This window comes from Macaca nemestrina, chromosome 7, assembly GCF_043159975.1.
Source record: "Macaca nemestrina isolate mMacNem1 chromosome 7, mMacNem.hap1, whole genome shotgun sequence".
Lineage (NCBI taxonomy): Eukaryota > Metazoa > Chordata > Mammalia > Primates > Cercopithecidae > Macaca > Macaca nemestrina.
In genome coordinates, this window is record NC_092131.1 from 106,418,359 (window position 1) to 106,488,359 (window position 70,001).

General features: G+C 43.1%; 2 long non-coding RNA genes across 2 annotated transcripts; one reads left to right on the forward strand and one right to left on the reverse strand.

The window, feature by feature from the left end:
* Nucleotides 1-8,789: 8,789 nt before the first annotated feature.
* On the reverse strand, nt 8,790-20,233 carry LOC139364386 (uncharacterized). The gene is made up of 3 exons (XR_011626187.1): nt 19,963-20,233; nt 13,270-13,376; nt 8,790-10,588 (listed from the first exon to the last, which is right to left on the reverse strand). It is a non-coding gene; the product is annotated as an uncharacterized lncRNA (long non-coding RNA).
* Nucleotides 20,234-21,404: 1,171 nt separating this feature from the next.
* Nucleotides 21,405-37,467, forward strand: LOC105488367 (uncharacterized). Its single transcript, XR_011626188.1, has 4 exons — nt 21,405-21,628; nt 25,345-25,434; nt 28,771-28,859; nt 37,159-37,467. It is a non-coding gene; the product is annotated as an uncharacterized lncRNA (long non-coding RNA).
* The last annotated feature ends 32,534 nt before the right edge of the window (nt 37,468-70,001 follow it).

The window sequence follows — 70,001 nt, forward strand, 5'->3', positions numbered from 1 at the left end:
TCTCTGAGCCCCACTTGCTGATCCATGCCGTGAGAGTGAGTTGCAATGGTGATCAGAGATAAGGTTCATGGGTACTCAGCACAGTACCTAAAGGGCTCTGTAGTGAGAATTTGAAAAAAATCAGAACCACTCTCATAGGACAAAGATATTGAGTCTACATTTTAAAAGTTGCCACAGTTTGGCTGGGCACAGTGGCTCACGCCTGTAATCCCAGCACTTTGGGAGGCTGAGGTGGATGAATCATGAGGTTAGGAGTTCGAGACCTTCCTGGCCAACATAGTGAAACACTGTCTCTACTAAAAATACAAAAAAAAAAAAAAAAAAAAAAATTAGCCAGGCGTAGTGGCATGCGCCTGTAATCCCATCTACTCAGGAGGCTGAGGCAGAAGAATTGCTTGAATTCTTCTGCCCAGGAGGCGGAGGTTGCAGTGAGCAGAGATCATGCCACTGCACTCCAACCCAGGTGACAGTACAAGACTCCACCTCAAAAAAAAAAAAAAGTTGCCACAGTTGAAAGGAAAACCAGGGACATTTCATTAAGCATGATGAGCATAAGGTGGCAGCTGGATGGCTCAAGGTATTCCTTTGAATGTATTCACTTGGGCCTGTTTGTTAAGGGACCAATCACAGAATGAAGGAGTCAGGTAATTACACCAATATGATGCTAAATAACTGGTGCTACCCTTGAACCCTAAGAGTTTGTCAACTTCTAGACAGTAAGCCATGAGATTCTGTCCCTTATTGACCTTTATAATCTCTCTCTGTCTTTTCCTTGGTCAACTTAAAGCTTATAACTAAATTCACAGCTCACTTCTAGAAATCTGTATCATCTTATCAACCACTTGCTCTTCCCCTTCGCCTATACTCCTATGCTAAAAAGCACTTTCCTTGGACCTGGTATTTTTTATCCTCACTTTGCCATTGTGTTATACAGATTCCCATTAAAAACAATTTTTTTTTTTTTAATACAGAGACCTGTCTCACTATGTTGCCTAGGCTGGTCCTGAACTCATGGACTCAAGCAATCCTCTCCCCTTGGCCTCCCGAAGTGCTGGGATTATAGGCATGAGCCACCGTGCCTGGCCCAGACTCCCATTTTGTATATGTCTAATGCAAAAGGGAGAGTACCTAAATGTCTTAGTCAGCTGAGGCTGACATAACCAAACTGCTTAACAGTGCAAATTAATTTTCTCACAGTTTTGGAGACTGGAAGCCCAAGATCAGTGTGTCGATGTGGTCAGATTCTGGTGAGGGCTCTTTTCTCAGCTTGCAGATGGCTGCTTTCTTGCTTTGTCCTCACATGACTTAGGGGTTGGAGGAGCGAGCATGTCAAGTGCAAGCCCTCTAGTGTCTCTTATAAAGGCACTAATCCCAACATGATCACCCCACTGTCATGACCTCATCTCACCCTAATCACCTCCTAAAGGCCCCATCTCCAAATACCATCACACTGGGGGTTGGAGGTTCAACATATGAATTTTGGAGGGCTACAACATTCAGGCCACGACACTAAGTAAATAATCAGATAATAAGAGTCATGTCATCTTTTGCCAAGAGCCAGCAATTTATCATGTGTGTCCCACCAGAATTTCCAGACCATCCAAAGAAATGTCTTCTTTCTTTGATCAGTCATTGTAAAAATAGGCAAGTGTGCTAACAACAGGCCACAAATATTGGTTCTCATATGGAGCCAAGTTTATATCCTTTATATCCCTAGTTGTTCATCAGCCATCACTGATTCACAAAAGATAAGCAAGATCTCCTGACATATCAATGTAGTGGGTTCTCTTCCTCACTCTAGTTGGTCACCCCAAGTGTATAAAATGAGAGCCTACAACATGGCAGGCAAGTGTAGGATGTTATGACCTCATCTAATCTCACAATCCTGACAGTAGAAATTATTACACTGTGTTTTGGGGTGAGAAATTGAGTCTCAACAAGATTAAGTAATGTGCCAAGCATTAAGCAACCTATAATTGAGGAGCTCATATCTGAACCCGAGTCAGTCTGAATATAAGGGCTCCGAGAGAACTTAGATGTATTACTTGCCAAATGTTCATTCACTCATTGAACTTCCTGACATGTGCCAGGCTCTATGTAGCAATAGCAATGAACAAAATAGAACAACAACAACAACAACAACAAAATTCCAGGCTGGGCACAGTGGCTCACGCCTGAAATCCCAGCTCTTTGGGAGGCTGAGGCAGGTGGATCACCTGAGGTCAGGAGTTCGAGACCATCCTGGCCAATATGGTGAAAGCCCGTCTCTACCAAAAATACAAAAATTAGCCAGGTGTGGCAGCAGGAGCCTGTAATCCCAGCTACTCAGGAGGCTGAGGCATGAGAATTGCTTGAACCTGGGAGGTAGAGGTTGCAGTGAGCCAAGATCATGCCACTGCATTCCAGCCTGGGTGACACAATGAGTCTCTGTCTTAAAAAAAAAAAAAAAAAAAAAAAAAAATCCTGCCCTTATGACTTACTATAGGAGACAGATAATAAACAAAACAAGTAAGTAAAATAAGTAGCGTATCATACAGTGGTAAGTAAAAGAAAAAGCAGGGCAGCGGAGTGGGGTACAATAGTTTGTGCCTATAATCCCAGCAATTTGGGAGGCTGAGGCAGGAGAATTGTTTGAACCCAGGAGTTTGAGACAAGCCAGGGCAACATAGTGAGACCCCATCTCTACAAAAACATTTAAAAATTACCTGTGTATGGTGGTGTATGCCTGTAGTCTCAGCTACTCAGAAAGTTGAAGCCCAGAAGTTCAAGGTTACAGTGAGCTATGATTGCACCACTGCATGCCAGGTGGGTAACAGAGTGAGACCCAGGCTCAACACCACACAAACACATACACACATCCAAGAACAACAACAACAACAAAAAAAACAAAAAACAAAACAAACAAACAAAAAAAAAAACAGGGGAGAGGAACTAGGCTGACCGGGCTGGAAGGAATCACAATTTAAAATATAGTTGTTAGGAAAGACCTTACTGAGAAAGAGACAGTTAAGCAAAGACATGGAAACAGTAAGTTGTATCAGAATGTCATTAACCCTGAGGCTCCAAAGGTTCATGGGAGAGTGACAATGTTTGAAAAGCCATTGTGTCAGGACTCTTTTTGTTGTAAATGATAGGAGAATAGTCTCACCATGACTTCAGCAAGAAGGGGGAATGTATTAGCTCAACGAATTGAAAAGTCCAGGTCAGCCTGGATTCAGGGGTCAAACAACGTCATTGGGACACAACCTAGTTCATTTTGTATTTCTGCTTTTTCTGTGGTGGTTTATTTTCTAGTTCCATATGGAGGTAGAATGGGATCAGCAACCCCAGGCCAACATCCTGCAGAGTTTAAACCCAGAATGGAAGAGAGAGTGCCTCTTTACCAGCAGGCCAAGCAAAAGTCTCAGTGCATCTTATTGGGTCACAGGCTCATCTGGGCTCATCTGAACACTTGACTATGATAAGGAACATATGGTTCTGATCGGCTGGGCCCAGTCACCTGCCTAACCCTGGAGTCATAGGGAGAGTCAACATACTGACAGTAATGGAAGGTGGGGCCCTGAGGAAATAAGGGGTGTTGACTGCAGAGTGGAGAAAGCAGCAAGTATTCATGATATTACTGATCTAATAACTTCTTTTGCGATATTGTGTAAATTGTTGATGCAGTTTGCTCTATGCCCAAAGGGTGGTTAATAACAGATTACAGATTTCTCCCTAAGAGACGATCTACAGACAGCATAAGCTCCTTCAGTGGGGCTCCTGGGTTTCTGGGGTCTCCTGTCACTACATAGGACATGTGAGCAGCACATTCACAAGCTCTCAGACCTTCAAGGGTGGCTGGATGTGTGGTTTTAGACTGTGACCTCTTGTGCTTCTTCCGTGGGCTTTAGTGAGCCACATCAGAAGTGCCTGACATCCCCAGTGTCAGAAGCTCAAGGCTTTTAGAGTCTAGTTCCACTCAGACTGACCTGTTACCTATGGGGCCTGACAACATTCTAGAGACATAGTCCTAAATTCTGAAAACCTAGTCCACTGCTTGAGTAGAATCTTGGTGTTTTTCTAGGAAACTCCATTTTTATGCTTTGATGTTAGACAACCCTGGGGCTAGATTTTGACTCTATCACTTACCTGCTGCAGGACCCTGAGCAAGTCATTTGACTGACTTCCTGAGCCTCAGGTTTCATATTTGCATAATTAGGTCATTAAAATCAGTAAATAAATGACCATGTATAAAGAATCTAGTAACAGCCTGGAGTACAGCGGGAGCTCAGAACATTTCTTTCATTTTTTTCCACTTCCCTGCTCCCTTTTTCCATGAGGCCATTACCAGGCTTCCCTGGAGTCCATGTTATGAAACTTGCAGATAAACCTGTCAAATAAAAAGGAAAGGAATGAAAGGGATGGGTAAATGAAACCTGAGGCAGAGCTGGGGGATGTGTAGTTCAGTGGAAAAATCATAGGCTTCGGAATAAAACAATTTTAAATACAGGCCCCATCCCTTGTTAGATAGAAGGCCTTGGGAAAATTACTTAATATTCCCAAGTCTCAATACCCACAATGAGAAAAACAATTACTGTTGTTTACAGTGGTTGTGAAGGTTAGTTGAAATAATGTAACCTGGCACACAGTAGGCCTTCGATGAGTCTTAGTTCTCTTTTTTTGCAAAAGTAATTTAATACCTGGGTGAAAGTGATTGATAATCAAGACACTTACACACAAAAATGCCCAGAGAAAATTATTTTCCTGAAGGCTCAAACATCCAGACTTTTGCTTGTTCTCCTCCATTTTTGCTTGAGCAATTTTTTCCCCTTATGTTGGAGGCTGGGAAATAAAAGTCAGTCAACAAAACCATACTGACAACCTGCCATGCCCGAAGAGAAAACTATGTGTTATCAGTGGGAAACCAAATCAGACATAACTCTTGTCTTTGAGAAGGTTTGACTTAATTAGGGGAAATATAACATGCAAAAGAGGTTATTTAAACTGGTTATGAATAGCCTGCTGACCAAATGCCAAAGTAGACCTTGAAGGAGTGACCAAGGTTGAGTGTGAAAAGTCAGGAGGGTTTCTAAGGACAGAGATTAGCAGGGAGAAGAACCCCCAGCAGAAGCCTAGAGGTGGAATGAAAAACCTCCTGCATGTGGGATAGTGACCTCACTGACTTATCTGCACACCAGGAAGGCATTGTGTAGAGGTCATGAGATAACAAGTCAAGAGGCTCTTGAGCAATTGAATGAGGTCAATCACAAGTCTATGTTATTACCTGTTACTAGTGCTGGTAACACAAACAAATCCAGTCTCCCAAACTGACTGGTTGGAAAAAGAGCTGAAACTTTCATCCACCATAACGTGGGGACCATTCCTCTTATGACTTTTTAATCTAAATCTGAACTTTTTGGCAATTCTTACATAGGGGCAAAACTACACGTCTCTGTGTGGGGTTGCCTTGAACAAGACCTGGAACTCCATCAGGTGCCGCGTGTCAGCATAGTAATGGTGCCACTTCTTGCTGGAGCTTAAATCACTGGATCTTCCCACCTCCACAATTAAGGACAGAGGATGCTGAAGGTGGCTCTCCTGCCTCTGGATGCTGCTCTATGTTCCCAAGCCCACCTTAGTGTCTGAATAAAATCCTCCTCTGTGCTCCTCTCTACAGCTGGGTGTCATCGCAGCATGATGGCTATGAGCTGGCTCTGTTTCTCACTGGCTGTGTGAAACTTAGCCAGCTAAATAGGAGGATGATACTACTAATGGTAATTCTTTCCTGTAATTGTAATTAATTGGGAGGTAATTAATTTAAAAGGCTTAGCATAGTGTCTGGCACACAGTAATCACTTACTAAATAGTACTTATTATTATCTTAAACTAGCTTGAAGTTAGGACACTGTTTTTCTCTAGAGCAGAAAGGGCAGATTTATGTGACCCAGAATGGAGGGGAGCTCCATTCATTAGGAATGGATTTAAACCCAGAGGTGATTCTAGCATGGTAGAGTGGAGAATCTTCCACCTTCACTCTTCCAGCGTATTTGAATGTTTGAAGCACTCTTTGGTGGGAAGGGTAATGGAAAGACTCAGTGGAGTGTGTGTATGCTTTTTTTTTTTTTTTTTTTTTGAGTGTTCAAAGTACAGTAACTTTTTCAGGGCATTGCTTAGAGATGGATGTGTGTGTGTCTATGTTATGCATAAATGAAAAAATAAATAAACACATATATAGTTTTACACATATAAGTAAGTTTATTAATTTTCAATATGATGGATCTGATGCCACTGAAGACAGAAAGACTCAGCATGGCTTTACCACAGACTTAAATGTGTGATCTGGAGAAAGTTATTTAACCCCCAGCTCAGTTTCCTCAATTATAAATTGTTATTATTATCAAACTCAGGGGCTTATCCTGAGGATTAAACGTGATACCAAATGGAGTGTGCCTGGCCCACAGATGTTAAATGAGAGTTTGATGGAGACGTGGAGCATTGTCATCAAAGTCTTTGTTTCTTACCCAGCTTATTTACTCTCTGGGATAGTTTGGAAGAAATTACACATAAGAGACAGCCTGCTTTGGGAAGACTTGAAGAGGAGAACTGGCTGGGTGGACGTATTTGATCCTTGATGCAACTCCAATATGTGTAATGGCAACTTAAACCTCCTTTAGACAGATGATGGTAGTCATGCAGCTTGTCATGGTAGAAGGTTTCAAAATAAATTTCCTCTGCAGCAGTGCTAGGTTGTTTGCTTAGAAGATTGTACTTCTGACCTAGATCCACCCTCTCTCTCTGGACCACAGTTGATAAAGGGAAACATCTGGATACTCCAGGTTCACTGGTCTGGGAGGAGGAGAGGGTGGAGATCTGGGCTGAGAGTGAAGACACCTGGATTCTGGCCCCACTCACTGCTTGCCCATGGGCACATCACTTCATCTCTGAGTCTCAGCTTCTGTGGGTTCAAACTGATGTTCTCTAAACTCTTTCCAAGTTCTAGTATCTCATAATTCTATCAATGTGTAACTTACTTTCTAGCTGAAGAACATGATCATACTAGACGAAGGCAATGCCAAAATGAAATCGCCTCATTCCGTTATGCAATTTCTTTGGCTTTCTAAAAGGAGTAGGGCGGGATTCAGCCAGATGAATAATGATGAGCAAACATGTCTCTAAATCCAGGATGCAGAGTCTGGTCTTTAATAACTTGGAGGCAATGCCCTCTGCTCTCTCTAACGGCCCCACTCCAGTGGTCCGACACAGGGCTCCTGGCTGGGAGGAATTGCTCTTACTCTTTGGCAAGGTTATTCTATTGGATTTCAGAGCTGGTTTTCAAGTCTCTGTCATTCCGGAGAGACTCCCCTTGGTTCTCAGTCACCCAGCAGAGGCAGCTCACACCCTCTCTCCACATGTTACTGTGGATGCATGTGTCAGAGCAAGTTGAGTCATGGGAAAGGCATGAGCTCTCCTACCTGCTCCCCAGGCGGGTCCCTCCAGGGCTATTTTCTCTGGAACCAAGCTTAGTCACTTGCCAAGCTTTCAAAACAGAGATGTCTCTAAAATTCCAGGAGGACTGTTTGTTCCCAGACAAAGTACCTTATTTGGTGGTAAACATAATGGATAGAAGGTCTCTTCTGAGAAAAACCACCCATTGAGTGATGAGAACTGGCTACCCAGAATATAACTGGGCACTTACTAGCACAAGCAAGCATAATCACCATTGCTACAATTTTAAAGCCCTTGCCCATTGATGAAGCCCTTTTGCATGCTTTGCATCAACTTGCTGGCCTCACCACAACTCTATCTAATAGATGGTATTATTTTAAAATTAATTAATTAATTATTGTTATTTTTGAGATGGAGTCTTGCTCTGTTGCCCAGGCTGGAGGGTAGTGGTATGATCTCAGCTCACTGCAACCTCCGCCTCCTGGGTTCAAGCTATTCTCCTGCCTCAGCCTCCCGAGTAGCTGGGATTACAGGCTCCAGCCACCACGCCCAGCTTATTTTTGTAATTTTTAGTAGAAACGGGGTTTCACCATGTTGCTCAGGCTGGTCTTGAACTCCTAGCCTCAGGTGATCCGCCTGCCTTGGCCTCCCAAAGTGCTGGGATTACAGGCGTGAGCTATCGCACCCAGCCTTTTTTTTTTTTTTTTGAGACACAGGGTCTTACTCTGTGACCCAGGCTGGAGTGCAGCAGTGCAATCATGGCTCATTGTAATGACAGGTATTAAACCTATTTTACCCATGAGGAAAGTGAAGTTTAGTAAGACTAATTTTTGCCCCAAGTCACATAACAGATAAAGAGTGAGTCTGGGACCTTAACTCAAGTCTTCTGACCCTGAGTTCAGTGTTTTTACCATCAATACAACAGAACCAGGAAGTCAATTCAAACCTACATCCCCATATAAGCAGGAAGAACTCCGTGAATACTTCTTGGTCAATGATCTTGTGATTCATCAGCCCAATTTTCTTGACAATATCATTTTTATAGCCGTTTAGTCATTTTCCTGACACAGTATGGCTCATGCACAACAAAATTAATCAGATAAGATATTGGAGCTGCTCTTGAGAAGTTTACATTCCAGAGAAACATTCTTTCTCATTCCAGAAAAAATGAGAGAACAATGTTTTATGATTTTGGTTTAAAGTCAGTGCAGAATTTTTAAGAGACTAAAAAAAAACTTCTTATGGAAAAATTATTTCACTAAGGCAAGTTAGAATCATCAATACTTTTTTTTTTTTTTTTTTTTTGAGATAGAGTCATACTGTCACCCAGGCTGGAATGCAGTGGTGCAATCTTGGCTCACTGCAAGCTCCGCCTCCTGGGTTCATACCATTCTCCTGCCTCAGCCTCCCAAGCAGCTGGGACTACAGGTGCCCGCCACCACGCCTGGCTAATGTTTTGTATTTTTAGTAGAGACGGGGTTTCACCGTGTTAGCCACGATGGTCTCAATCTCTTGACCTCGCGATCCGCCCACCTCAGCCTCCCAAAGTGTTGGAATTACAGGTGTGAGCCACCATGCCTGGCCAATACATTCTTTAATTCACCAAGTATTTGCTAAGCATCTGTTATGTGTCAAGTTCTGTACTAGCAACTAAGGACCAATGACAAATAAGACTTAGTCCCCACTAGGTAACTTAACAGTTCTCAGGGGTAGGTAGAGATGTCAATAAGTCATTGCAATAGAGTGTGATAAGGGCCCCAGGAGAGACACAAAGTTTTGTGGCACATAGAAGCAGAGAAGGTTTAACAGAAGAGGTGATTTTTTTTTTTTGAGACAGGATCTCACTGTGTTGCCCAGGCTGGAGTGCAGTGGTGCAATTATAGCTCACTGCAACTTCCACCTCACGGGTTCAAGTGATTCTCCCACCTCAACCTCCTGAGTAGCTGGGACTACAGGTACATGCCACCATCTAACTAATTTCTGTACTTTTAGTAAAGATGGGTTTTCACCCTGTTGGCCAGGCTGGTCTCCAACTGCTGACCTCAAGTTATCCTCCCACCTGAGCCTCCCAAAGTGCTGGGATTACAAGCGTGAGCCACCACACCCAGCCTGAAGCAGTCATATTTTACCTGAGTTGTAAACAATTAATAAAAATTGCCAAATAAATAAGGGGTACATGATCATTTGAGAAAATCATCATCATCAGCACCATCATCAGTACCACCACCATCACTCTGTAATTACCTCCGATGTGCCAGACATTCTACTAAGCCTTCTGTATATATTAACTCATTTGATCCTCTCAGCAAACCACAAGGAGGTATTGTAATCCCCACTCTGGAGTCCTGTTTTCCAAAGGGAGGAGGAACTTCCCTTCTGGTGTCTAGGATAAGAGAGGAGGCCTGTCTGAGTAAATAAATAATTTGGAGTTGCAGTATGTCCCCAATTTTTCAGATGAGGAAAATGACGAGAGAGATTAAGTGGCTTACTCAAAGTCACCCAGAGTCAGGATATGAACCTGTGCCATCTGACTCCAGAGACCATATGGTTGATAATGGAAGGAACAACTGGTACAAAGATGAGAAGTTATGCATGGGTGTTTATGTGAAGGATTGAGAGCATTTCAGTGCAGCTGGAACATGGTATACAAATTGTGTCTACCTCAGTGGCTCTCCCAACCTCTGTGCCTCTTCTGTTTTCTCATCATTCTCTCTACGCAGTACTATTTTAAATACCTAGCTTGAGCTTTGGAACCACACTACAGATGCAGACTTGGGCTCCAAATCTGAAAAAAAATGCTAACCCATGGTTATAACCCCTTAGAGATCAGTGTTTTTTCTTTTCTTTCTCTCTGACTCTGACTGGTGCCAAGACCTCACTTTCCATCATCCCATGGGGTATTGTGGGAGGGGCCAGTTTACTTCTGGTTCACACGGACTTGAGGAGGTGACTGTGGAATCCCTGGTAATTCCTAGCCTTGACTTCTGTGTTCTTGCTTCCAGAATCCATCAAAACCACAGCTCAGTTTTGCAGCTTGGAGAATTCAGATGGATAAATGCCTTCACAGGAAAGATGGCTTTGATGTTCCACTTACTTCTCTGTGTTCTTCCTTTCTCTTAGACTTGAGGCTGGAATTTCTTACCATCCTGTCAGCAATTTAATGCTTTTATGAATATGAAAAGAGAATTATCCAACATGCTTAGTTATTTCCAGCAGGAGAGTTGGTCTAAATTACTACAGGAAACTCAACTACAGGAAATCAAAGTACCAAGACTCATCCAATTTTCACAACAACACTATGATGTAGATGCAATTAACTTGATTTTTCCAATGAGGCAAATGTGATTCAGGGAGTTTAAATAACTTGCAAAAGGTCACACAGTTAATAGATAATAGGGCCAAGGTTCCAACCCAAATTTCTCTGACTTTAATTTCCACATCTCCCCCATCATATACCCAGGTTCACCACTCACTAGCTGTGTGGCCTTGGGGAAGTCACTTAACCTCTCTGTGTTTAAATTTTCTCATTTACAAAATGAAGGTAATAAAAGAATCAACATCAAAAAATTGTGCCAATGAAATGAATTAGTACATGTAAAGCATTTATAACTATGCCTTGCACATAAAAAGAACAAATGTTTGCAGTTTCTAACATTATTATTATAGTTCTCTAGGGAAATCAAACTTGTATAGAAGCTGGAAGTTTATGACCTATGACCTATTTAGAGAATACTTGCCAATCTCAATCGCTATCTCTCTGCCACACGCGTGCGCACACACACACACACACACTCCCTCTCTCATTCATTCTTTCATTCACCCTTTATAGGCAACCTTCAGTGTGTAAGGCCTTCTACACAGAGTACATTTATGTCTTGCAGAGCTTTGTGCCAAGGCCATGGGTTTCTCCCCACTCTGGAGTCCTGTTTTCCAAAGGGAGGAGGAACTTCCCTTCTGGTCTCTAGGATAAGAGGGGAGGCCTGTCTGAGTAAATAAATATTTTGGAGTTACAGTATGTAACGATGCCCTTTCCTGTTTTCTTCTCCTGTTTCTGTAGCCTTGCTTCTTTCAGCCTCCTGGTACACAGTGGATAAACAGGGAGTTACTCCTGTGGAGGCTCTGCCATCAGGCCCTCACCTCCCCCAGATGACAGGAGTCCTAAAGCATTAGTTAGTTGCATCTTTTTTTCCCCAAGTGTCAGTTACCTCTTTAGAGACTGCCAGACCCTCTCTGAAGAGAGGCCAGACCCAGTGCAGCCAGAGAGTCATTCATCAGATGAATAGGTGACTAGCCACAAATATCCATCAATTACTTGCCATTTGCAAGGAATGCTGTGTTGAGGTTGTGGAGGACGGGAAGGTTATCATGACACAGCCTCGTGATGAGGTAAAGAGCACAACAGCTCATAAATAAGTTTCATTTAACAATGGAAGATTGTCATAAGGCAGCATTTGGGTACAAAGTGAATGAAATAGCTGTCGATGCTGGTACAAGGGATTCAGAGGGGAAGGAGGGAAGAGTGTGTGTGTGTGTGTGTGTGTGTGTGTGTGTGTGTGTGGTGGACTGTGAGTGTATGTGTTTTGTGATTGGTGTCAGGGTCCCACTTGGGAGGCAAGTTGAGTGAGAACACTGTCCATGGGATAGGGTGTGGGAAAATGGTGGGGTTCAGGGTCCAGGAAATACGGGGAAGGACTAGAGGCAATATAACTAGTTAGAGTACAAAGATTCTAGGTGTGAGCCAAGGTCACAGTAGGTATTTAATCTGAAGGGTGGTTCAAGGCAACCCATATGAAATCAAGCAGTGTCCACCTTGACCTTGTTCCTTTAAACCAGCTGATCTATCCATGCACCACACATTTATTGGTAAGGCTAGTCCTGGATGCATCAATACCTTTTGTTTTTGAGACAGGATCTCACTTTGTAGCACAGGCTGCCGTGCAGTTGCACAAACGTGGCTCTTTGCAGCCTTGACCTCCTGGGGTCAGGTGATCCTCCTGTAACTGGGACTATGGGCACGCGCCACCACGCCCATCTAGTTTTATATTTTTAGTAGAGACGAGGTTTCGTCATGTTGCCCAGGTCGGTCTTGAATTCCTGGGCTCAAGTGATTGGCCCACCTCGGCCTCCCAAAGTGCTGGGATTACAGGCGTGAGCCACCGTGCCCAGTCCATCAACACCTTTTCTAATAATAATCTAGAATCCTTCACTGTTGCCCTTGAGAATAGGAAAGTGAAAGGCTTCCTAACTCAGAGACTTATTAGACAGTGAAAGTGAAACAGTCAGCTTCTGGTCATTCAAAATAAACTGAACCTAACCTCTCTTGTTCCAGCCTCTAAATCCCAAGTTTCATAAAGTTTGTTTCTGTTCTCTTACTACTTCCTGTGGATCCTTATTCCCATAGATGTAATCTTGGGCCTGGATGAAATGAAGCATAAAGATGGAGTCAAATACAGCGATTAAGAACTAAGACCAAGAAAAAGGCTCATCCGATAAGATTCCTGCTAAGCACTGCAGAGGTGGGCATGGCATTTCTTTTTCTTTTTTTGAGACGGAGTTTTCCCTCTTGTTGCCCAGGCTGGAGTGCAATGGCACGATCTCGGCTCACTGCAACCTGGCATTTTTAAAGTGTTGATCAGGGTGGACCATTTTTGAGTGTCAATGGCTTGACACTCATGTTGGCCAGGCTGGTCTCTAACTCCTGACTTCAAGTGACTTCAAGTGACTTCAAGTGACTTGCCATCCTTGGCCTCCCCAAAGTGCTAGGGATTACAGGTGTGAGCCACCGTGCCCAGCTTGAAATCTTTAATACTAATAATTCCATTATTCTGTTTGATGTTTGCATACCAGTTGGTGTAAAACACAAAGGTGGCTGCAGATCCAGTTGCTCAGTAGTTCCTAACCTTCAGCTGAGTGGTTGCGAGGTGTTTTCAAGGTACTTCTTTCTCGTATTGCTTTGAGAGAAAGGATAAGGGAACAAAAATAGCAGAATGAGCAATGGAAAAAGGAGGGAGTGGGGTTTTAATCTTGGCCCCCAAGAGGCAGCAAAGGAAAAACAACACAAAGAGAATGAGAAATCCAGACAGTCATTGAAAGGAGAGGGAAACGCCTCAGGAAATGCAAGAGAAAGCAAAGGGTGAGGGGTAGGAAATAGAGACTGAGAGTCCCAAGCATGGGCACTAAAGGGACTGGGGTAGTCTCAGTTGGAGATGGAACCATTTTCTAGAAAGATTAAAGCCCATTATTACCTTTAGAAACAAAAAGGATTTTGGAAGCAGAGAGCACAGTGGGGTGACTGCCCTGCCTTGGTTCATGAGCTAGATGCCAGCCGAGGTAAAATCCTCAGAGCAGGAGCTGAGAAGGGAAACATCCTCCACATGGGCAGACACATGCTGCAGAGCCTGGGAATCATCCCAATACAGATCCCTTTTAAAAAGCCCACCAAACAGTGCGTGCAGGTACATTTCCAGCAACTGACTAGGGGTTCAGGTTTGCAGCCGAGCTGAGCTGGGAGTCTCGATAGATTCAAATGGACCAAGCCTTTGACCACAAAGGAGAAGAGAAGGCACATTTGTTGAGCACAATAATGCTGTGAAGAGGATGCTCTTACCTCCATTTTGCAAGTGAGCAAAGAGATGGAGTATACAGTGACAATACATTATTCATCCCTGTCCCAAGGTCACACGTGAGAAAGTGTGAAGCTGGGATTCAAACCCCAGCCTTTCTGTCCTCAAGCCTCACCACTTACGTCATGCTGGGCATCGTTTCATTTTTTGAAATCTCACCTAGGGCCAACTTCTTTATATACTTTCGCTGAGCTATAACAGGATCCAGCCATGCGCTTAAGTGTCAGCATGTCAGCATTTCAAAAACCTGCCACTTCCACATGACCCTAACACCTAGAGCTAAAACTGGGCAGGATCTCAGGGCCCAGGCATCTCTTTCCTTTTCTGATGATTTCATGAGGTGTGGGGGCAGGGATCCCTGAGTGGGTAGAGTCCAGATTAGGAAATATTTCCTTAACTGGCCCTAAGGCCTGTGCTTGTATATTTCTTTCTTTATATTCATAGACATTTAAGAAATATAGACCCCAGAAGATGAACACACTCAATAGATTTTCCTTCTGCTATTTGGAGGAATGATGTGGTATGATTGATTTCTATCTTTGTTAAAACATTTAATTACAGCCGGGCGCGGTGGCTCAAGCCTGTAATCCCAGCACTTTGGGAGGCCGAGACGGGCGGATCACGAGGTCAGGAGATCGAGACCTTCCTGGCTAACACGGTGAAACCCCGTCTCTACTAAAAAAAAATACAAAAAACTAGCCGGGCGAGGTGGCGGGCGCCTGTAGCCCCAACTACTCGGGAGGCTGAGGCAGGAGAATGGCGTGAACCCGGGAGGCGGAGCTAGCAGCCAGCTGAGATCCGGCCACTGCACTCCAGCCTGGGCGGCAGAGCGAGACTCCGTCTCAAAAAAACAAACAAACAAACATTTAATTACATCTTTCATCTTAAATTATTTGAAAATAGAAGCATTTTTAATAACAATGGCTGTTTAGGGGAAAGTAACTAACATTCACTGTGAGCCTGTTTGTGTCAGGTGCTTTAATCCAGATGATTTCCTTCACTTCTAGGGGGAAGGTATTACTATGCCCACTTCATAGAGGAGGAAACTGAGGTTCAGAGACATGACCAAAATAGTAGGTGGTCAGAGCTGGGATTTGAACCCAAGGACACTTGAATCTTGACTAGGCAACATGTCAGGCTTTAAGAAGGAAGTCTTGGGATTAAAATAGAAAAAAACATTTAAGGAGCTTAGGACAATATCTGGGACATAGTAAGCTTTAAATAAATGTTAAGTATTGTTACTGGTGTTACTATTGTTGAAAGATGAGCTGTAAGACCACCTTAAAATGTTATTTTAAATTTTTTGAGACAGGGTTTGGCTCTGTCATCCAGGCTGAAGTACAGTGGTGCAATCACAGCTCACTGTAGCCTTGACCTCCTGGGCTCAAGCGATCCTCCCACCTCAGCCTCCTGAGTAGCTGGGACTACAGAAGCATGTTGCCACGTCTGACTAATTTTTAAAAAATGTTTTGTAGAGATGGTGTCTCGTTATGTTGCCCAGGTTGGTCTTGAACTCTTGGGCTGAAGTGATCCTCCTGCTTCTGCCTCCCAAAGTGCTAGGATTATAGGTGTATAACCACACCCAACCAAAGACCACATTTTAAAGAGAATCTCTGGTGTATTAATTTTCAACCACATCTGGCAGATGAATGAATACCTGGAGATATGACAGCAATCGTTATTCTGATGGCAACACTGGCAGGTTACATTTACACAATGATTTTGGCTTTGCAGTCTTTCCATGGTGTCCCCATTCCTAGAGGAAACAGACCATCCTATAGGATTCCAGGAGGCTATTGACTTGTCTTTTGATAGTCAACAGCTGGAAGGAGAGATAGAGGGATTGTATGAGTTCTGAGCGCTGGTGGCAGTTGTAAAAATGCAAGCTCAGGCCTTCCTTGTAATTAGCAGAAAACAGTCATAGGTCAGAGATAAGAAACAGAAGGGCTGAGTCCGTTGTGGGAAGCTTGCCTGGAACCCTCTCTGCTAAAGCATTCCCAAGGTTGGTGGAGAGGATCAGGGTGAGCTTCTTACTGAAGACCTGTCTAAAAGATCAGTGGAACGGCTGATATTTAAGGAATTTTTATCTCCATTTTCCCCCTTGAAGCTTGCTTCATGTGGGCTACTGGTTTGCTATTTCATTTTTCCAGTGTTTAGAAAAATAAGTTACATTTTGGTGACTATTTCCTTCCTCTGGCCCCTGCTCTTGGCCATGCTGTTTACCTTCCCTGCCTGAGCACCTCCTGCTGGCTCCTCAGGGCTTACTCAAGCATCTTATTTTTCTTTTTTCTTTGACTGTTGCCCAGGCTGGAGTGCAGTGGCACGATCTCGGCTCACTGCAACCTCTGCCTCCCGGGTTCAAGCGATTCTCCTGCCTCAGACTCCTGAGTAGCTGGGATTACAGGTATGCGCCACCATATCCGGCTTTTTTTTTTTTTTTTTGAGATGGAGTCTTGCTCTGTTGCCCAGGCTGGAGTGCAGTGGTGCAATCTCGGCTCACTGCAAGCTCCGCCTCCAAGCTTCACGCCGCTATCCTGCCTCAGCCTCCCGAGTAACTGGGACTACAGAAGCCCACCACCACGCCCGGCTAATTTTTTGTATTTTTATAGAGGCGGGGTTTCACTGTGTTAGCCAGGATGGCCTAGATCTCCTGACCTCGTGATCCGCCTGCCTCGGCCTCCCAAAGTGCTGGGATTACAGGCGTGAGTCACCGCGCCCGGTCCCACACCCAGCTAATTTTTGTATTTTTAGTAGAGGGTTTCACCATGTTGATCAGGCTGATGTTGAACCCCTGACCTTGTGATCTGCCTGCCTTGGCCTCCCAAAGTTTTAGGGATTACAGGCATGAGCCACCGCGCCCGGCCTCAAGCATCTTAAGCCTCCCTGAACTGCCTGCTTCTCCTCCTCTCTCTTCCCACTCTGGACTAAGTACCCCCTCTCAAGGAGATCCCGGGCATGCTTCTCTACCTATATCATAGCTCATATTACTTTGAAGTGATGTCTCTTTCTGCATTGAAAATATTTGGTAAGTGTCTGAATCTCCTTTCGGAGAGGAGTACCTGGGCCTTATACCCTTCACCAACAGAGCAACTGGTGTGCAGTAAGTGCTCAGGAAAGAGGAGTCCAATGAAAATGCCTCCAAAACAGAGTGAACCCATCTCTCAGTCCACCATGCAGGCGATAGTCAGAATCACATGACTAAAAACAACCTACATCCAGATTTATTTATTTATTATTTTTAGTGTTCTCTAATTGCGAAATCTTATTTTGAGGGATGAAAAGTCAGAAAGGTGAATATGAAAATCTAGGTATAAATATAGATGAGCTGGGTGCAGTGGCTCACACCTGTAATCTCAGCACTTTGGGAAGCTGAGGCGGGCAGATCACAAGGTCAGGAGTTTGAGACCAGCCTGGCCAATATGATGATACCCTGTCTCTACTAAAAAAACTACGATGGCCGGGCGCGGTGGCTCAAGCCTGTAATCCCAGCACTTTGGGAGGCCGAGACGGGCGGATCACGAGGTCAGGAGATCGAGACCATCCTGGCTAACACGGTGAAACCCCGTCTCTACTAAAAAATACAAAAAAAAAACTAGCCGGGCGAGGTGGCGGGTGCCTGTAGTCCCAGCTACTCGGGAGGCTGAGGCAGGAGAATGGCATAAACCCGGGAGGCGGAGCTTGCAGTGAGCTGAGATCAGGCCACTGCACTCCAGCCTGGGTGACAGAGCGAGACTCCGTCTCAAAAAAAAAAAAAAAAAAAAAAAAAAAACCTACGAAAATTAGCTGGCCGTGGGGCAGGCGCCTGTACTCCCAGCTACTTGGGAGGCCGAGGCAGGAGAATCGCTTGAACCCGGGAGGTGGAGGTTGCAGTGAGCAGAGATTGCACCACTGCACTCCAGCCTGGACAATAGAGTGATATTCTGTCTCAAAAAAAAAATCTATATATATATAGATAGATATATAAATAGATATAGATAAATGACAAAATGACCTCGGATAATAAGGATGAAAGTTTGGGTGATGTATTTTCTCTTTCCCAGAGATAGACTTCCTTGGACCTGCCTAATGTTGTCACTATTCATTTTATGTCCCTTTAGGTCAACAGCCAGAAATGGAGACAGATGCTAGCTTCCGTAGCAGCAGGCTGCCTCTAGCAATCTTTTTCCAGTTCTAAGCTGGGATCCAAGCCTGTTGTGGGCTACAGTACGCAGGATTTGCACTTCCCTGGCACATGGATCCAATTGGTAGCTGAAATTCCATGTTTATGCAGAAGAACATCTGTAGATTTTGTCTCTAGTACAGCCCAGTTACAGCCAGACTTGGTATTTAAAGAATGAAGCAAAGCAACCACAGAAAGAGATAAAATGGAAGAACTCTCTGTCTGGAGTCTTTGTAGTTGTTTCAAGTATGAATAGACAGGAAAAGAAAATAGGAAGATAGAGGGTGGGGGTGGGGACAGAGATATGAACATTTATCTACCAGAGCTGGCATATGATCAGTCCTGTGTCAGCTTTGGGGTGGAGAGAACCTAGACCATTTAGATCCAGATAGATGTGGGCTCCTGGCTCTGGCATGCGCATGCTGATGTTGGTATAAGGTTATTCACTGTAACATTGTCTATAGTAGCAAAAGACAGGAAACAACCCTATGCCCACCAATAGAAGACTGCTCCATTAAATTATGGTATGTCCATACAATGGAATACTGTGCAGCTGCAAAATAAAAGAATGAGGAAACTCTTTATGTGTTGGTAATGAAAAGATCTCAAGATATTTTGTTGATCTCAAGTTCTTTATGTGCTGAAAGAAAAAAAAGCAAGGCATGGAACAGTATGCATAGTATGCCATGTTTTGTGTAAAAATGGAGAAAAATAAGACTTTGTACTTTATTAACTGGAATATGCATAAAGAAATGCTAAAAGTATACAAGGAACAAATGGTGGTTACCTGTGTTTGTGGCAAGGAGACAGATGGGGGAAACTGACAATCTGGGGGTCAGTGGACAGGAGACTTCGTATTGTATACCTTTCTACGGTTTTGATTTTTTTTTTTTTTTTTTTTTTGAGCCAGAGTCACGCTCTGTCACCAAGGCTGGAGTGCAGTGGCATGATCTCGGCTCACTGCAACCTCTACCTCCTGGGCTCAAAAGATTCTCCTGCCTCAGCCTCCCCAGTGGCTGGGATTATAGGCACATGCCACCACGCCAGGCTAATTTTTGTATTTTTAATGGAGACGGGGTTTCACCATGTTGGTCATGCTGGTCTCGAACTCCTGACCTCAGGTGATCTGCTCACTTTGGCCTCCCAAAGTGCTGGGATTACAGGCGTGAGCCACCGTGCCTGGCCCCCTTTCTACGGTTTTGATTTTTGAATCATATGACTGTATTACCTACTTACAAGCCAACTCAAACAAACAAGCATCATAGCTCTGTCACTGTTACCAGCTGACCCTGGCAAGTTACTTAACATCTTCCAGTCCTACTTTCCACATTAGGGAAATGGGGATATTTATATTTGCCCCACAGGGCTGTGAGGTCACTAAATATCACTGAACAATGGAACATAGAAAGCACTAAACACAGAGCAGGGCGGGGTGCGGGGGAACGGGTGCTCCCAAAGGGTGGGTCATACCCCTTCCCTATAGCAATGCCAGCGTCTCTCAGGCCTGGGCATAATTGTGATGTGTTGGCTAACATTTCTCAAGAAGCACTTCAGGAGCCACTTTCTGCTGCTTGCCTTGTTGTGAATCTGTCCGAGTCCTCACCCCAGTTAAAAATGTCCAGTGACCTTAAGAGTTCAAGCACCTCTGAACACTCCTCTGCTAGGCGGGGCAAGCCTCTAGAAACTTCTGCTTCATTTTCCTGCTTGGTTGATTTCTCCCACTCAGCTCCCCCTGCAGAGTCAACTCCTACTCACCCTCCCAGGGAGCAGTCCACACCTCAGGTACCTCACTGTGACGGAAGCTGCTTCACTGAACACTGAACATTCGGACAGTATTTGGGTCCATTCTGTCTCCATCTCGCCCGATTGCCCTCTCTCAATCAGTTCTCTGGGCTTCAGAATCCTAGTGAAGTCAGAGGACAGTTGCCTCTTATCGGATAACCAAAACCTTCTGCCCCTAGGCAGTCTCCCTTAGGAGGCCACCTGGCATATCCAGCGCTCCCTTGGTAACTGAGGGGCCCCGGGGTGCTCTAACTTCCAGGCTGGCATGTGATCTCCTGCATGCCTGTGTAGAGAGCCCTCAGCGGGGCGGGAGGATGTGAGGAAAGAACACAGTGTTCCGGGCGGAACAAAGCCAGCTGCAAATTTGCTCAGGCCCTTTCATTTCTTCCTTGAAGGGACCAAGTGCAGCCTCTAGCGGCTGCTTCTGGACATGGTCACCAGGGTCAGAACTGTGGAACTTGTGGGACTTGTTCACCTTAAACTGGGCCACAGCTCTGGAGCCCGAGGAGGCAGCAGGACTTGGTGACATGGTTCTCTGAAAACCTTCACCAGGCAGGGTTGTGGTCTGTTCCGCCGGCCCGTGCGTGAGTCAAACTGAACCTGCACCCCACACAGCTCAGGTCCAGGGTTCAGGACCAGGCTGATCTCTGCAGTGAGCTCAGCTTCCTAACCCACAAGGGCGTGCAGAACTCCCCCTTGCTCCTTCCTTTAGCTGCGCCCTTGGCCCTCCCAACCTCCCCACCAGCTCTGTTCCCCTTCCCACCTCAATTGTCATGGGCTGTCTGCAGCGTTGGCAGGGGTTTGCAGCTGTTAGTGGCTGTTTTCCTTGAAGTTCTTCTTTGCACAGATCCTGAGACTTGATATTTGTTGAATGAACAACATCAATGCAATTTGAATACATTGAAAGCGGACCTGAAGTTGAACCGGACCCATTCGCCTTAATCTATTTTCTAGGTTATTTAAAAACTTATGACATCAACTCTTCTTACAAATTTTGGTATTGTGGAATGCTATGTTGGAAATACTAATCAAATAGATCTCTCTTGTTTCATGGAAGACCAGTATAAATTCTCTGTTCCCTAATGAAAACAAAGCCCCCAAACAAAAACACCAAACATTTGAGCTCTCATCGGGTACGTCAAACTATTTCAGGGGCTAGGCACGGCATTTCCTCTAACCCAGAGTGAATCCCTTTAGGGCACTCAAAGGACTGTAGCACAGCATTTACTTTTTTCCACATATTCCTTCAAATTTCTGTTTTGTATAGTACCAGCTACTATCCACAGAGAGGCATAAATCCCCTGGAGGAGTCGTATGTGACCCCACGTGATTAACTTTGCATCTGTTTTGCAGCTGTTCACTCTGCGGTTTTATTTTGCCTTTTGGAAAACTCAGAGTAGTGCTTCTCAAATGTTAATGTGCATATGCCAAATCACGTGGGCATCTTGTTAAAATGCAGAGTTTTGAGTTGAGGGTCTGGGGAGGGCTGAGATTGTGCAGTTCTAAGGAGATGCCAGGTGGTGCCAATTCTGCTGCACTGGACACCACACTTAGAGTGGCGAGGTCACTAAATAATAGGAGCGAAAGGATTGTGAGAACACCGACATCAGTGAGAAGGAGGCTGGCTGCAGAGACCATGGTAGGAGGAGTTTTCCTTGGTGATTCTGCTCTTCTCTCCTCGCCCTTTCACTTTCCCTTTCCTTGTAAATATCCTTTACTGTGGTCTTTCTTTGATTAAAGAGAAACTGTGTGAGCAGAGCCAAAGGCCACATTCATCTATGGGTAGCATCTATGCTTCTTCAGGTCATCTGGGCTGGAAGAAAACAAAAAAGTTCTGCAGCCAGTGATAACTGAAACTAGTGAGACTTCTGTAGCCTGTGTGTGCACACCCAGAAACAGACCCAAAGCCAGCGGTTTCAGTTCCCTCAACTTTATTTTACTAATGTGATAGAGAGGCAGCAAACATCTGCAAGGAACCAGAAATCCTTCCTTTACGTGTGCTGCAATCTAAAACAGTTTCTCAACCGTGGCGCCGCTGATGTCTTGGGCTGTCTCATAGTTTGCTGACGGGGAGGCCAAGTGTCCTGTGCATTGCAGGCTGTTTAACAGCATCCCTGGACTCTACCCACGAGATGCCAGCAGCACTCCCAAGCTGTGACAACCCAAAATACCTCCAGACATTGCCAGTGTCAACTTGAGGGGCAAAATTGCCCCCTGGTTGAGAACCACTGGTGTAGGATGGGATAAGGTATAATTTGTCAGTTCTACAGAAAGTCTACCTTCCCTATAGGGGAAGAAAGTTTTTTCTTCATACTTGTGGTAATTTCCAAATGTTTCTGTAATAAACATGTTTTACTTTTATAGTTAGAAACAACTATTTGGAAAAAAAATAAAATATTTTAAGAAGAGTTTCATCATTCTTATGCTAGAAATATATATATCTATACACACACACACACATATACATATATATATATATATATATATATATTTTTTTTTTTTTTTTTTTTTTTTTTTTTTTTTTTGAGACAGAGGCTCCCTCTATCGCCCAGGCTGGAGTGCAGAGGCACGATCTCGGCTCACTGCAACCTCTGCCTCCTGGGTTCAAACAATTCTCCTCCCTCAGCCTTCTGAGTAGCTGGGATTACAGGCGCCTGCCACTGTGCCCAGCTAAGTTTTGTATTTTTAGTAGAGACGGGGTTTCACCATGTTGTCCAGGCTGGTCTGGAACTCCTGACCTCAGGTGTTCTATCCACCTCAGCCTCCCAAAGCGTTAGGATTACAAGTGTGAGCCACCACGCCTGGCCCTTAGTGAACTGGTTCTCAGTGAGACACCACCAAGTGAAATTTCCAGATAAGTGAAGCTAAGGCATGTGGGTTTGTATTCTACGCCTCTTCTAACTAATTCGTTCTGGCTTCTAGAGAAAGAGATCTGAGGTTGTCTACACGCAGCAGGAAAGAACACTGTCTACCATGGGTTTGGGTGTGGGTGGAGGTGCCATTATGCTTGCTGTGGATTCATCTTTTTAAAAACTGAATTGCCGGCCGGGCGCGGTGGCTCAAGCCTGTAATCCCAGCACTTTGGGAGGCCGAGATGGGTGGATCACGAGGTCAGGAGATCGAGACCATCCTGGCTAACACAGTGAAACCCCATCTCTACTAAAAAATACAAAAAACTAGCCGGGCGAGGTGGCGGGCGCCTGTAGTCCCAGCTACTCAGGAGGCTGAGGCAGGAGAATGGCGGGAACCCGGGAGGCGGAGCCTGCAGTGAGCCGAGATCCGGCCACTGCACTCCAGTCTGGGCGACAGAGCGAGACTCCGTCTCAAAAAAAAAAAAAACTGAATTGCCATCTTTCCTTGCACCCCAACATTTGGTTTGCTCTCAATAAGGCAGTAGCTGTGGTCTAATGGAAAGCATGTTGGCCTCAGGGTCTGAAGATTTGAGTTGGAATCTCAGCTATGCCACTTACTATGACCTTGAATGAGTGGGTCATTGACTGTCCCCTCCTGAGCTTGGACTATGAGCTATTCATTCCCAGCTCATAAGGTGTGTGTGAGGGTTAGAGGAGATGACAGATGAAAGCATCTACTTGGTACCCGGCTTATGGGGAGTGCTCATTTATGTGCATTTATACAACCCTTATTTATTTATCATCCAATAAGTAGGTAACACAAATTTTGGGGCAGGTAATATGATCCTGTACTGAATACTGAGAAAATTTCTGAAGGTGAAAATAGGGCCCTATACGGGCTTGTTCAGGAGAAAGGAAGCATCCTTTCCTTTGGGCCAAACATCCTCTCGAAGTGAAGGTATATTTAGAAGCCTTCAAACTGGCTTCCTGCACTAAGGGAAGAAATATTTGCATTTGTAGAGATGACTCATTAGGGAAGCTCTAATAAGTTCTCAAAGTGTGGTTCCTTGACCTGCAGCATCAGGATCACGTAAGAACTTGTCAGGAATGAAATGACAAGGCCATTGGCCAGGCGCGGTGGCTCATGCCTGTAATCCCAGCACTTTGGGAGGCCAAGATGCGCGGATTACGAGGTCAGGAGATAGAGACCATCCCGGCTAACACGGTGAAACCCCGTCTCTACTAAAAATACAAAAAATTAGCCGGGCGTGGTGGTGGGCGCCTGTAGTACCAGCTACTCGGGAGGCTGAGGTGGGAGAATGGCGTAAACCCGGGAGGCGGAGCTTGCAGTGAGCTAAGATCTGGCCACTGCACCCCAGCCTGGGCAACAGAGCCAGACTCCGTCTCAAAAAAAAAAAAAAAAAAAGAAATGACAAGGCCAGCCCCTAAAACTCAATCGATTTGTAGGTAAAATACTCAGGCCCTCGCTCATAGGCTTGGTTCTTACAAACTTCAGATGCTTTTAATCCATAGCAGAGAAGAAACAGCATATAAGAAGTGAAGTGGAGCTATTAGAAGGTAGACCAATAAAGGCAGAGATAAGATGGCAATCGATGGAGAAAATTCAAATACTAAGTCCAGCCTTAAGCTCTTTAAATGTAGGGTAAACAGTAACATACTTCCTCAATAGCCTATGATCATTACTTAATATTCTAAAGGGAGTATCTGTAGTGCTGGCCTAGAATCATCAAGAAAAACTTAAACCATGTTTTTGTGTTCGGTTTAAAGTGGTAGGATGGTATAGATTTCAGAAAGTTTTTTTTTTTTTTTTTTTTTTTTAAGACAGAGATTTGCTTTTCTTGCTCGGGTTGGACTGCAATGGCGTAGTCTCGGCTCACTGCATCTTCCGCCTCCCGGGTTTAAGTGATTCTCTTGTCTCAGCCTCCCGAGTAGCTGAGATTACAGGTGTGTGCCACCACGCTCAGCTAATTTTTGTATTTTTAGTAGAGATGGGGTCTCACCGTGTGGGTCAGGTTGGTCTCAAACTCCTGACCTCAGGTGATCTGCCTGCCTCAGCCTCCCAAAGTGCTGGGATTACAGGCGTGAGCCACTGCGGTTGGCCAGAAGACTTTTTTTAAAATAAAAAATATACTTCAAATAACATTTGAGTACGTTAAGGAGTTAGCTTTACTTATTTGGGAATTTTACTTCGTGGCATGCTTCCTTCCCCAAAGAAACTGATCAATGAGGCATCACTGTAACTTGTTGAGGTCAAGAACCATTCCCCATGCTTTTACCCACTCCTGTTTGACCACACTGTAAGAACTCAATAAATATGTGTTGCTGATTAAGCTTCCCTCTAGGCATGGGGATAAAAATGGGGTAAACTCAATTGTTTTGCAGTTGTCATGCTGTTGCCACCATGCTCGATTATTGCTTTGATCTTCAAAGCCCAATGTTCCCTGCTGATTTCTGTATTGTTTGCTTCTTTTCTTGTTTGCAGAAAATGAAATCTATGCATGGAGTGCAACCTTGCTGAGAATATTTGTTTCCTTTCTATATTGTCTCTCCATGGCCTGCTCGTTCCCTTCAGGTACTAATCATAATTATAGCTTTTCAAGATTCAGTGAATTTCATCATTCCTTGTTACCAGTTATGAAAATCACTGATTGTTTCAAGGATTGGTTATTTGTCGAGATGACTTATTAGGGAAGCCCTAATGAATTCTCAGAGCATGGTCCCTGGACCAGCAGCATTAGAATCACCTGGGAGCTTGTCAGAAATGCAAATTTTCAGGCCCCACTCAGACCTGCTGAATTAGAAACACAAGGAATGGGCCCGGAAATCTTGGTTAACAAGACTGCCAGGTGATTCTGATGCCTGTTCAAGTTTGAGGTTGGCTGTTCTGGAGTACCGTCCTTTATCTCACCCCTTACTGTACCACGGGAAGTGGGTGGGGGTGGGGGTGGGGGAGACAAGTAGTCCTCAGTTCAGAACATTTGGAATATAAACCAACAGAGATAACTAAGCTTAGCAGAAACAACACAGGCTGAGATAAACCTCGGCTTAAATTCTGGCTCTGCCTACATGTCTTTGAGCATAGCATTAATACACCCTAAATGTCATTAACCATTTTGTGACTCAGTGTCCTTAATACTTTGCAGAAGCTAAATGTTAGGTCTCTTGCCCTTACATTGTTTAGGCACTAGAAGTGTTTCCACTTGGAAAAATGTGTCTTCCTGTGAAAACCACATTTAGTGCCCAGAACCAAATGTATCTGAAATACTAACTTGGCATTATACTTTAGGTATATTATGAGTTAAAAACACACTTAACAGGCTTTTGTATGCTAGCTTGGGAACTTTATTATCCATTTATTTAATCATTTAGCCATGCCTTTTAAAAAAGCACAATACAATTTCCCTATGGGGAAATATATTCCAAGTTCCAAAAATGTAATTTACGTATAACTTCTGTTCATTGGATGTCTCTATGCATCCGTTGTATCTTTAATGTAATCCAGATAGTCAAACTCAAGGAGCAGGGATTTGGAAGCTCCACACAATTAGTATCTTTCCTCAAAACTAGTAAATAATCTTTGTAACTAAGTAAAACTCAAAAGTTGTGACTTGTTTTCAGTACTGACTATGCTCAACTGAAAAGGAATAATAAGACAGTAGGGCAAACCTGGGCTGACTGAGGCATAGAAGAAAATGGAAACACAGAGTTTGGGCACCTGTTTGGCCATGAAGCCACATCCATTGTCTGCAGGGTAAGTTCTCACTGAGCCTCCTAGCACCTTAGCCACCACATCATAAGGTGACTTCAATGCTATAATTCAAGGGCAAGATCTCTAGACTTTTGAAATGAACCACTCATATTTTTTTTTTCTAAGAGGAAATGCACAAATTGTGAAAAGAGAGCTCAGCTTTTGTTCTAGATCTGTAAGTTTTCTTCTCTTTAAAATTGGCCTGAGCCAGGCGTGGTCCCAGCTAGTTGGGAGGGACCTGTAGTCCCAGCTAGTCGGTAGGCTGAGGCAGGAGGATGGCTTGAGCCCAGGAGTTTCAGGCTGCAGTAAGCTGTGATCACACGGCTGCACTCCAGCCTGGGTGACAGAGCAAGATGTTGTCTCTAACAACAACAACAACAAAATTGGTCTGTGAAAATTTAAATAAAGACTGCCAATTTGTGTGAAGCAGTGTGGTATAGTAGGTAGCATGTGCCTGAGGGGCAGAGGTCTGAGTAACCCTGGCCTTATTTCTTGCATATAATCTGATTTTCTTTTTCTTTTTTTTTTTTGAGATGGAGTCTCGCTCTGTTGACCAAGCTGGAGTGCAGTAGTGTGACCTCCACCTCCTCGGTTCAAGCCATTCTCCTGCCCCAGGCGCCAGAGTAGCTGGGACTACAGGTGTGAGCCACCACGCCCAGCTAACTTTTTTTTTTTTTTTTTGAAACCGAGTCTCACTCTGTCCCCCAGGTTGGAGTGCAATGGCACAATCTTGGCTCACTGCAAGCTCCGCCTCCCAGGTTCACGCCATTCTCCTGCCTCAGTCTCCCAAGCAACTGGGACTACAGGTGCCCACCACCACGCCCGGCTAATTTTTTGTATTTTTAGTAGAGACAGGGTTTCACCGTGTTAGCCAGGATGGTCTCGAACTCCTGACCTCAGGTGACCCACCCACCCCCCTCCCCCGCCTCAGCCTCCCAAAGTGCTGGGATTACAGGTGTGAGCTATCGCGCCTGGCATGATCTGATCTTTGACAAGTGATGCAACCTCTTTCAGCCTAAGTTTTCACATCTGTAAAGGGGTAATAATAATACTAATGCTACTCAACCTTCCTAATTCTCAGGGCTATTGTTGTAAGGAACAAATAGGACGATGTATATGAATATCTTAACCAGTCTATGCGGACATAGAATATTGATCTAGGAAAAAAACCTAGAAAGTCATCAAGTGGAGCTTTTTTGACCACAGGGGGCTCTTCTGATAGCAGAATGAACAGGAAGTAACCACAGATGGAATGGACTTGCATAATGAGAGAGATTTTTCCAGCCAATATTTAACCCTTTTTCCTGCTTACAGCCAATGACTCTCAATAGCTGGAGAAGGTGTTCATGTATGTTTCTCACAGGTGGTTTTAGGGGAGTTTCTGCAGAGGGCATTTGTGTGGAACTTTTCAACAGTTAGTGAGAATAAATTAGGGCAGTAGAAATACAGTTGAAGAATCTGAACTTGAAAAACTGTAAACGGCAAAGCCATACAAAAGTGAACCTAGTGAAACAGTAAAATTATGTTTGTCCTGTCACTCATGACTGCCCTTGCCCGTCCAGAGGTCTGAAGTTTTAGTCTCTGAAGGGATCAAACAGAGAAGCCTCTGGATGGGATACTTGAGACTTATTTGTCTCAAGTGTGAGCACAATACCAGTGAATGCCATGCCAAAAACAGGGATTGAATGGCTATATGCACACTCAATTCAGAATGGAGGCCGGGTGTGGTGGCTCATGCCTGTAATCCCAGCACTTTGGGAGGGCAGATCTCTTGAGGCCAGGAGTTGGAAACCAGCCTGGCCAACATGGCAAAACTCTGTCTCTACTAAAAATACAAAACTTAGTTGGGTGTGGTGGGACATACCTGTAATCACAGCTACTTGGGAGGCTGAGACATGAAAATCATTTAAGCCTGGTGGGTGGAGGTTGCATTGAGCTGAGATTGTACCACTGCACTCCATTCTGGGTGACAGAGGGAGATTCTGTCTTAAAAAAAAAAAATCCAGAATGAAGGGACTTATTGTCTTGTTCCTCCAACAAGAACATTAGTACCAAGGACATTACCTCTAGGCAGGAGGATAGAAGGCTTTTCTTTAAGAAATTGACAAGATCAAGAAAAAAATGCCTGAATATACTGACATCAGTGTTTTATCCCAACAGGTACCATCTATACAATCCTAGAATGAAGTTCAAAGTCAACAAAGCTCATCATGTGCTCAGAGTTTCAAATCAGGTTTTCTTCTCTACTGGTTAGTATAAGTAGATGGCCAAGAAGTACTAGTTATCTGAGAAAGTCTCTAACATGATAGGTTGGAATGAAACAAGCAAAAAACCCACAACAGCTTAGAGAATACACAGGCAAGACAGGGAGAAAATGAAGTAATAGAAAATAACCTATTATTAAAACCCTCAGAAAGAAAGGAAAGGATACTCCATCTATGGAAAAAAAATCAAGATGCTATCTATAAAAAGAAATATTTGGAGGACAAAAATGTGCTTCTGGAAATTAAAAACTTGATACTAGAAACTAGAAACTCAGTAGAAGAAAACGAAATCACCTGGAAAGTAGAATAAAAAATATAGAAATAGAAACTAAGCTAAAAGCGTAATAAAGTTAAAGGATCAGGAGATATAATATCTGAATAATGTGAGTTTCCAGAGTGAAAGAACAGAGAACACAAAGAGGAGGAAATCATCAAAGAAATAGTTCAAGAAAATTTCTCTGCATTAAAAGACACGAGTTGTCAGATTGGAAGGGTCTGTTGAATTTACAACAAAATGAGTAAAGACAGATTTACAACAATGCCCATATTGTGAAGTTTCAGAACACTGGGAACAAATAAGTTTCTACAACCTTCCAAAGGAAAAAAAATATCATTTTTTTGTATTTATCATACAAAGGATTGGTAACAAAAGTGGCTTTGAACTTTTGAGTCACAACCTTGAAGACAAGAAAATAAGAGCAGTGCCTTCAAAATTCTGAAGGAAAATTATTTCCATTCTAGATTTCTATACATAAACTATCACTTCAATTTGAGAGGTGGAAAACTACATTTTCAGATGTGTAAAATCTGTAAAACTGGGTCTTATGCAACCTTTCTTAAGAGGAATTAGGAGATCCAGTTAGAAGAGAGTCCCCTGGAGGATGAGGAGATTCCAGAATGAGAGTTGTGCCAGTGGTGCAGATTAGAGGAGTTGACTAGAGAGACAGACTGAGTGCTGTCATCAACAATTCCTCTGCTGACATTTACTTTTTTTTCAACTTTAGGAAAGCATGCCTGGGTTTCATACTAGCTTCTAATCTTGTCTTGACCACATATTGATGAAATTCCTACATCACTGCTGCTTAGACCTTCTAAGGTCATTTATTTCACCCCACAGATTTTTTCTGTTTTCATTGACTCCTGAAGGCTAGTCGGCAAGGACTGAGGTCAGGTTACGGCAGGTTTAGAAGAAGAAAATACTCAATTCAGAGTATAGTCCATCCATTCAGAATGCTAGACATCCTTTGCCTGGCCCACAGGACAGTCCTATCTGATGGCCCAATTGTGGCAAGCCCTATGTTACTGAGGACTCACTGGTATGCCTGGCCCTACGACTTCACTGGAAGGGGCTCTCATAAACATTCAGGGCAGCTGGAGACAAAGTGTGACCTGGAGACATCTTCAGCTTTTCTTTTCTTGGAAGCCTTCATCTAAAAGTTGTGATATTATCTGGGTTTTGTTGTTGTTGTTGTTTGTTTGTTTGTTTGTTTAGACGGAGTCTCTCTCTGTCGCCCAGGCTGGAGTGCAGTGGAGGGATCTCGGCTCACTGCAACCTCTGCCTCCCGGGTTCATGGCATTCTCCTACCTCAGCCTCCCGAGTAGCTGGGATTACAGGCGCCTGCCACCATGCCCGGCTATTTTTTTTTTTTTTTTTTTTTGTAGTTTTAGTAGAGATGGGGTTTCAACGTGTTAGCCGGGGTGGTCTCCATCTCCTGACCTCCTCATCCGCCCACCTGGGTCTTCCAAATTGTTGGGATTACAGGCATGAGCCACTGCGCCCGGCCGATATTATCTGTTCTGTACAGGGCTAGGGTTGTGCTGACTACTGAGTTTTTCAAAATGAAACAATTATTTCTTAGGGGTACATACATTTGTGCTACAACTTAATAAAATGCAAAGGAATGCGTAGCATTAAAGTCAGAACAGCGGTTAATTCTCTGGGGAGTGAGGGAGAACAGAGTGCAATTCGGGAAGGGCAGGGAGTGCACTTTAAAATGACTTGTAATGTATTAATATTTTTCAGCCTAGGTGGTGGGTACATCGTTGTGTAATTCTTACTATTTTGAAAGTGTAGGTTGGGCCTGGTGGCTCACGCCTGTAATGCCAGCATTTTGGGAGGCCGGGGAGGGCAGATCGCTTGAGCTCAGGTGTTTGAGACCAGCCTGAGCAACATGGTGAAATCCCATCTCTATAAAAAAATGCAAAAATTAGCTGTGTGTGGTGGCAAGTGCCTGTAGTCCCAGCTACTTGGGAGGCTGAGGTGGGAGGGTCACTTGAGCCCAGGAAGTTGAGGCTGCAAGTGAGCCAAGGTTACATCACTGCACTGCAGCCTGGGCAACTAAATGAGACACTGTCTCAAATAAAAGTGTACACATACATTTTATACATTCTTCTCTATATTGTAACACAATTTAAAAAAATTTTTTTAAATTTTTATGGATACATAATAGTTGCATGTATTTATGGCGATACATGTGATATTTGGATACAATCATGTAATGTGTAATGATCAAATCAGGGTAATTGGAATATCCATTACTTCAAACATTTATCATTTCTTTGTGTTAGGAACATTCCAATTCTACTCTTTCATTGATTTTGAAATATGAAATAATTATTGTTAACTATTGTTTCCTTATTGTTATGTCAAATACTAGATCTCATTTTTTTTACCTAACTGTATTTTTTACCCATTGACCAACTCCTCTTTGTCCCTGACCCCACTACCCTTCCCAGCCTCTGGTAACCATCCTTCTACTCTCTATCTCTAAGAGTTCAATTTTTTTCCTGCTCCCCCATATGAGTGATAACGTGATATTTGTCTTTTTGTGCCTGGCTTATCTCACTTAACATAATGTCCTCCAGTTCCATCCATGTTGTTGCAAATGACAGGATCTCATTCTTTTTTCATGGCCAAATAATATTCCATTGTGTATGTGTATCACATTTTAAAATCCATTCATTTGTTGGTGAACATTTAGGTTGATTCTCTACCTTGGCTGTGAATAGTGCTGCCATAAACATGAGTGCAGATAAGAGTGCATAAGAGAGTGGATATCTCTTCAATATACTGATTTCCTTTCTTTTGGGTATGTATCCAACAGTGGGATTGCTGGATCATATGGTAATTCTATTTTTAGATTTTTTGTGAACCTTCATGCTGCTCTCCACCTTGTCTGTACTAATTTGTGTTCTCACCACCAGTGAGAAAGGGTTCCCCTTTCTCCACATCCTTGCCAACTTTTGTTACTGTCTGCCTTTTGGATAAGAGCTATATTAACTGGGGCGAGATGATATCTCATTGTAGTTTTGATATGCATTTCTGTTATGAGTAAGGAGACTAAGGATTTTTTCATATAACTGTTGGTCATTTATATGTCATTTTTTGAGACAGAGTCTTGCTCTGTTGCCCAGGCTGGAGTGCAGTGGCACGATCTCGGCTCACTGCAACCTCCGCCTCCCAGGTTCAGGCAATTCTCCTGCCTCAGCCTCCCGAGTAGCTGGGATTACAGGCACGTGCCACCACACCCAGCTAATTTTTGTATTTTTAGTAGAGATGGGGATTTTGCCATATTGGCCAGGCTGGTCTTGAGCCCCTGACCTCAAGCAATCTGCCCGCTCCGACCTGCTAAAGTGCTGGGATTACAGGCATGAGCCACTGTGCCTGGCCTCATTTTGTATGTCTTCTTTTGAGAGATATCTATTCAGATCCTTTGCCCATTTTTAAATCGGATTTTTCTCTTTTTGGTGTAGAGTTGTTTGAGCTCCTTATATATTGTGGTTATTAATCCCTTGTCAGATGGGCAGTTTGCAGATATTTTCTCCCCTCTGTGAGTTGTCTCTTCACTTTGTTGATTGTTTCTTTTGCTGTGCAGAAACTTTTTAGCTTGAGATGTTCCCAGTTGTCTATTTTTGCTTTGGTCGCCTGTGCTTTTAAGGTCCTACTCAGGAAACATTCGCCCAGGGCAATGTCCTGGAACATTTCCCCAGTGTTTTCTTTTAGTAGTTTTATGGCTTCAGGTCTTAGATGTAAGTCTTTAATCCATTTTGATTTGATTTTTTTTTTTGAGACTGAGTTTCACTCTTATTGCCCAGGCTGGAATGCAATGGCATGATCTCAGCTCACCACAACCTCTGCCTCCTGGGTTCAAGCGATTCTCCTGCCTCAGCCTCCCACGTAGCTAGGATTACAGGCATGTGCCACCATGCCAGGCTAGTTTTGTAGCTTTAGTAGAGACAGGCTTTCTCCATGTTGGTCAGGCTGGTCTCGAACTCCCAACCTCAGGTGATCCTCCCGCCTCGGCCTCCCAAAGTACTGGGATTCCGGTGGGATCCACCGCAATCGGCCGATTTGATTTTTATATACGGTGAGAGATAGGGGTCTAGTTTCATTCTTCTGCATATGGATATCTAGTCATAGTAGAGTTTTGAAATACAAATGGACCCAAAGTTATGCAGCAGATGGGGGGATTCCTAGAGTGGATGCTTGAGTTATGTTGAGCCCCAAACCCTAAGGCTTAAGATAGAATTATTCTGGTTCTGATAGGGGCGAGGAAACTCCCAATTCCTCAGTATTAAATTCTCCTAGGAAGCTGTTTTCTGACTTGCAGTGGCCTGTTCTGCAAGGACCGAGTCACGAGAAACATCAAGAAAGATGTGGTTAGTTCTTTTCCAACTGCTGGACTGCTGGAATATTCTCTGCCTTGATTCAGATGTTACTGGAGTGGGAGGGAAGCCCCTAATTATAGTCAGTGACTGACTCATATCCATACTTTGCTCATGGTTATTTCTTCAGAGAAGAATATATGTGGTATTTTTGCCTACTGAGTGCGCATGTGTGTGTTGTTTATCATCTCTCCACAACGTCTTTACATGACCTTTAGCTGTAGGGTTGGGCCTTCCTAGGAGCTCTTAAGTCAGCCCCAGCTGTGCACACTGCTGCTGGATTGCTTTCACAGGCACACCCAGAATGTGGGTGTGGCTTTGAAATATACAGCTCTCTGGGGTGTCATTTCACACTACCTGCTGTGGTCAGTAGTAACTGAACAGGATCTGGAACCACACCTGCTCCTAGGAACTAGTCAGGACTCCCTAGGTTACAAGAAGCAGAAGCCCAATGCACAGATTTAAATGCAGAAAAAACATACTGGCATACTTAACTGCACAGCATTGGAGGAGATTCAGGTACAGCTGGATCCAGGCCCCCACAGGATCACTGGAAGCTATTTCTATCTGCTTTCTTCTGTATTGGCTTCTTTTCAGGTGCACTCTCCCCCATCTGGTGACCTGGGGCAGTTACAGTCTTGTATTAACATTTTACTTGCTTATTAACTCCAGCAGTTTTTATATACTGAGTTCTTTTTGAATTCTCTGTCTCTCAATAATTCGTATGGAGACTTTTAATGGTCCAGTTAGGGCTATGTAACCATCTCTGAAGCAATCGCATTGGCTAGGGCGATAGAGTGGTCTCACCAAGAGGACACACATGCCCACCCCATTTCTGAGGGAGGGGCTTAGATCCACATGACATGGATTGAGAAAAGAAAGGTAGTTTTTGTTATAACAACTATTTGTACATACAAACTTCTCTGGAGTGAATTTTAGTTAACTAATTTTTGAATACAGTGATGTTTGAAATGATAGATTATAAATCTAGTTTGTGAACACCGTCTTCCTCCCTAGCCATATTTTATGAATTTCCACACTTAATGAAAACATGCTTTAAAAACATAGAAGTTTTCAATTCAAATGAGTAAGAAAGTTTCTGTGCTGGGCGTGGTGGCTCATGCCTGTAATCCCAGAACTTTGGGAGGCTGAGGTGGGCAGATCACTTGAGGTCAGGAGTTTGCGACCAGCATAGACAACATGGTGAAACCTTGTCTCTACTAAAAATACAAAAATTAGCTGGGCATGGTGGTGGGAGCCTGTAATTCCAGCTACCTGGAAGACTGAGGCAGAAGAATCACTTGAACCTGGGAGGCAGAGGTTGCACTTACCCAAGATCCTGCCACTACACTCCAGCCTGGGCGACAGAGCAAGACTCTGTCTCAAAAAAAAAAAAATATATATATATATATATACATATATATATATATACACACACACACACACACACATATATATATATTAATAAAGCAATTGGGCAGCAACAGAGCTCTTTTTTTTTTTTGAGACAGAGTCTCTCCCTGTCACCCAGGCTGGAGTGCAGGGGCGCGATCTCGGTTCACTGCAAGCTCTGCCTCCCAGGTTCACGCCATTCTCCTGCCTCAGCCTCCCCAGTAACTGGGACTACAGGTGCCCGCCACCATGCCCGGCTAATTTTTTATTTGTATTTTTAGTAGAGGCAGGGTTTCCCTGTGTTAGCCAGGATGGTCTTGATCTCCTCACCTCATGATCTGCCTGCCTCGGCCTCCCAAAGTGCTGGAATTACAGGCGTGAGCCACCGCGCCCGGCCGCAGCAGAGCTCTTATGTCTTTCTATTGAATGGAAGAAAAACTCAACAGAAGAAATCTACTGCTTCTGACAGATCTTAGGGTATAATTTATTCAGACTTGGGGCCTTGAGTTCAATTTGATTCATTGAAAGCTCAGGACACATTTTGGTTTGGTTTAAAGGCTTGCCCATTTAGTTTTCTTACTGAAGGGATTTCTAACCCAGTGCCTGGAAAAAGAAAGTGTTTCTAGATTGAAGGAGTTTGCTGCAAATGTTCTCTCTTATTAAAGGAATACTCGCATTTCTGACTTCATATTTCCCCGTCTCTGAGGGGACTTGTATTCTCTTTCATTGCGCAGGGGTAAGATGCATTTTGGAGATGCATTGCTTGATTTTAACTTCTAGCTCTGTTTCTCTGACTGTGACTTCGTCAGAAAGCTAGTCACTCAGTGCCTTTCTATGCTTCCATTCCCTCATCTGTAAAAACCTACATAGGATAACCTACTTAGGATGGTGCCTGGCACATAGTAAGCCCTTTATGGGTGTTTGCTACCAGTATTGTTATTTCATGAGCTCTCAAAGCACACAACCACAGGCCTGTTTTACTTCTGGTTGAGATGAAGCTTGGAGGGCAGAGGGCAGATGCCTGAAGCTAAGCAGCTTATTAAAAGTAAAATAGAAATAGATGACAGGAAACCAAAGTGCTTTTCTCTTTAGATACTTATCAAAGCATGCTTCGCTGCAGACTGTGGGCTTGGGTATGGCCAGAGATCAAAGGCCCTCTTATGTGCAGTGACATTTCTGAGCACAGGGCTGAGTTATAAAACCCTTGAATGGAAGGTTTTGGCACTTGGAACACGGCTTGGGCTAGAAGGGCAGGGTTTTTACAGAGGCGATTCATGGAACTGCTTATGCTGGTGAAGAACCCAGACTGTTATGACTCACTTGTCTCTTTATTGCTTTGGACCAAGAACTGTTGTTTCCTTTTAAGTCCCTCTGTAGGAGCTGAGCTACAGACTAGGGCCAAGATAACCCTTTCAGGAAGACAGAGTGGCTTCAGTGAGTGTGAACGGGAATACTGCCTTGTTGGGCTCTGGGTCAAGTATCCTGGACAAGCAGAATAAGGATTTTATTTTACCAGGGTAGAATTGCTTTTGGAAACTGGCAGCATCCTTAAAATCTTAAACTTCAGATAAGCTTTCCTTTTGTCTGTCTGCCATTTTCATTCTCTGAAAGCCCAAGCTAAAATTGATGGTGTGACAAATAGAGGACAGAAGAATGACTTTGGAAAGTAGAAATTAATGTGTCTGGGCTGCTACATATAGAAGTAGGGATAGCAAAAGGGGTCATTTGGAGTCCAGTTTTCCTGAGGTCCTGCTGGGTCTCCTGGGAAAAACTGAAAGGGACTTTTGGCCTGATGGTGAGGCCTCGTGCGGTAGGCAGACTTCTAAGATATATCTCAGTGCTCTCCAACTCCTGGTCCTTACCTCTTCAGGTAAGCTCCTCGCCTTGTGTTCAGGCCAGACCTATTGACCTTTGGATACCTTTGTGAGTTTGGAACTTATTGTGAAGTAGCAGATCATCCAGATTTCAAGGAGACGGTGGTTCTTGGTCCCTGAGGGATCCTAGGTAATGTTACGGTCTCCAATACAGTGCCTGGCAGTTATTCCAAGACATTTGAGAAAGGATGCTAAAGCCAAGAGCGCCAGGATTTCTTTGGGACTCCTAATTGAAGCTGAAGTCACTGGTTGGGAGAAAATCTCCTCCTTGGTGAACAGGAGCAGGAAGTATGAAGTGTGGGGAAAGACAGAGGCAAATCCAAGTCTTTATTTATTTATAATTCTGGTTTCAGAATGGGGCTACCACATGGTCAGGAGGAAGAGACTCACAAAGAAAGATGAAGGTTGCAGAGAGGTGCTGTGGAAATAGCACATGCTGAAGGAGTCTTCTAAGCAGCCCAGAGGCGATGACATACCAGTGTCAGCAGAGGAGGAGAACCACGCTTCAGTATAACAAAAACTTCAGTGAATCATGCTCGATGTGGAAAAGTTGAATAGACATGGCTAAGGATAAAAGAAAAAAAATACACATAATCTCACTACCCAGAGAGAAGCAATGTTGATATATTTCTCTTCTTCAATGAATATTTACATATTGTTGATATTTTACTGTCTGTGCAATTTTGCTTTAATTAAACATTTAAATTATGAAATAATTCAAACATACCAAAACAATATGTCACCAAGTGTGGCAGTTTGGACTAAGATGGGTGGCAATAGAATGAGTTCCCCTTCATTCCAGGCAATAACTTTGGCTTAGACGAGAAAGACATTTATTTTTCTCTCACCTAAACTATGTCTGTAGATGGTCAGTCCAGGGCTGGTTTGGCAGTTCTGCATCATCATCACTGGGGATATAACTTCCAACTCTCTGGTGTGCCATTCCTGGGATGCCTTTGTGTTTGCGAGATGGTTGTTGGAACTCCAGAAATCTCACCCACATCCTACCCCACAGGAAATCCTCTTTCTCTCTAAAGAAACTCCCAAGAATGTTTATGCCACACTTTCATTCATATCTTGTGGGCTAAAATGTAGTAACATGGCCACATCTAATTGCATGATAGGTGGGAAATGAAATTTTAATTCAAGATGATGTGACCAGCTAAAAAATTATTTGCCAGGCCATGGAGCCATCAACCAGATTTAACATATGATATCACTTCGCTAATTTGGATCTCTTCAAAAAATTTTTAAATTAAGAAATGAAGAGTTAGGCCAGATGTGGTGGCTCATGCCTGTAATCCCAGAACTTTGGGAGGCTGAGAGGGGTAGATCGCTTGAGCCCAGGAGTTTGATACCAGCCTGGGCAACATAACAAAACCCCGTCTCTACTAAAAATGCAAGAAATTAGCCAGGTGTGGTGGCACGTGTCTGTAATCCCAACTACTTGGGAAGCTGAGATGGGAGGATCTCTTGAGCCCAGAGAGTTTGAGGTTTCAGTGAGCTGTGATAGCGCCACTGGACTCTAGCCTGGGTGACAGTGAAACCCTATCTCAAAATTTAAAAAAAGAAGAGTTAAAAATATAGATAGACTCTACTTTCACCAAGGATATAGAAAGCTAAAAAAGTATTACTCCCACATAACAAGAAAAAGCCAGATAAACTACAACATTATAACTTTTCTTAAACCCATCTGAGAATTGAGTTTGGAGGGTGACTAAGCATCTGAAATTCAAGCAAAGACCGGCCCCTCTGAGAAGAGAGAAGATCCACACATTGGCTCCCCTGTGGGCAGAGCATGGGTGGTAGAAACATCGGGTGCCATATTAATAGGTAAGAAGAAGTCAAGTAAAATTTTTAATGATTTGGTAAAAGCTGAGTATGGGCTACAGTGACAGTATAGAAACCTTGGGATCCCAGACACCAGGGAAGTTCACAGTTATTGGTAGTTTCTTCTCCATGGACTTCTGTTGAGTGCTCACAAGAAAGATTGAGTCAAGGAGGGAGAACAGAAAGTTCTCTAGTTGGTTAAGACCTGAAGGATGGAGGAAATTGGTCCCTGCCACAGGAGACTTCTCCCCTATGGAACCAAAGCCATGAGCTATTGAAGGAGAAGCAGCCAACAGAGAGGTAGCACCACAGTGAGGACCCAGGGAGCTGGGGGAAGGGTCAAAGACAACATTCTTTTTATGCCAGGGAAAGGGGTAGGAAAACATTCTGAGTATGAATGCTATACCAATACAACCAGCAGCCTCCTACTGGTGGGGAAAGTGCAGGAAGCTATGTCTTGCACAAGACCTAAAGCAAAAAAGCAGAATTTGGCTTACAGTGGGGAAGAAAGGCAGGATCAGTAAGAAAGTCACACCTCTGAGACCCAGACACAAACAGCTCACCAGTTTAACAGAAAATCCTCTTCCTTCCAACAGAGAATTTCCCCTTCTGTCCCTCCCCCTGCCCCACAAAATCAGGCAAGCAAGCACTGAGTTACAAGCAACACAGCTTACTACTGCGGAAGAGACAAGACCATGGGGGGAGATCCTCCGTGTAGAGTGCATGCACACGGGAAGGCTGAAAGCTAAGGGTGGAGAAGAGATATTTAGAAAAACCCTCCAGCATCCAGCCCCTACACCAAGCACAAGGTCATACCAGAGGAATTTAAAGCCACTGGTTCACTAGTTACACTGAAGGTAACTATAGCAACAAAATCTCCTTCTCAGTTCCTGACCAGATTGATTCACCCTCCCTGCCCCACTAATAACCAATTTAAAAAATGTGTAAATGTGGCAGGGTGCAGTAGCCCATGCCTGTAATCCCAGCACTTTGGGAGGCCCAGGCAGGTAGATCACCTGAGGTCAGGAGTTCGAGATCAGCCTGGACAACATGATGAAACCCTGTCTTTACTGAAAATACAAAAATTAGCCAGGTGTGGTGGTGTGCATCTGTAATCCCAGCTACTCGGGAAGCTGAGGCATGAGAATCACTTGAACCCAGGAGGCAGAGGTTGCAGTGAGCCGAGATTGCACCATTGCATTCCAGCCTGGGTGACAGAGCAAGACTCTGTCTCAAAAAAATAAAAAGAAGTGTATCCATTTTCAGGCATAAGTACTATTTATCTTCATCTTTATTCTACACACACTGTCCAATAGTCAGTAAAAAAAAAAAAAAATTACAAGATATACACATAAGAAAAAAAAGCCAACCCATTATTAAAGAATGAATGAAACCAATTTATCTATTTTTATTTTTAACTTTTTAAAAATTTCAATAGCTTTTAAGGTACAGGTGGTTTTTGGCTAATGGAAGAATTATATGGTGGTGAATTCTGAGATTTTAGTGCACCCATCACCTGAATAGTGTACATCGAACCCAATATGTAGTTTTTTTGTCTTACATCTTTTTCTTACTCTCCCTGTTCAGAGGTTCCAAAGTGCAGTATATCACTCTGTATGCCTTTGTGTCCTCATAGCTTAGCTCCCACTTATAAGTGAGAGCATATGATGTTTGATTTTCCATTCCTGAGTTACTTCACTTAGAATAATAGCCTCCAGTTTCATCCAAGTTGTTGCAGACATTATTTTGTTCCTTTTTATGGCAGAGTAGTATTCCATGGTGTATACATACCACATTTCCTTTATTCACTCATTAGTCGATGGGCACTTAGATTGGTTCTATATCTTTGCAATTGTGAATTGGGCTGCAATAAACATACATGTACATTTTTTTTCACATAATGACTTATTTTCCTTTGGGTAGATACCCCGGAGTGGGATTGCTGGATCAAATGGTAGATCTACTTTTAGATCTAGATTTCTTTAAGAAATCTCCATAGTGTTTCCCATAGAGGTTGTAATAATTTACATTCCCAGCAGCAGTGCATAAGCCTTCCCTTTTCACTACTTCCATGACAACATCTATTTTTTTGACTTTTTAATAATGACCATTCTGGCAGAAGTAAGGTGATATCTCATTGTGGTTTTGCATTCTCCTGATGATTACTGATGTTAAGTATTTTTTCATATATTTGTTGGCCACTTGTATATCTTCTTTTGAGAAATATTTATTCATATCTTTTGCCCACTTTTTGATGGGGCTATTTTTTTTTCTTGCTGACTTCTTTGAGTTCCTTTTAGATTCTGGATACTAGTCCTTTCTCAGATACACAGTGTGCAAATATTTTCTCCTAATCTGTGGGTTATCTGCTTACTCTGATGATTATTTTTTTGTGCTGTGCAGAAGCTTTTAAATTTAATCAGGTCTCATTTATTTGTTTTTGTTTTTGTTGCAGTTGCTTTTGGGGTTTTAGTTATGAATTCTTTGTCTAAGCCAATGTCCAGAAGAGTTTTTTTAAGGTTACCTTCTAGAATTTTTATGGTTTTGAGTCTTAGATTTAAGTCTTTGATTCATCTTGAGTTGATTTTTATATAATGTGAGTGGTAAGGATTCAGTTTCGTTCTTCTACATGTGGCTAGCCAGTTTTCCCAGCACCATTTATTAAATAGGGTGTCCTTTCTCCAATTTTTGTTTCTGTATGCTTTGTTGAAGATCAGTTGGCTGTAAGTATTGGACTTCATTTCTAGGTCCCCTATTCTGTTGCATTTGCCTAAGTGCCTGCTTTTATACCAGTACCACGCTGTTTTGGTAACTATAGCCTTGTAGTATAACTTGAAGTCTTGGTAATGCGATGCCTCCAGATTTGTTCTTTTTGATAGGATTGCTTTTACTATTCTGGATCTTTTTTGTTCCATATGAATTTTAGGATTGTTTTTCTAATTCTGTGAAAAATGATATTGGTATTTTGATGGAATTGCATTGAATCTGTAGATTTCTTTGGGCAGTATGTTCATTTTCACAAGATTGATTCTTCCAACCCACAAACATGGGATGCATTTCCATTTGTGTCATCTATGATTTCTTCCAACAGTGTTTTGAAGTTCTCCTTGCAGGTATCTTTCATCTCCTTGGTTAGGTGTATTCCTAGGTTTGGTTTTTTGTTTTGTTTTGTTTTGTTTTGTTTTTTCCAGCTGTTGTAAAAGGGATTGAGTTCTTGATTTGATTCTTAGCTTGACCATTGTTGGTGTATAGCAGCGCTACTGATTTGTGTACCCTGATTTGGTAATCTGAGACTTTACTGAATTAGTTTATCAAATCTAGGAGTCTTTTGGAGAAGTCTTTAGGGCTTTCTAGGTATATGATAATATCATCAGTGGACAGTGATAGTTTGACTTCCTCTTTTCCAATTTGGATGCCCTATATTTCTTTCTCCTGTATGATTGCTCTGGCTAGGACTTACAGTAGTATGTTGAATAGAAGTGGTGAAAGTGGGCATCCTTGTCTTGTTCCAGCTCTCAGGGAAATGCTTTCAACTGTTTCTTATTCAGTATGGTTTTGACTGTGGATTTGTCATATATGGCTGTTATTAATTTGAGTACTTTATTAATTTGAAAATGTATTAAGTACTTTCTATGCCTAGTTTGTTGAGGGTTTTTTTTTTTAATCAAAAAGTGATGCTGGATTTTATCAAATCCTTTTTCTGCATCTACTGAGATGATAATATGGTTTTTGTTTTTAATTCTATTTATGTGATGTATTACATTTATTGACTTGCATATGTTAAACCATCCCTGCATCCCTGGGATGAAACCAACTTGATCACAGTGTATTATCTTTTCGATGTGCTGTTGGATTCAGTTAGCTAGTGTTTTGGTGAGGATTTTGCATGTGTATTCATCAGGAATATTGGTCTGGAGTTTTTTGTTGTTGTTGTTATGTCTTTTCCTGGTTTTGGTATCAGGGTGATACTAGCTTCACAGAATGATTTAAAGAGGATTCCCTCTTCCTCATTCTTTTGGAATAGTTTCAGTAGTATTAGTACCAACTCTTCTTTGAATGTCTGGTAGAATTCAGCTATGAATCCATTTGGCCCTGGGATTTTTTGTTGTTGTTGGCATTTAAAAAAATGTACTGATTCAATCTCGCTGCTTGTTATTGGTCTGTTCAGGGTTTCTGTTTCTTCCTGATCTAATGTAGGAGGGTTGTATGCTTCTAGGAATTTATCCATTTCCTCTAGGTTTTCTGTTTTGTGTGCATAGAGGTGTTCAAAATGACATTTTTGTGTGCATAGAGGTGTTCAAAATGACATTTTGTATTTCTGTAGTGTGGGTTGTATGTCTCCAGTTTCATTTCTAATTGAGCCTATTTGAATCTTCTCTCTTCCTTTCTTGGTTAATCTAACTAACGGGCTATCAATTTTGTTTATCTTTTCAAAGAATCAGCTTTTTGTTTCATTGTATTTTTGTATTTTTTTGGTTTCAATTTTATTTAGTTCTGCTCTCATCTTTGTTATTTCTCTTCTTTCTTCTTCTTCTTCCTCCTCCTCCTCCTCCTCCTCCTCCTTCTTCTTCTCCTTCTTCTTCTTCTTGTTCTTCCTTTGAGACAGAGTCTCACTATGTCATCCATGCTGCAGTGCAGTGGCATGGTCTTGGTTCACTGCAACCTCCAATTCCTGGGTTCAAGTGATTCTCATGCCTCAGCCTCCTGAGTACCTAGGATTACAGGTGCCTGTCATCATGCCTGGCTAATTTTTGTATTTTTAGTAGAGATGGGATTTCACCATGTTGGCCAGGCTGGTGTCGAACTCCTGACTTCAAGTGACCTGCTGTCCTCGGCCTCCCCAAAGTGCTGGGATCACAGATGTGAGCCACTATGCCCAGTCTAACTGTATTTTTTAAGATTTCTTTTTCCCCCCTTAAGGATGTGACTTAAATGTTTATAGTTTATTGTAGCCTAATTCAGGGGTGAAGGCTCTGTATGCTTTCAGGAGTGCTTTCAGGGGTGAAGGCTCTGTATGAGTTCCTTGGTTATAGAGTCTTTGGATGACGGCTTTTTCAGATGCTGGTTGTAGTAGCACTGTGCTCAGTGTGTGAGCAAGTTCACTGTCTCCCATAGGATTGGAATGACAGAGGTCTCTTTAAGCTTATCTCATTCCCCCATATTATGTACTTCTTTCTGTCTTTATTTTTTCCCCAGTATTTTATTTACTGGGTTGAATAGTCCAGGTGTCAGACCAAAAGGGGAGCTATCCATGGGTGAAAATTGGCTGTGGCTAAGGCAGGTGGGTAAATGCAATAACCGATGATGGGCAGAGGTCCCTGCCTTGACAGAAGTGGCTGGGGGAGTTCTCAGTGAAACATGCTGAGGTCTTATCAGAAGGAAGGACTGGAGCCACCTCAGCTCTTCTGCCAGGCCAGCAGGAAAGCTATCCACCTCCCAGACACACTCTTGACCCAGTGTTCTGGCTAGTCAGAGCAGGTAGGCACCTCTACTCATCTGCAGGAATGTTGGTGTTCCAAGTAGAGAGGAATTGTGACTCTGTCTCTTGGGCAAGCCTGCACCTGGAGGGTGCTCCTCCCGTAGGGATGCAGTCACCCTGAAGTGTTCCAGAGAGGCTGTCCAGAGGTGCAGCCACACTGAGTTCCCATGGGAAAAGCCTCAGCTGTGTTTGCAGTGGTGAATGAGGTGGAAAAGAAATCCCCCTCTCCAAGGCCCTTCACAAACACCAGCACTGCCTGACTCGTCGGGGGAGAGCTACAGATTTTCCCTGCTGATCCCAGTACTGCAATTGTGCCTCTGCTGAAGGAAACTTCCCACCAGCAGAAAGACCCGGGACTCAAGGCCTGCCACCTGGGTTCTTTTGTCCCACAGGGTGTTCCCTTGAAGGGGTGCATTCCTCCTTCCTTTAGGAGTGGGAGGCCCTGAGAGCCAGACTACTGTGAATGCTGTTACTCCTCTGGGTCTAGCCACCCAATGTGGCTGCCACACTGCAGCCTGCTACTAGGGAATATCTGCAAGGGATCCAGAGTTGTGACCTGCCCTCAAGTCTCCCAGCAGCGGGTGCCAGCACCAGCTCTAATAGGAGTGGCAGGGGAGTGATGTAGACTCAGAGATTCCTTGGTTATGGATAGTCTTCGTGTATTGGCTTCCTCAAATGCCCATTTGGGTAGTAATACATAGGTCACATGGGCAGATTCAGGACCTCCTGGTTAGCCAGAGTGGTGCAGGCAATGGTGATGGCTGGGGTCACACACAAATTTTCTCCTTCCTGGGCACAGTGTTATTCTACCTGCAGATGCTGTAATGGACTGTGTGAGTTGGCCTCCAGCCAGGAAGTGATGCTTGCCAAAGAGCACCAACTGTAGCAGAAGTGATGGGATTTGTGCTTGCCTTATGCTACTCAGGGCTGGTACTTTGGATAAACAGGCAATGGGTGGGGCCATACAGCTCCGAAAAGTGTCTGTCCTTTGTGCTCCTAAAAGTTTCTATCTTTGGCTGGGCGCGGTGGTTCACGCCTGTAATCCCAGCACTTTGGGAGGCCAAGACGGGCGGATCGCGAGGTCGGGAGATCGAGACCACCCTGGCTAACACAGTGAAACCCCGCTCTACTGAAAATACAAAAATTAGCCCGGCGCGGTGGCGGGCGCCTGTAGTCCCAGCTACTCGGGAGGCTGAGGCAGGAGAATGGCGTGAACCCGGGAGGTGGAGCTTGCAGTGAGTGGAGATCGCACCACTGCACTTCAGCCTGGGTGACAGAGTAAGACTCCGTCTCAAAAAAAAAAAAAAAAGTTTCTGTCTTTTGTGTTAAGCTACCAGGGTAGGTGGTGGGCAAAGCCAGGTGGGGGCTGGGTCAGGCAGGTCCATGTTTTGACTCTTCACATGCGGTGCTAGCAGTGGCCCCTGTGGGAGCTGGGGGGTGGTTCTCTGGCCTTTGGGATAATGTTCCAGAGAGGAGCATAACTGCCTCTGCTGCACAGGAGAGTTCATTCAGGGAGTGGGGAGTAACAGGCAGCGGTAAGCCCCACCCAGCTCCCGTGCACTTGGCAAGGCAGATCTCTTACCTGCAGTATTCTGCTAGCAGCAGCCAGCTAAGTTCCTGGCCATCTATGCTTAGAACTCAAAACTTCCTTGGACCATAAGCCTTCCCCTGCAGAGACAAGAACCATGGCTTTCAGGCCATGCCCCTCCCAGTCTGCCTGCACAGCTCATTTGCTCGTGGCTGCAGCACACTTCCCATTCACTCCTGGGTTCTGGCCAAGGGAGTTCTTCCCCACTTGAGGTTATATCGCAAAATTCATTTGGAAGCTTCTTTTTTTTTATTATACTTTCAGTTCTAGGGTACATGTGCACAACGTGCAGCTTTGTTACATATGCATACATGTGCCATGTTGGTGTGCTGCACTCGTTAACTCGTCATTTACATTAGGTATATCTCCTAATGCTATCCCTCTGCCCTCCCCCCTCCCCACAATAGGACCTGGTGTGTGATGTTCCCCTTCCTGTGTCCAAGTGATCTCATTGTTCAATTCCCACCTATGAGTGAGAATATGCGGTATTTGGTTTTCTGTTCTTGCGATAGTTTGCTGAGAATGATGGTTTCCAGCTGCATCCATGTCCCTACAAAGGATATGAACTCATCCTTTTTTATGGCTGCATAGTATTCCATGGTGTGCATGTGCCACATTTTCTTAATCCAGTCTGTCACTGATGGACATTTGGGTTGATTCCAAGTTTTTGCTATTGTGAATAGTGCCGCAATAAACATACGTGTGCATGTGTCTTTATAGCAGCACGGGGAGCTTCTTTTAATTAACTCAGGCAATGGTTGCTGCCTGTGTAATTTGGCAGACTTTTCTGAGATCTCCTGGTGGCAGAATAAGGAATGGCTTCCCTTGGTCCATGCTGGAGACTGGGAGTGCACGCAAAGTTCTTCCTGCTGCCATTTGTGCTTTTATATTCCTCTCCACTCCGAAAATCAGTTCCAGTGTTGGGTAGGGTTAAGGCCTTTCCCTGTGGCCTGGATTACCAGGTTCCCTGGTGGGGATATATACCCTGGAGGCAGTCTCTCCCCCTTTCACACTCTAGGGACTTACAGTTGTGTGTATTTTTTTGTTTGTTTGTTTGTTTTGATTTTTTTTTACCTAGCTCATGCCATAGGTTGCAGCCCGCTACTTTAAAAAAATAATCTGTGGGCCAGGTGTGGTGGCTCATGCCTGTAACCCCAGACTTTGGGAACCCAAGACAGGTGGATCACTTGAAGTCAGGGGTTTGAGACCAGCCTGGCCAACATGGTGAAACCCCATCTCTACTAAAAATACAAAAATTAACTGGTGATGATGCATGCCTGTAGTCCCAGCTACTCGGGAGGCTGAGGCAGGAGAACTTGCTTGAACCTGAGAGGCAGAGGTTGCAGTGAGCCGAGATTGTGCCGTGCCACTCCACTCCAGCCTGGGTGACAGAGTGAGACTCCATCTGTAAAATAAAATAAAATAATCTGTGGATTTTAGTTTTCCTGTTTAGTTCCTGCATTGTTTCTTGGGAAAAAAGTCACAGTGTGAATATCTACAGGTTATTTTGTCTTTCCAAGTGGGAGAAACATGCTAACACTGCCTCCAATTTGTCATCTTGGAGAATAAAAGCAATTCTAAAGGCTATCTAGATGTTGAAACTATCTGGTAATTTAAAATAACTATGATTAACATGTTAAAGGCTCCACTGGAAAATGTAAACAACATGTATGAATAGATGGATTTCAGTAGAGAGATCAAATATATGAAAGAGTCAAATTTAATTGATAGAAATAAAAAACAAGGTAACAGAGATGAATTATGTCAATGAGCAGTTCAGGAGACTTTACATTGCTGAGGAAAGAATATATGAACCCGAAGACAGGTCGTTAAAAATTATGCAAACCAAAACACAAAGAGAAAAAAAATAAAAACCCCAGAGCACCCAAAAGCTATGGGACAATATTGAATGGTCTAACGTAAGTGTAATTAGAATACCAGAAGGAGAGGAGAGAAACAGTGAGGTAGAAGACATCAACTATATTACTCACCCCAGTTTTTCTTCTTGAAGCTAACCACTTATCCTAAAGTGAGTGTGTATTACTTCCATCCTGTTTTAATACTTCTTAGTATAGCTAAATGTACTACCAAATATGTGTATAGATTCAGACGTGAATGGGTTTGAAGCAATGGGATTGCTTTTGTTTTTAAATGTATATAAATGGCATCATGTATCCTTTTTTTAATTTACTTTTTAAAATTAAAAATTAACATTCATTAATTTTTACTGGGTGGTATCCCATTATATAGTTTACTTATTCCCCAAATGATAGAAAAACTGGTTTTAGTTTTTATTATTATAAACAATGCTGCAATAAACATATTTACACATGACATTGTGAACATGTGAGTTTCATAATATATTCCTCAGTGTGCAATTCTGAGTTGAGAAAAAGCAATTTTTTTTTTTTAGAAGAGTCTCAGTCTGTCACCCAGGCTGGAGAGCAGTGGTGTCATCTCCACTGCAACCTCCACCTCGCGGTTCAAGTAATTCTCCTGCCTCAGCCTCCTAAGTAGCTGGGATTATATGTGCCTGCCACCTCACCTGCGTAATTTTTGTATTTTTAGTAAAAATGAGGTCTCACCAGGTTGGCCAGGCTGATCGCGAACTCCTGACCTCAACTGATCCGTCTGCCTCTGCCTCTCAAAGTGCTAGGATTATAGGTGTGACCACCATGCCCCACAAGAAAAAGGAATTTTCAATATTACTATTGCCAAATTGTTCATTAAAGTGGTTAAACTGATTTACACCTCCACTAGCAGTGAATAATAATTTCTAATTCATGACATTTTCATAAACACTTAGTATTATCAGACTCTTAATTGCTGCTAAATTATAGGTGTAAAATTATTGTTGTTTTAATTTACATTTTCCCTGAACATTTTATTTTTTATTTATTTTTATTTTTTTGAGACAGAGTCTTGCTCTGTCACCCACGTCGGACTGCAGTGGTGCCATCTCAGCTCACTGCAACCTCCACCTCTCTGGTTCAAGCAATTCTCATGCCTCAGCCTCCCAAGAAGCTGGGATTACTGGCATCCACCACCACGCCTGGCTAATTTCTTTTATATTTTTAGTATAGAGACAGGGTTTTGCCATGTTGGCCAGGCTGGTCTCGAACTCCTGGTCTCAAGTGATCTACTCACCTTGACCTTCCAAAGTGCTGGGATTATAGGCATGAGCCACTGTGCCCAGCCCTGAATATCTTTTTGTATCTTTATTGGACATTTACGTTTCCGTTTATGTAAATTCCATGATCATATTATTTGCCCATTTTTAATTGCATTGTTTGTCTTTTTCCTATTATTTTGTAAGATTTCTTCATCCCAGTTGATTAGATATTCTTATCTGTGGCTGGTCTTTTATTTTTGTTATGAGCTCCTTTTTTTATACAGATATTAGAATTTTAATTTGTAAAATTGAACAATTGTTCTCTTTGTGTTTTTGCCGCCTTATGAAGTGCTTTTTTGCTGTAATATCATAAAATTACATTTTCCTCTATTTTCTTCCCAAAGTGCTAGAAGTGTTGTTTTTCACATTTGCAAGTTGTTACACGTGAGATAGGGTCTCATTTATCATTTTCTTCATGAAGCCAATTGTCCTGGTACTATATTTTCAATTGTGTTTTCTTTCCCCAGTGTTTTCAAATGCCACTGTTGTCTAGTTTCAAGTTGCCATTTATATGTGGGTGGGTCTATTTTTAGGCTTTTTATTCTGTTCTCTTGGCCTGTTTTTCTGTCTTGGTGCCTCTTCTATTTTCTTCACTTAACATTATTTCTTAGGAATATATGAGGAAATTTAGAGGTGGCCCACAGTGTCTGGACCACTGAGAGAACAGCTGTAAGAACTAGAGTGTTTATTTTTCTTCCTTTTTTTTGGGCTTTATTTTTAATTGACAAATGATAATTGTACATATTTGTAGGGTATAATGTGATATGTTGATACATGTATGCATTGTGGAATGAGCAAATCAGGCTAATTTTGAGGAGTTTTGATTCCTGATGAGCTTACTGGGCATAGACTGGAGAACCAGAGACTACTCCAAAACCTTCTGGAACGCCGCTGTCATTAAGTATGATGAGCAAGCCACATGGCTGGTGCTGTGAGCGTGATGATAGGCTTTGGGGAAAATGAAAGGGGAACTTCAGCCTGTTCTCGTCCCATATTCTTTCACCTGAAAGTTTATTTGAATTATTGAAATTCTTACCATAGCTTAGATTATTAAATATTAAACCTTCTGATGGAAGAGGCAACATACTTACGTACCAGACTAGGGAATTGTTTTAAAGAAACACAAATGTTCCCTACTTTTCTTTTTTCTCATCCGGTAATAACACGTGAAGGTGGAAGAAATCTTTGAGGTCATCTAGTATGGGTCGCCTGGATGGAATTTTAAGAAGTTTGTTTTACTGATGTACTATGTTCTTATGACAGTTGTGGAGGAAGAGCAGGAGTCATTTTAAGTCAGAAGAAAGTGATTTCACTGATACTCCCTGGCTAGCTTGACATTTGTCTTCTGAAGTTGGAGGGTCTAGGGCAGCTCTATGACTCATACCTGAAAAGTCTAAAATCAGGAGGCCGTGGTTGGAGCTGTTCCTGCCTGACAACAGAGTGACAGGTGATGGCTGTACTCTGAGCTGCACTTTCACTAATGATAGGCCAAGATGCCTGTTTTTAGAGCTGTGGAAAGGAAGATTTGATATAATATAAATTTATATTATTCATATTACATTGGACTACTCCCAAATTATGTAATTATTAGGTTATTTGAGATTTTATGCAGGAATAGGGAAGAAACTGCAGAGAAAGTTTGAAGGAGTGGGGAGAAATAATAAAGTAAGTTTTCTTTTTTCTTATATTCCTTTGGGTCCTGCTTAATGAAAACACTGGTTAAATACGAATCTTCAGGTCAGGTGCAGTGGTTCACCCCTGTGATCCCAGCACTTTGGGAGGCCAAGGCGGGTGGATCACCTGAGGCCAGGAGTTCGAGACCAGCCTGGCCAACACAGTGAAAACCCATCTCTATTAAAAATACAAAAATTAGCCAGGCATGGTGGCACGCACCTGTAATCCCAGCTACTCAGGAGGCTGAGGCAGGAGAATGGCTTGAACCTGGGAGGTGGAGGTTCCAGTGAGCAGAGATCCTGCCACTGCACCCCAGCCTAGGTGACAGAGTGAGAGAACATCTCAAAAAATATATTATATATGTATATGTGTGTGTGTATATATATACACACACACACATAAAAATCTTCAGATTGGGGAATCATAACAAGTCACAACTAAGAAAAAATAAACATTTAGGTAAAATCACAAAGAGAATACATTTTATAAATTCCTGCGTGCCCCCCGCAACCCCTCCGAGAATATCATGTGGCTCTAAATTTGTGATACTCTGAGGATCCAACATCACCTATGTGATATTCTGGGCAAAAATGAATAACCCGAATCTAATAAAGAAATATCAGACAAACAAAATGAGAAACATTGTATTTAAAAATTTGGGGGAAAGGAGTATAATAAAACTGTCAGTGTAATAAAAGTCAAAAGCTACATAAATAGTCCAGATTCAGGAAGGCTTAAAATATATAACAACTAAATGCAATACCTGAGAAGAGATTGGGTTGTGTACTTGAGGTGGGGAGATCGGGGAAGAATGTGATAAAGGACATTACCAGGCCGATTGAAGAAACCAGGAGAAGAATGGAAGATTAATAAAAATGTATTGTTGTTAAATTTATTAAAGTTGATAACTGAGCTGAGGGTTATACAAGAGAGTGTCTGTACTCTTAGGAAATGCACACTGAAGTATTTAGGGGTAAAGAGCACAGTAGGCATACCATATCCTCAAGTGGTTCAGAAATAAATTTTTTTTTTTTTTGAGTTAGAGTCTTGCTCTTGTCGCCCAGGCTGGAGTGCAGTGGTGCAATCTAGGCTCACTGCAAACCTCTGCCTCCTGGGTTCAAGCGGTTCTCCTGCCTCAACCTCCTGAGTAGCTGTGATTACAGGCACCCACCACCATGCCCGGCTAATTTTTTGTGTTTTTAGTAGAGATGAGCTTTCACCATGTTGGTCAGGCTGGTCTTGAACTCCTGACCTCAAATGATCCACCTGCCTCAGCCTCCCAAAGTGATGGTATTACAGTCATAAGCCACCGCACCCAGCTGCAGAACTAAAACATTCTAATATCCTAATATTTTCTTTGTAATTAATGCATGTTAAAATTTTAAGATAATTTTTATTTTTAAATTTGTGTTATTATTTATTTATTTATTTATTTAGAGGCAGGATCTTGCTCTGTTGCCCAGGCTGGAGTGCAGTGGTGAGATTTTGGCTCACTGCAGCCTGTAAGGCTTAAGAGATTCTCCTGCCTCAGCCTCCTGAGTAGCTGGGACTACAGGTGTGCACCACCACGCCCAGCTAATTTTTGTATTTTTTTGTAGAGATGGGGTTTTGTCATGTTGCTCACACTGGTCTCAAACTCCTGGTCTCAAACCATCTGCCCATCTCCGCCTCCCAAAGTGCTGGGTTAGAGGCATGAGCCACCAAGTCCATTCTAAAATTTAAGATAAGAAAAAAAAAAATCTATAACTTCTTAAATGGTTAGGGGAAAATAGAGGGAATAAAGAAAACAAGATATCCTTGCTTTTCCAAAAAAGGGCTAGGAAACCAACAGCATAAGTAGAAATACACGAAACAAATAGGGAAAATACATTTCACTATATTGGCAATCACAGGGCATGTAAGTATCTATAAAATAGAAAATCATGTACAAGTCAAAACAAACTAATCAGATCTATATGTATCAACACAAACAAGTCTCGGATACATTGTACTGCGTTTATAAAATAAGATGCAAAAGGATATCATAGTAAAGGACCAGTTTGTAAAATTTAAAAATGACATAAAAAATGTTATATATTGTTTATAGATATAAATATATGTAGCAAAATTATACATGGAAGAATACACACCAAGTTAATGATAGCGTTTATTTCTGAAGATGAGTGAAGGGAGGAATGGGAGAAAGAGATGAGAGTAAATTTTTTTTTTTTTTTTTTTGAGACAGGGTCTTACACCATTGCCCCGGCTGGAGTGCAGTGGCACAATCTCAGTTCACTGCAACCTCCACCTCCCAAGTTCAAGTGATTCTCATGCCTCAGCCTCCCAAGTAACTGGGATTACAGGTGTGTGCCACCACTCCGGGCTAAATTTTGTATTTTTTTTTTTTTTTTTAGTGAAGACAGGGTTTCACCATGTTGGCCAGGCTGGTCTTGAACTCCCAGCCTCAAGTGATCTGCCTGCCTCGGCCTCCCTAACTGCTGGGATTATAGGCATGAGCCACTGCACCTGGCCTATGAGAGTGATCTTAACTGTATCTGCAATTTTTTCTTTGAAAAAACAAAAAATAACAACTCTGAAACAACACATAACTAAAAGTTAATGTGTTACAGATACCACAAATGGGTGTCTGTTATATTTATTTCTGGATTTTTCTGTGCATTTAAAGTATTTAATAATTAAATATCTGTATTTTCTATTTCTTAATTACATTTTTCTAAGGACATAGAGATGATGCAGTCCTGCTCTCACAGGTGCTGGCTGAGGTGCTTATTAAAATACAGCTTCCAAAAATAGTGCCAGAACTATATTGGGGGTGGGGGCGGGTAAGGGAGCTGAGTCCTCATCTATCATAGCAGGAAGACAATGGATAATGTCTGATGCTGGTTATTTGTGCGCCTAGGGTCCCTCCCAGTTTCATGCTCTACCCTGCTCTGCTAAGTCCAGTGGACTGCACTGTCCAGGCTTTCTTCCCAGCTGGCTTTCAGGTTCAGCCAGTGGGAGGCTCTGTGGGAAGATGGGAGGGTGGGATTCAAACAGAGGTCAGGGTAGCTCTTGCCAGCTCTCTTCCTGCTTTGGCATGCTATATCTGGCTGTAGCTGCATCCCAGGTACCACTCTTACTCACTGGGCTCTGATAAGTGTTTCTTTCCCTTGTCTCAATAGGCCCTGGAAGTGGGGAGGGTGGTAATAGCTTCTCAGCACTGCTAGTCTCTAGGTGTCCTACCATACCTTGTTTGTTACCTTATCCAGTCCAGAAAATCTGTGAATAGTCCCTTCATTAAAGCCTTTTCATTTTAACCATCTGGGATGACACAAGAAACACTGTGAAAAGTAAAAATTGCTTTTGTTTGTTTGTTTCAGAACCCTTTGCTGTGGATGAGAAGATTGACTAGGTGACTTGCTCCAAGTTCAAAGCCTGTTTGCATAAAACAATAATGACCTGTCTTTGTTTTGTTATTTTGAGACAGGATCTTGCTCTGTCGCTCAGGTTGGAGTTCAGTGGTGCAATCATGGCTCACTGCAGCCTCAACCTCCTGGGCTCAAATGATTCTCCTGCCTCAGCCACCTGAGTAGCTGGGACCACAGGTGCATGCTACCGCATCCAGCTAGTATTTTTAAATTATTTTTGTAGAGATGGGATCTCCCTATGTTGCCCAGGCTGGTCTTGAACTCATGAGCCCAAGCAATCCTCCTGTCTTGGCCTTCCAAAGTGCTGAGGTTACAGGTGTGAACCACCACGCCTGGTAACAACTTGGTTCGAGAGCATATGGTTGACAACATCTTGATGAAAAGGGATATGACTGGCCAGGCATGGTGGTCCTGTAATCCCAGCACACTGGAAGGCCAAGGCAGGCAGGTCACGAGGTCAGAAGTTCAAGACCAATTTGGCCAACATGGTGAAACCCCATCTCTACTTAAAATTCAAAAACTAGCTGGGTGTGATGCGGTGTGGCTGTAGTCCCAGCTGCTCAGGAGGTTGAAGCAGGAGAATCGCTTGAACCCAGGAGGCGGAGGTTGCAGTGAGCTGAGATTGTGCCACTGCACTGCAGCCTGAGTGACAGAGTGAGACTCCATCTCAAAAAAAAAAAAGATATGGCTGATACACACAGAATGATCTACTCTCCTAAGACCTTGTGCCCAAGAATTTTGTGACTTCTTGGATGGTATCAATTGTGTTTTATGTTTTATTGATTCATTTACTTGGTAAGTTTTGATCAAGTGCTGCTCTGTACCAAGAATTGTGTCAAGAAATGGCGATACATTGCTGTGTGAGAGGAGGTCCTCATGTGCCAGGAGCTTACAGTAGACAGGGGAAGATATGCAAACTCATTATGAAGAAATATGGTAAATGCGAGGGGAATGGAAGCAGAGGGTGCTCTGGAGTACCCAGGAAGGTTATTCGGCCCAGCCTTGTACTGTCAGGGATAGTTTCCCACAAGAAAGGACATCTAACCTGGGAGCTGAAGAATAAATACTAGTTAGCCAAGTTAAGGAGGATGGGTAGATGGGAGGGAGTGAGTTTTAGTTTTAAGGCATTGTAGGTAAAGAGAAAAGCAATTTGGGTAAATCCAGGAGGGGATAAAAATCATATGGGAAACTGAAAGTCAGTCTCTTGAGTTGATTGCCGGAGGACAGGGTGAGATAAGTTAGAAGAAAAACAGGGATCAGATCACAAAAAGCCTTGTAAGTAAGATTAAGGGTAGTGGTATTATTATGAGGTCAATACAAAGCCATTAGATCTTTTGAGTAGGTGGTGCACACTGTAATTGCATTTGCATTTTTAAAAGATTACCTTGTCTATACTGTGAGAATAAATCGGAGGTGGATAAGAGCAGAGGCAGCTCCCTTAGGAAGTTGTTGCGCTGGCCCAGGCCAGAGATAGTGAGTTGGACTTGAGGCTGGGGCTGGAGAGAAGTGGCCAGAGAAGAACATATGGCTAAAGCAGGCAACCTGAAAACATTCAGGAAATTATTGTTATTAGAGGACAACCCGGCAAAATGCAAACTGTTCTGTCCTTATTTGATCTCAGATGGACTGTGAACTCCGGGGGGGGACAGGGACTGTTTTGTATTCATCCCCATTTCCAGTACTACGGAAGTACTCAGGAAATGAATATTCTTCCTAAGTGAGTCTCAGTGACATGGTGTCTGGGTAGAGTGATAACCCTCATGCCTTTGCTGAGCCACCTTTATTAGGGAATTTCAGTAGCGGTTGTGAAGTCAATGTGTAGAGCTACTGGGGCAGGGACATTAAGGTGCAGAGGCTTTACCCAGTTCACACTGAAATGCCCATGCTGGTTTTTCCTGACTCAGTTCTCTTCTGCCATCTGCTGGGACAGCCTTTCATAGCACATCAAAGCAAGATCACCAGCGAAGACAAGTCTGAAAGCTTTGTGGGAGCCGCGGTGGACAATGACTTGGATAAGTTTACAACTTAGTTGGAGATGCAAGTATCACATCCAAACCACTGTCCATTTGAGGCTAATCTTCAATATTTATTTCCCAAAGACAAAATGAGTTCATGTCCTTTATAAGGATGAGTTCATGTCCTTTGCAGGTTCATGGATGAAGCTGGAAACCATCATTCTCAGCACACTAACACGGGAACAGAAAACCAGACACTGCCTGTTCTCACTCAAAAGCGGGAGTTGAACAATGAGAACACATGGACACAGGGAGGGGAACATCACACACTGGGGCATGTTGTGGGGTAGGGGGCAAGGGGAGGGAGAGCATTAGGACAAATACTTAATGCATACGGGGCTTAAAACCCAGACAACAGGTTGATAGGTACAGCAAACCACCATAGCACATGTATACCTATGTAACAAACATGCAGGTTCTGCACATGTATCCCAGAACTTAGAAGACAAAAAGTTTTTTTTTTTTTTTTTTTTTTTTTTGAGATAAAGTCTTGCTTTGTTACCCAGACTCCAGGCTGGGGTGCAGTGGCATGAACATGGCTCAGTGTAGCCTAGCCTCTTCCTGGGTTCGAGAAATCCTCCCACCTCAGCCCCGCAAAGTGCTGAGATTACAGGCATGAGCCGCCATGCCGGCCCAAGCAGACTATCTTAAATGTCTGTGTTCTCCTTTGAGTTTTTGCAACAACCTTACGATAGCCATATACTATAACATTTTTCAAACAAGGAAACAGAAACACAGACATTTAAATGAAAAGCCAATTTTGAACAATAAGTAGCCCAAGCCAGGACTGAAACTTCCTTGACTCCTGGTTCCACACTTTTCTCACAATGTCTCAATGTCTCCAACACACCAAGGGGGAGTTCCAACAAGTCGAGACAGGCTGCTGATCTGCAGCAGGGACGGGGCAGGCCTAATGTGAAGGCTGACAAGGCTAGCGGCTCCCTAATGTTCAGCACAGAGATGCAGGATGTTGGCATGGGGTGGGGTGGGGGAGAGCAACAGAAACGATTCTCCACATTCTATGTTCCCCCAAGATATGTCAAGGTGAACTTTCCAAGGGAAATTTTTTTTTAAGTATATGAAAACCAATAGAACTTGAACTTTTGGTGGATGGATGTTGTCAAATAAAATAGACCCTGCTATTTTTGTTAATGTATGTGCTTAAGACTAAGAAACTATTGTGCCATCCTTTTCTCTCTCTTTTTTTTTTTTGGAGACAGGGTCTTACTCTGTTGCCCAGGCTGGCATGCAGTAGTGAGATCACAGCTCGCTGCAGCCTTGAAAATCTGGGCTTAAGCAATCCTCCCATCTCAACCTCCCAAGTAGCTGGGACTACAGACATAGGCCACCACATCCGGCTAATTACTTTTTATTTTTGTAGAGACAAAGTCTTGCTATCTTGCCCAAGGAATCCTCCTGTCTCACCCTCCCAAAGCACAGGGATTACAGGTGAGAGCCACTGCACCTAGTCAACTTTTCTCATTTAAACTTAAGTTATTCTTATATGAATGCCCAAATACATTCTTAGTGTTAAAAAATCCAAACATTCAGGTAATGCTAATCACTTCTTTTACTACAGGTTTCAAGCCTTTGCCCAAAGACAGCCACAGTCAGGGGTACGCTTCCAGATCTTCTTCTAGGAAAAATGAGTGACTGTTGCAGGAAGTCAGGGACCCCAAATGGAGGGACCGGCTGGAACCACAGCAGAGGATCATAAAATGTGAAGATTTCATTTTAATATGGACATTTATCAGTTCCCAAATAATACTTTTATAATTTCTTATGCCTGTCTTCCTTTAATCTGTTAATCATGTTATCTTTGTAAGCTGAGGATGTACGTCACCTTAGGACCACTGTGATAGTTGTGTTAACTGTACAAATTGATTGTAAAACATGTGTGTTTGAACAATATGAAATCAGTGCACCCTTGAATAAGAACAGAATAACAGTGATTTTTAGGGAACAAGAGAAGACAGCCATAAGGTCTGACTACCTGCAGGGTTGGGCAAAAAGAGCCATATTTTTCTTCTTGCAAAGAGCCTATAAATGGATGTGCGAGTAGGGAAGATATTGCTAAATTCTTTTTCTAGCAAGGAATATTAATATTAATACCCTGGGAAAGGAATGCATTCTGGGGGGAGGTCTATACACGACCACTCCGGTAGTGTCTGTCTTATGCAGTTGAGATAAGGACTGAGATACGCCCTGGTATCCTGCAGTACCCTCAGGTTTATTAGGGTGGGGAAAAACTCTGCCCTGGTAAATTTGTGGTCAGACTGGTTCTCTGCTCTTGAACCCTGTTTTCTGTTGTTTAAGATGTTTATCAAGACAATACGTGCACTGCTGAACATAGACCCTTATCAGTAGTTCTGCTTTTGCCCTTTGCCTTGTGATCTTTGTTGGACCCTTATCAGTAGTTCCCCTTTTTGTTCTTTGAAGCATGTGATCTACTCCCTGTTCTTACAGCCCCTCCCTTTTGGAATCCTTAACAAACGACTTGCTGGTTTGAGGCTCGGGGGGCATCACGGTCCTACCAATATGTGATGTCACCTCCGGTGGCCCAGCTGTAAAAAAAAAATTCCTCTCTTTGTACTCTTTCTCTTTATTTCTCAGCCAGCTGACATGTATGGAAAATAGAAAGAACCTATGTTGAAATATTGGGAGTGGGTTCTCCCAATGTCTGGCATGCCTGCGTGGTTTTCTTTTTCCTGAGTGCATGTGGGAACCTGATTCCCTTTGGTAGGTGCATCAGGCTGGTTCACAGAAATGCTTGTTCGGCTCCCTGATGATTGGTGAGTCATCTGTGTATTGTCCCGGGTAACTATGGGTCACATGGAGGCTAAACATTATACTTATCTCTGCTATATTAAACTCTTGTGGCCGGGCGCGGTGGCTCAAGCCTGTAATCCCAGCACTTTGGGAGGCCGAGATGGGTGGATCATGAGGTCAGGAGATCGAGACCATCCTGGCTAACACGGTGAAACCCCATCTCTACTAAAAAATACAAAAAAAACTAGCCGGGCGAGGTGGCGGGCGCCTGTAGTCCCAGCTACTCGGGAGGCTGAGGCAGGAGAATGGCGGGAACCTGGAAGGCGGAACTGCAGTGAGCTGAGATCCGGCCACTGCACTCCAGCTTGGGCGACAGAGCGAGACTCCGTCTCAAAAAAAAAAAAAAAACCAAAAAAAAAACCAAAAAAAAAAAACTCTCGTTAAAACAGGGAGGAGTTCGAGCGCCCATGGAAAATATGGTCACCCTATTCAGGGCAGTGGAGGAACACTGTCTTTAGTTTCCTGAAAAGAGAACATTAGATGTGGAACCATGGGATCGTGTTCGTGCAAAATTCTGGGAACTGGTCCCAACAGGGAATTATGTTCCCATCACTGTTTGAGGTGATTGGGCCTTGGTACGTGCCATCCTAATGACATACCAATCCCGTGACCCCCTGCAGTTACCACAATTTTCTGAATCTGGTGACCCTCTACCTCTTCCTCAGCTTTCCTCTCCCGCTCCGCCTTGGTTATCTGCTCAGCCTCTCCCTTCGCCTACTCCTCCCCAACCTGATGATGTTGAGGATTCAATATTTAACTCCAGTGACTTTGGCTTAATGTCACCCTCTGATGATCTTATTTCTTTTCACAAAGAGCTGGTATTTGTAGTACTCACAGTCCCGACTTGGACAGCCCGGGACAATATCTATGCTAACTCTTCCCTCTCCAAACCTTTGCAGTCTTTGCCTTTGGAGCCATCTAATGGCTCTGGGACCAAACTACAATTTACCTGTAATTCTGCAGGCCCTCCCCCATCCACCGCAGCCCCTCACCCTCCTGTCATTTCAGTCCCTGAACTGGTCACTTTGCCATCCACCCAAACTGCTTCTCTGTACCCTTCTTCATGCATGGATGCCCCTGCCACTCTGGTTGCACAGGATTGGGACAATAATCACCAGCATGCTTCTGCCTCTTCTGCTCCCCCAATGCCCCTTTCTCACACTCTCATACCGGTCTGACCTCCTCAACCTCAGTTTCCCTTATCTACGCATACTTTTCCTGTCACTTCTGTGCCAACTCCATCTCATGTGCCTGTTTTTGAAACTTCTGTGCAACGCTTATTACACCACAACAAAGAAACAAGTGGATTAGAGGCGTAGGCTTATCCAGTGATGCTGGAACCTCCCAATGCTGAAGGGGTACAAATGCATCAATATGCGCCACTCAGTCTTACCTTTTTAAAAGAATTCAAGGATGCTTGTACTAAGTATGGTCCTACTTCTCCATGTGTTAAAATGGTATTACAGACTCTTCATACTGAGGTCATTTTGCCTCCTTTAGACTGGGACCTTTTGTCAAAAGCTGTTCTAACTCCATCTCAGCATTTACAGTTCCATACCTGGTGGTCAGAGGAGGCCCGTCTGCAGGCTCAGCTAAATCAGGCTGATGGCATTCCAATTACTCAGGCTCAGCTCGCAGACTCTGATAATTTCTCTGATACTACCACTCAATTAGGCTTTGATGCTCTCACCATGGAACAAGTAACAAAGGTATGTATGAGAGCTTAGGATAAATTACACGTCCCAGGCCAAGCTCCTATTTCTTTTACTACTGTTAAACAGGGTCACAATGAATTATATCCTGATTTTTTGGCTACATTACTAGATGCTGTTGAAAAAATCTGTCTCTGATGAGTGCATTCAAGGTATTCTCCTTTGTATATTAGCTTTTGAGAATGCGAACCATGAGTGTAAAATAGCCATGTGTTCCATCCAATGACAAAATTTACCTCAATTACATTTAGCATTGTTTACTTTAAACTTTCTAAGTGTTCCTAAAGACAATACTCTGACTGCAACTGACCGCCATTATACAGGCAAAAAATTCTCCCTAAATGAAGGCAAGACATTGTTATGGAAAAACTCCCAAACCAATACCTAGGAACCTGGAAAAATTATAACATGGGGAAGAGGGTATGCTTGTGTTTCACCAGGAGATCATCAATACCCTGTCTGGGTGCCCACTAGGAGACTTAAACTTCGTGTGAATACTGACAATGAAAACCACAGGGAAGAGATGTCCACATCAGAGACCACCCTCATATGTGGTGAGATCTGTGCCAACTCCTCAGAAACTGGCACACCAAATCAAAATGGGTCTGGTTCAATCCTCACTAATGGCAGTGGAGACCCCTCTAACTAATCCCACTTCTCCTAATTCCCTTTCTTTTTCTCCTTATGAACCTAAAAATCTCACCATTTCTATTAGCCTGAAAATAACATCCTCCTGTTCTTCTCTTCCTTCCTCCTTCAGCATTGGATCTTGCTTACTATAGGTTTTATTTAATAATTCTCCTCCTTATACTTTATGTCTCACCAGTTTCCCCCAAACTGATTTACCTGCTACACAAATTATTCTTATTGGGCTTATGTGCCTTTTCCTCCACTTATTCGACCTCTCACCTGGATGGATGCTCCTGTGAAAATCTATACTAACGATGGTGTGTGGATGTCTGGAGCTACAGATGACCTTTGCCCCGCTCAACCAGGAGAAGAAGGCACTGCATTTAATGTTACTATGGGTTATAAATACCTTCCTCTGTGCCTTGGACATGCACCTGGTGGTATCCATCTAGAAACTCAACTCTGGGCTGCTTATCTTCCGGAGAGATTAGCCACAGGAGAATGGGGACATTTGGTCTCTGGCCTCTCCCTTTCTCCTTTAAGACAAATAAAAAGGGGAGTAATAGGAGATACCCCATACTTTCAATATAAACCTGTAGGAAAACCATGTCCTAAAAATTTTGAGGGCCCATCTAAAACTTTAATTTGGGAAGATTGCGTTAACTCACATGCAGTAGTATTAAAAAATGACTCATATGGTTTAGTAATAGACTGGGCACCAAAGGGCTATTTAAAAAACAATTGCTCCTCTAGTGGAAGGGAATGCCTGGAGGCTACTTATTTTATTTCTTATTGGGAGGACGAGGATCATCATCCTACTTTGCATAGGTGGTTCAGCTTGTTCTTTCCCTTAAAATGGGAAGATAAGGACATTACCCCCTGAAGCCTCGTGTGATATTCTCCATTCTGTGCCCAGAACACTCAGAACTTTGGAAATTGGCTATTATCATGTCCGGACTGCAAGTATGGGAAGGGGAAACTTTTCTGTCTGTTGTCCCCACTACCGCTCCTCACATTCGTGATTCTGAATCCTATGATAAATCTCCTTTGAACCCTTTTCCTCTTTTTGATGCCAAGCCCCCATTGTGGGACTCTAGTTTGCATTATGATAATTCTTCTCCACCCAGGTATCCCTCTCTAGCCCTTCAGCATCCCCGGGCACCTCGGATCGCTTCTTTATGGCAGAGAACGTCGGGCGTTGCCACTGCCACTCTTCTCCCTCAGTGTCAACATCGATTCAAACATTCTGCTTTGTTTACCACCAACCTGACTATTCCTATACAGAGTTGTGCTAAGCCTCCTTACATGCCGTTAGTGGGAAATATCAAAATTTGGACTAACAATCAAACTGTCCAATGCATTAATTGTCATTTATACACTTGTGTTAACTCCCGTTTTGACTCCAGGAAAAGTATAACGTTGGTTCGAGCTGGAGAAGGAATCTGGATACCAGTAACTTTACCCAGACCTTGGGAATCTTCCCCCTCAATGCATTTAATTTAATGAAGTGTTACAATGAATTCTCAAAAGATCTAAGAGATTTGTTTTCACTTTAATCGCTGTGATCATGGGCCTAATTACAGTCACTGCGCTGGCCACCACTGCTGGAGTGGCATTACACCAATCTATTCAAACGGCTCATTTTGTTAATGATTGGCAAGCCAATTCCACCCAAATGTGGAATTCTCAACAAGGCATTGATCAAAAATTAGCTAATCAGATTAATGATTTAAGACAGTCTGTTATTTGGCTTGGAGATTGGCTAATGAGTCTAGAACATCGCATGCAAATACAGTGCAATTGGAATACTTCTGATTTCTGTATGACACCATATTCCTACAACAAGACTGATGATTCATGGGAGATGGTCAAAGGACACTTTCTGGGTAGGGAAGATAGTTTATCCTTGGACATAACTAAATTAAAGAAACACATTTTTGAAGCCTCTCAAGCTCATTTATCCATTGTGCCTGGAGCTGAGGCGTTAGATCAGGTGGCAGAAAGTCTTTCTGGACTAAACCCCACTACTTGGATTAAGTCTATTGAGGGCTCCACTGTAGTAAATTTTGAATCATGTTTCTACCGGCTTGTTTTTAGTGTGCCCGACAAGTCAAAGAATCCTTCATCAAAACTGAGAGAACGAACAAGCCTTCATCACCATGGCACATTTATATAAAAGAAAGGGAGAGATGTTGCAGGAAGTCAGGGACCCCGAACAGAGGCACCGGCTGGAGCCACAGCAGAGAAACATAAATTGTGAAGATTTCATTTTAATATGGACATTTATCAGTTCCCAAATAATACTTTTATAATTTCTTATGCCTGTCTTCCTTTAATCTGTTAATCCTGTTATCTTTGTAAACTGAGGATGTACGTCACCTCAGGACCACTGTGATAGTTGTGTTAACTGTATGAATTGATTGTAAAACATGTGTGTTTGAACAATATGAAATCAGTGCACCTTGAATAACAACAGAATAACAGTGATTTTTAGGGAACAAGAGAAGACAACCATGTGGTCTGACTGTCTGTGGGGTCAGGCAAAAAGAGCCATATTTTTCTTCTTGCAGAGAGCCTATAAACAGATGTGCAAGTAGGGATGATATTGCTAAATTCTTTTCCTAGCAAGGAATATTAATACCCTGGGAAAGGAATGCATTCTGGGGGGAGGTCTATAAATGACCACTCCGGTAGTGTCTGTCTTATGCAGTTGAGATAAGGACTGAGATACGCCCTGGTCTCCTGCAGTACCCTCAGGTTTATTAGGGTGGGGAAAAACTCTGCCCTGGTAAATTTGTGGTCAGACTGGTTCTCTGCTCTTGAACCCTGTTTTCTGTTGTTTAAGATGTTTATCAAGACAATATGTGCACTGCTGAACATAGACCCTTATCAGTAGTTCTGCTTTTGCCCTTTGCCTTGTGATCTTTGTTGGACCCTTATCAGTAGTTCCCCTTTTTGTCCTTTGAATCATGTGATCTACTCCCTGTTCTTACACCCCCTCCCCTTTTGAAACCCTTAGTAAAAAACTTGCTGGTTTGATGCTCAGGGGGGCATCATGGTCCTATCAATATGTGATGTCACCCCGGGCAGGCCAGCTGTAAAATTCCTCTGTTTGTACTCTTTCTCTTTATTTCTCAGCTGATGGACACTTATGGAAAAATAGAAAGAACCTACATTGAAGTATTGGGGGTAGGTTCCCCTGATAAGTGTTCCTATCGGAGCATAGTCTTGCTTAGTGTTTTATCTCCCTTACATGAATGGGATCTTGCTCCCCATTCTCCTCCCCAGGCCTCTGGAAACCACCTTTTACTTTCTGTTTTACGAATTTGAATACTCCAGGTACTTCATGTAAGTGAAATCACACAGTATTTGTTCTTCTGTGACTTACTTATTTCACTTAGCATCATGTCTTGAAGGTCCTTCCATGTGGTAGCCTGTGCCAGAATTTCTTTCCTTCTTAAGCTGCATGGGATCTTGCTGCCGTTCCAATGGAGCGGCCCACACTCCCCTGCCTCAGCAGGAGGTGCACGTTGACTTGTCCAGGCCCCTCCTGGGAAGCTCCATGTTATCCCCGAGAATAGATGCCCTCAGTGCCCTCATGCTTGTATGCCATGCCTCCCAGCTGCGAGCTCCCCACAGCCCTCGTCCAGCTTCCTCATAGCTTACCTTCCCCCCGGCTTTTTTTTCATTGTGGCAGGATACATAAAACATAAAATTTGCCATTTAAACCATTTTGAAGTATACAGTTTAGTAGCATTAAGTACATTTTAATTGCTGTGCCACCATTAGCATCATCCATTTCTGAAACTTTTTCATCTTTCCCAACTGAAACTCCATTCCCATTAGACAATAACTCTCCATTCCCCTCCCCAGGCCTCTGGAAACCACCTTCTACTTTCTGTCTTATGAATTCAACTACTCTAGGTACTTCATGTAAGTGAAATCACACAGCATTTGTCCTTTTGCGACTTGCTTATTTCACTTAGCATCATGTCTCGAAGGTTCTTCCATGTGGTAGGCTGTGCCAGGATTTATTTCTTTCTTAAGCTGCATAATAGTCCATTGTATGCATGTACCATGTTTGGTTTACCCATTCTTCTATTCGTGGACACTTAGTTTGCTTCCACCCTGTGGGCTATTGTGAGTAAGGCTGTTATGAACGTAGGTGTACAAGTATCTCTTTGAATTCCTGCTTTCCATTCTTTGGGGTATATGCCCATAAGTGTTGCAGCAGCTTTCTGAGCACATTTCAGGCTGTGGGTGTCTTCTTCAGTTGAATACCCCTTGCATTTGGGCTATTTACCATAATTATCCACTGATGTAGTTTGGATGTATGCCTCTGCAAAAATCTCATGTCAAATTGTAATCCCCAATGTTGGAGGTGGGGCCTGGTGGAAGGTGACTGGATCACAGGAGTGGATCCTTCATAAATGGTTTAGCACCATTCCTTTGGTGCTGTATTCATGACAGAATTCTCACGAGATCCAGTTGCTTAAAGGTGTGTAGTACCTCCCTGCTGTCTCCCTCCTGCTCCGGCCATTTGAAGTGCCTCTCTCTCCCTTCACCTTCTGCCGTGATTGGAAGCTTCCTGAAGGCTCCCCAGAAGCGGAAGCCGCTATGCTTCCTATATAGCCTGCAGAACCATGAGCCAATTAAACCTCTTTTCTTTATACATTTCCCAGTCTCAAGTATTTCTTTATCGCAGTGCGAAAATGGACTAATATACCCACCCACCAAGGGCACTCGTTTTTCCTATCTAGGGTAGGTATAGGCTTAAACAAGTGGTTCTCCATTTCTAAAGATTTGGGGCAGGAGAAAGAAGCTGTTCTCAGGCTCCTGTACTGTAAGACTCAGTTTGAATGTCTCTGCCTCTGTTGTCTTGCCTGATCAATCTGGGGACTGAGTGCCCTTCTCCTTTTCACTGCAGTAGCACTGTGCTCTCTTATTTAATGGCGCAATGTTGCTGCTCTTTGTTTAGAGTCCATCTTCCTCATGATCCTGGGAATTCCTTACGGGAGAAGATTGTGCCTTTTCAGTCTTTGATCTGCTGTATTGTACATAGTGGACAGTGTCTGTTTTTAAATTTTTAATTAGTTTTAAAAACATCTTTAATAATTATATACAGTTAAAAACAGTGTGTTTTTAAATTTTTAATTAATTTTAAAAACATCTTTAATAATTATATACAGTTTAAAAATTCAGGGCTGGGCACAGTGGCTCATACCTGTAATCCCAGCACTTTGGGAGGCTGAGATGGGAGGATCACGAGGTTAGGAGTTCAAGACCAGCTTGACCAACATTGTGAAACCCCATCTCTACTAAAAATACAAAAAAAAAAAAAAAAAATTAAGTGGGCGTGGTGGCATGTGACTGTAATCCCAGTTACTTGGGAGGCTGAGGCAGGAGAATCACTTAAACCAGGGAGGTGGATGTTGCAGTGAGCCAAGATCGCGCCACTGCACTCCATCCCGCATGACAGAGCAGGACTCCGTCTCAAAAAAAAAAAAAAAAAAAAAAAAAAATTCAAAGAACAAATAAAAGGTTTGTAAACATTAACTTCCCCCTCCTTCTCTGAGTGCTACACTTCAGAAGGAAACATCTCTATTTTAATTTTCAGTCCTCTACACCACCAACCCTATAGGAGACAATCTATTGGCTTCTGCTTTGGTTGATGAGAATTTAGTTCACCTGTACCACCACCCATCTTTCCTGCCCCCATTAGTTCCAAGGCTTCACCCCACCCCCACCCATCTCCAGGAGAATTTCCTTGTGGCTTTGCAGTTATGCCCACTTACATATCCTGTTTTTCACTTTGGGCTCAGCCATATCATGTGCTTTGGATAATGGGATGTTTGCAGGCATGATGTAAGTAGGGGTTAGAAAAATGCTTGTGGTTCTGGGCACAGTGGCTCACACCTGTAATTCCAGCACTTTGGGAGGCCAAGGTGGGCGGATCACTTGAAGCCAGGAGTTCGAGACCAGCCAACATGATGAGACCCCATGTCTACTAAAAATACAAAAAATTAGTGGGGCGTGGTGGTGTACACCTGTAATCCCAGATACTCAGGAGCCTGAGGTGGGAGAATTGCTTGAACCTGGGAGGCAGAAGTTGCAGTGAGCTGAGATAGTGCCATTGCACTCCAGCCTGGGTGACAGAGCAAGACTACATCAAAAAAGAGAGAAAGAGAGGAAGAAAGAAAGAAAGAGAGAGAGAGAGAGTGAGAGAGAGAGAGAAAGAAAGAAAGAAAAATAAATAAATAAATAAATAAAGAAAGAAAGAAAGAAAGAAAAAAAAAAAAGAAAGATGCTTGTGTAGTAGGTAGGGTCTGTTCTGTTGTACCTCTGTCATCATCTGGCTAGCCTGCTGGTCTTGGGAGAAGGATAGAAGATGTAGGGCAACACCATCCCAGTGAATTGTAGACTTGCAGACAAGGAGCAAAGCAATCTGGCTAGCCCAGCCTAGATCAGCTGAATTCTAGCACATCTGCAGATGGGTGAACAATCATAAATGATTATTGTATCAAGCCACTGAGTTTTGGGGTAGTTTGTTATGCAGCAGTAGCTAACCAATACATACCATGATCTACCTTCCCAGTCCCCCTCCTCCTTCTCCAGTTATATCACCATTTTTGTTCCTTAATTGTTACCTGTTTAACCTTTCTCATTTCATTAATTATTGATGGCATCACTTCTCTCCCCCCCTTTTTTTTTTTTTTTTTTTTTTGAGATGGAGTCTCACTCTTGTTGCCCAGGCTGGAGTGCAATGGTGTGGTCTTGGCTCACTGCAACCTCTACCTCCTGGGTTCAAGCAATTCTCCTGCCTCAACCTCCTGAATGGCTGGGATTACAGGTGCCCACCACCACACCCAGCTAGTTTTTGTATTTTTAGTAGAGACGGAGTTTCACCATGTTGGCCAGGCTAGTCTTGAACTCCTGACCTTAGGTGATCTGCCCGCCTTGGCCTCCCAAACTGCTGGGATGACAGGTGTGAGCCACTGCATCTGGCCCCCATTTGGTATCGTAAGTTTATTTTCACTCTTCTTCCTTCCAGTCCACTCAGCACTTTCCAACAACTGCTTTCCCTCAGCTACACCTTAGCTTTTACACAGAGATGTCTGATTTCATTAACATTTTGTTTGTAACAGAACTTTTGGACACTTGCTGCTTTCTAAGTCCATCAGGTTTCTATGGAGGAAAACTGACAAGATACTCTTTTAGAGCAAACCCACGATACTCTTTTAGAGCAAATTTCCCATGAACTAGTTTAATGTGTTTCTCTTTCTTGCAACCAAATGATCCCAGATTAATACACCCTTAGGCCCATCAAATCTCCTGGGACTGAAATGTAAGCAGCAGGAAGACTGAACGGCAGGATGAGACTTCTTTGCATTAAGTTATGTTGGGTTTTAGCAGTGGTAGTAAAACCCTGGGATGTTTCCTCTCTGACAACTCTTTCCACTGTCACAAATATTTGTGCTAGTAGCAGATGGATAGGTCATATCAATTAAATGTAACAACTGTACTTTACAAAGCTCTCTCTTAATTAGTAAAGATCAATTAAACCAAGATGGGCATTGTGCCCAGGAAGTTAGTGTGGCATTTAACAAGAAGGATATTCTCAATTGATACACTTTGCCATAAATTTTTTACCAGATGAAATAAAAAAAATTGGAGATGAAAATGAGTAGATATTTTGTAAGGTTTAGACGGGAGATGGTGATGTTGGAGACTGGAATTTTCAATTGGTAGGAATGTTATCCTTGGGTTTGAGGAATCTCAGATCTTTCCTGATGCCTCCACACCTACATGGGTCAGAGAGTGTAATGAGGGACCTTCCCTTCTAAGGACATTGGTTCTGAGGAGGTTTTACTTCCTCTGTATTCTCTGGAATCATGAAAAGAACATGGATTTGGGAGTAGACAGTTTTACATTTGAGCAGCCACTTTACCATGGCTTGGCAAGTGGAACTTGGGTAAGTTCCTTAATGTTTCTGATCTTCAGTTTCCTCAAATAAGGAAAATAAACAAATGCTGAATAGGTTCTGCTGTGAAGAGTGAATGAGCCAAGCATCTCATATGCCTGAGTCAAGAGAGAACATCACAAAAGGTAGCTGCTTTTATTCTTACTATTATTATTCACGACCTTGAGACACATATTTACCTTAATATTTAACTTAACTCACTTTATTATCCCATACAACTTATAGTGAGAATGTATTTTTACCCCTGCTATCCTTTCTTCTGTGATAACTCCAAGATCTCTCCTCCCTCAGCTATATTCCTGGATTCTTGGATGCTGTCACTTCCAGCAGAGAAAACCGGAAGACAAGGGTGTATAAGAGTTTTGGCTGTTTTTGCTTGTCCTAACACACAGTGGCATTGTTGAAACAGGCAATCTTGCCCCTGGGTGCCATCCTCCTGGTCCAATGCCCAGAGATCTTAGAGAACCAGGCAGGCACCTCCGTGGAATATAGAGATCTGGCAGCAGCTTCTATAGCCCATCTCAGCTTTGTGGAGACACCACTTTTATTTAAGTACGGCTTGTGATGACTATCGTGTGTGCAGGAGGGATCCTCACCCTGGTGTACCCATCTGTGTCTGAGGCTCAGTCTTGCTCCCCTGTTTAATTACTCTGAACTTTCAGTTGACACTTCCAGAATCTCCATAACAAGTGATTTATCTAGACATGCAGCCACCATACTCGAGTAATTAGCATTCTTCTCCCTGGCAGTATTCACTTGCAGGTTCCTGCCACAAAGATGCCCTTGTAGGGAACCAGCTCTGAATAAAGCTTGGAAAACTCACACCTCTCTGGGCACATCCTTGCCCAGATGAGTTCCTTGGGCCTGGATGTTTCTGAC